This window comes from Arachis hypogaea, chromosome 17, assembly GCF_003086295.3.
Source record: "Arachis hypogaea cultivar Tifrunner chromosome 17, arahy.Tifrunner.gnm2.J5K5, whole genome shotgun sequence".
NCBI lineage: Eukaryota > Viridiplantae > Streptophyta > Magnoliopsida > Fabales > Fabaceae > Arachis > Arachis hypogaea.
This window is the reverse complement of record NC_092052.1, coordinates 31,108,358-31,180,446: the sequence shown is the minus strand read 5'-3', so window position 1 is coordinate 31,180,446 and position 72,089 is coordinate 31,108,358. Positions and strand designations below refer to the sequence as shown.

Sequence of the window (72,089 nt, the reverse complement as noted above, 5' to 3'; positions counted from 1 at the left end):
ACGTGTTAGGAGAACTAGATGCTTTCAAAGAAAGCATGCTCCAAATTGAAGAGAAGCTTGAGAATTCCTTAAAGCTATTTGAGGAAGTTCGAGTTTGGTTCGAGGAGGCGAAATCTCGACCAACCATTATAAGGGAGATGACAAAGATTGATCTTCCCAAGCCAAAGGAGTTCAAGGGCGTAAGGGACACTCGCGAGGTGGAGAACTTCCTATGGCAAATGAAGAGGTACTTCGAAGGCAAGGGGTGGTCGAAGAAGCAATAAAGGTACGCACTGCAGCTCTCTACCTTTCTGATAATGCTACTTTGTGGTGGAGGAGAAAGTGCGTAGATATGGAAAAGGGTACTTGCAACATAGCCACATGGAAAGATTTCAAAAGGGAACTGAAAAGACAATTCTTCCCTGAGAATATGGTTTATGAAGTAAGGAAGAAGTTGAGGGAGTTGAAGCACAAGAGTACGATTAGCGACTACGTAAAGGAGTTTACTACTCTCATGTTTCAAATCCCCAACTTAGCATCAGAGGATGCATTGTTCTTCTTCATTGATGGACTCCAACCTTGGGCAAAGCAAGAACTACAAAGAAGGAATGTTAAAGATGTCGATGAGGTCATCGTGGTGGCCGAATCACTCATTGAGTATCATAGGGGAGACTCTAAACCCAAGTCTTCCTCCAAGCCTAGTTCTGATAAAGGTGGGGGAGACAAGGGAAAGAGTTTCTCAACTAAGAAGGAAGGAAAATACTCTTCAAAGAAAGAGTATGAAGAAAAGAAGAAAGCTTTCGTACCCAAAGGAGGATGCTTCGTGTGCAAGGGACCACACCAAATGAAGGATTGTCCCAAGCTAGGGACTTTGGCATCTATCGCTTAGGAACGAGAAGCTCAAACTCAAGTAACTGAGTGTGTTGGATCTATCCAACACATAAATGCTGTGAAGGGCAAAGAGGCAAGCACTGCAGAAAAGAAAGGCTTGATGTATGTCAAAGCCTTTATCAATGAAAAACCTGTCATGGCTATGATCGACACTGGTGCTATACACAACTTCATCACGCCTGATGAAGCAAGGAGGCTTGGGTTGAAGATCACCGAAAAGAATGGTTGGTTCAAACCCGTGAATACCAAGGGTGAACCCCTTAAAGGAGTAGCAAAAGGGGTTGAGATGACTCTTGGTTCTTGGAAGGGCCTTGTGGATTTCTCAGTAGCACCCATGGACGATTTTAAAATAGTCATCGGGCTCGATTTGCAAAGGAAGGCAAATATAATACCTATGCCATACTACGACGTAGTATGCGTCATGGAGAAAGGGTCTCCATGCATGGTCCCTACAGTCTCTAAAGTTGGCGGACCACCGATACTGTCTGCTATGCAACTCAAGAAAAGGTTCAAGAAGGGAGAGATTACATATTTGTCTCTATTACAAGAGGAGTCAACATCCGAAAGAGAAGACGTCCCTCCTAAAATTAAGGAAGTCCTTGAAGAAAATAAGGATGTGATGTCTCTGGAGTTGCCAAAACAACTACCACCTAGGAGGAAGGTGGACCACAAGGTTGAATTGGAGTCAGGAGCAAAGCCGCCCGCCTCAACACCTTATAGGATGGCAACGCCAGAACTCGAGGAGTTGAAGAAGCAACTCAAGGATTTGCTAGATGCTGGTTTCATCCGTCCATCGAAGGCACCTTATGGCGCACCAGTCTTGTTCCAAAAGAAGCATGATGGTTCATTGAGACTATGCATCGACTATCGAGCACTGAACAAAGTAACCATCAAGAACAAATATTCCATTCCTTTGATAGCCGATTTGTTTGATCAACTAGGTAGAGCCAAGTGGTTCTCAAAGCTAGATTTGAAGTCAGGATATCACCAAGTGAGAATTGTCGATGGTGATGAGCCTAAGACTACGTGTGTCACGAGGTATGGATCGTATGAGTGGTTGGTGATGCCTTTTGGCTTGACCAACGCTCCTGCAACCCTCTGTACCTTGATGAATGAGATCTTTCAACCTTACCTTGATCGTTTTGTAGTGGTCTACTTGGATAACATTGTTGTCTATAGCAATACTTTGGAGGAACATGTATAACACTTACGAACCGTGTTCAAGATCTTGCGAGAGAATAACCTATATGTGAAGAAGGAAAAGTGTTCCTTTGCAAGGGACGAAGTCCACTTCTTGGGACATATCATTAAAGGTGGAACTCTCTGCATGGATCAAGGAAAGGTGAAGGCTATCAAAGAGTGGGAGCCGCCAAACAAGGTATCTGAATTGAGGTCATTCCTTGGGTTGGCTAATTACTATCGGAGGTTTATCAAGGGATACTCCGCTAAGGCTGCACCATTAACTGATCTTCTCAAGAAGAATCACTCTTGGGAATGGTCAAATGAGTGTCAAAAGGCCTTTGATGAGTTGAAGGCTGCTATCACAGAAGGACCAGTACTAGTACTACCCGACTACTCAAAGGTATTTGAAGTCCACACTGATACTTCTAACTATGCTATTGGAGGATTTCTGATTGCAAGAAGGACATCATATTGCCTTTGAGAGTCGCAAGTTGAATGATACAGAGAGGCAATACAATGTCCAAGAGAAGGAGATGACCGCGGTGGTGCATTGTCTGAGAACTTGGTGTCACTACTTGCTTGGTTCACACTTCATCGTCAAGACAGACAATGTGGCTACAAGCTACTTCCAAACTCAAAAGAAGTTAAGCCCCAAATAAGCTAGGTGGCAAGACTTCTTGGCTGAGTTTGATTTCGAATTCGAATACAAGTCAGGCAAGACTAATGTGGTAGCAGATGCGCTGAGTCGCAAGGCTGAGTTGGCGGCCATTTCTATGGTGGAAGGAGATATTGTGCATACCATCAAGGAAGGGTTGCATCACGACCCATTAGCCAAGAAGTTGGTGGAGTTGGCTAGAGAAGGTAAGACCAAAATATTTTGGTTAGAAAACGACCTTCTCTACACAAAAGGGAGAAGACTATACGTTCCTAAATGGAAAAATCTGAGAAGGAAGTTGGTAAGAGAATGCCACGACACCAAGTGGGCTGGTCACCAAGGTCAGCGAAGGACCTTAGCACTCATTGAATCTTCTTATTATTGGCCTCAAATGAGAGATGAAGTGGAGAGCTATGTGAAGACTTGTCTTGTGTGCCAACAAGATAAGATTGAAAACAAGACACCAAGTGGGTTGTTGGAACCTCTGCCTCCATCAGGGCAACCGTAGGAAAGTGTCTCTCTAGATTTCATCTCTGCCTTACCGAAGTCCGAGGGGTTTGGATCTATTCTCGTGGTAGTGGATTGATTTTCAAAGTATGCTACCTTTATACCCGCCCCTACTGACTGCACTACAGATGAGGCAGCACGACTATTCTTCAAGAATGTGGTGAAATACTGGGGATTGCCTAAGAGCATCGTTAGTGATCGAGATCCACGCTTCACAGGACGACTATGGACAGAGCTGTTCAAAATCCTTGGGTCGGAGCTTCATTTCTCAACAAGCTTCCATCCTCAAACCGATGGGCAGACTGAGAGAGTGAATGCCTTACTTGAGTGTTACTTGAGGCATTTTGTAAGCGCTAATCAGAAGGATTGGACAAAACTCCTAAACATTGCTCAGTTCTCATACAATCTGCAAAGGAGTGAGTCTACAGGGAAGAGCCCATTTGAGATTGTGACTGGACAACAGCCACTTATACCTCACTCTCTTTCTTCCTCTTACTCAGGGAAGAGCCCTGGAGCCTATCATATGATTAAGTCATGGGAAGAACAAGCAGATGTTACTCGTTCTTACCTCGACAAAGCTGCAAAGAGGATGAAGAAATGGGCAGATAAGAAGAGGAGGCATGCAAGCTATCAAGTGGGAGATAAGGTAATGATTAAACTTCTGCTACAACAATTCAAAGCCTTTCGCAAGGTTCATAAGGGTTTAATCCGCAAATACGAAGGGCCATTTGAGATCATTGGATGTGTTGGGGAGGTTGCTTACAAAGTACAACTCCCTCCCTCTATGAAGATCCACCCGGTCTTCCATGTGAGTATGCTTAAACCATATCATGAAGACCAAGATGAACCGAGTAGAGGTGACTCGAGTCGTGCCCCGCCTGTGGTGATTAGATCCTTTGATAAAGAAATCGAAGAAATCTTAGCTAATCGCGTCGTGCGACGAAGAGGAGTACCACCAAGTATCCAATACTTGATCAAGTGGAAAGGACTCCCAATAACCGAAGCTAGCTGGGAAGCTCGTGAATATCTGTGGCAATTCCAAGAACACCTAGAGCGCTACCATGAACAAAACGCGACGAGGACGTCTGCGCATTAGGTGGGAGAGAATGTCACGGTAAATTTTAGAAGGTTAAATTCAACAGTGTTTGTATAGTTTTCTGGAGTATTTGAGAATGTTCTAGATGGTTCCAGAACGTTCTAAAATGTCCTAGAAGGTCCCGAAATACCCTAGAAGGTTCTAGAAGACTCTGGAAGGTCATAGAGTATTCTAGAAGGGTATAGATGTATATAGAAGTATAAAGAGTGGTATGGAATAATCTAGAAACATTTAGAAAGTTGTGGTAGGATAGATATTTGTAAAGAAGGTTCTAGATGATTAATCTAGGCCATTGATTAGATTTAATCCTAACCATCCGTTGAGGAGGTGGATGGCTATAAATAGGAGGTGAGAGTTAGTGTGAGTGTGTGTGAATCATTTGTAACAAACACTTGAGTAATAAAGAGTTCTTTCCACCAAAGCTTCATTTCTCTTGTGTTCTCTTGTGTTCTTAGCTTTCTTGCCAAGTATTGAGGGTTAGGCTGACTTGGTCTTAACTCAAGAGGTTGAGTAAGTTCGAGTGCTGGCACGGTAGCGTTGGAGTGTGTCCAAGGCCGTGACAATAGTCATGAATGATAACTAATAAAAGATGAAAGCATATGAACTACACAAATCTAATCTGTCACTTTACTCCAAAATAATTTAAAAAATGACATTGTTTACTTGCATCATTCCATTGATTTTTCTACTCCTCATGTATCTCTGAATTAATGGCTCAAAGAAAAAAATTGTGTTAACAAAACTTATAATAAAAATATATATTTTAGAATAAAATTAATAATATTATATTATATTTTATACTTTAATTAATTTTTTTATATTATATGATATTATTTTTATTTTAAAATAATTTATTTTAATATAAATATGATATAATATTTATTAAATTTAATTTTTAAAAGTAAATTTTTGTTACTTTAGTTTAAAAAATTTACAAATTTGTATATATTAATTTTATATCGGATCGACTTAGTTTAACTCGATTTATTTTGGATAAAAGCAAAATAGATCTATTGATCTTTTAAGGTTAAATTTAGGTTTAACTATACTTGGCTCCGTCCGACCTATGATCACCTCTACTAATTATCAAATTTAACTAAATTGGTCTAATAATTTATTGACACAATAAAAATTAATTAAAAAATACATAAAAGAATAAAAAAATTAATTATACTTAATTACAAAAATAACTTATTCAACTGAAATTTCTCTTTTACTCACTATAAAATTAATTAAGCATCATACTAAATTGTAAATCAATTAACTAACCTCTAACGTACACTTTATTGTCTCTCTTTTATGCATGAAACGTCACTTTCTGTATAGAAGAGTTTTTTTGTCTTCTATACCATGGTATTAACTTAAAAGTCTTGGTTAATAAACTAAATCTCTTTTCTTCTTAATTTTTTGAAACCTTTAAACGGAATATGGTTCAAATTTATCATTCTGTAAAGAAATAAAGAAGCAAAAACCCTCTTTTTTATATATCCTTGTAATATTTAGTTTACATTGGGGAAAAAAATTGTTACCTCCCCAAAGAATAATAAATTGTTATTCTCGGTCCATATTATAATTAATCAACAACATCCAACATGAGTTGAAATATCCTTTTCCTATGTATTTATCTCATACAGGATTACCTGAGTTTACAACAAGTACAAATGTAGGAACATTTCTGTTGTTTTGTTATAAAACTTCAAGAGCTTCCATATCTCCTTTCACATAGCCTCGGTTTCTTACTCTCCAAGTCAAAATGAAGGGTCGAACAAATTCATCGTGTCTAATTTCCATTTGCAATTTGCTATTTCGGATTAAATAAATTCTCTTTTAATTTTAACCTATCATACACAGACACTGATACGAACACAGAACACAACATGATACAAGACATGTAGATACGCGAATTTTAAAATTTTATAAAACATAGGAACACGGCATACATATAAAATATAAAGTATTTTTTAGATAAATTACAATAAATTTTTAATATTTTATAAGTTTTAATTTCACCAGTGTTGTCCTTCCGGCCAATGACAAAGATGAAGCCTTCCAATTATTGAGCCTAGTATTCAGCTTATCAATAATCCCACTATAGGTATTCTTCGACACTCTAGAGTGAAGGATAGGGACCCCCAAATATTTACCAAGATCATCAGTTCTTGAAAATTGGAGGGAGTTGCTGATTTCACTTCTGACATTATTACCCACATTAGCGGAAAAAAAGATACGAGTTTTCTCATTGCTGACTTTCTGTCCTGAGCTCGAGCAAAAAGCATCTAAGACTTTATTAATAACCTCGGCCTGTTCCATGCTAGCTTCGGCAAAAAGAATGAGATCATCCGCAAAACATAGATGGGATAGCTTAGGGCCATTTTTCTTGAGACAAATAGGCTTCCAAAACCTCAAATCCACTGCAGAGGTAATAAGTTGAGAAAGTCTTTCCATGCAAAGGACAAAAATATAGGGTGAGATGGGATCTCCTTGACGGATTCCTCTTGTGGGAGAGAATTCTTTTAAGGCTTCTCCATTCCATAGAATTCGCATCTTTAGAGTAGAAATACAGCAAACAACCAGATCAATGAAATTCTGAGGGAGACCAGCATCTTGAAGAGTATCCTTGATAAAGCTCCATTTGAGTCTATCGTAAGCTTTTTCTAAATCAATCTTTATTGCCATCCAACCTTTAGAGCCCTTCTTGAGTCTCATGGAATGTATCACTTCTTGAGTAATGACAATATTATCTGTGCTATGTCTTCCTGGGACAAAACTACACTGATTGGGTTGAACAAGTTTTTCCATCACTTTTTTCAATCTGTTGGCAATGATCTTTGTAACAGCTTTGTATGAGACATTACACAGACTAATTGGACGCATTTGCTTCAAGTGAGTAACCGGCTCCACCTTGGGAATAAGGGTAATAAGAGTTTCGTTAATCTCCTCAATCTTGTGAGGATTAGAGAAGATACTCTGCACCAGCCGACATAAATCAGTTCCCACCACTTCCCATTGATGTTGGTAGAAGATGGCCTGAATGCCATCCTTACCTGGTGCTTTCAGGCTGCCCATTTGAAAGATGGAATCTTTAATTTCTTGATTAGTAACATTGCTGCCAAGAAGATTGATCTCATAATTATTCAGGGATGGAAAAACATGATTCAAAATAAAAGGACTTTCTGGAGTGTCATCCTGGTAAAGATTCACATAGAAGGTAGTAGCCATGACTTCAAGAGTGGAGTTGTCCGACACCCAATTCCCATTATCATCCATAAGGGAATTAATTTTATTTCTGCGCCTTCTAGCCATAGTCGTGCCATGGAAATACTTAGTATTACGGTCTCCAAATTCTATCCAATTGCATCTTGACTTTTGAAACCATAACAACTCTTCTTGAGAGAGGATCTGCTCATATTCTTTCCACAAATTTGCTTGCAAGTCTTCTAAAAAAGAGTTGCTATTCAAATTAAGACTGGTGGCAATACCATTTAATCTACGAAGGATCCTATTCTTTTTGAAGAAGATATTTCCAAACACAGAAGAGTTCCAAATTCTAACAGCATCTTGGAAATTTGAAATACAATTAGACCAAGAGTTCTGCCAACTCCAATTATTTTTAACAACATCACCGAAATCTGAATGAGTAAGCCATGCTGCAGTAAAACGAAAGGGTCTCCTTCTTCTGTTAAGGGGTTGAGAAGAAGTAAGCTGAAATAAGAGAGGAGTATGATCTGACTTCATCATAGCCAAGTGTTTGACTTTAACATCAGGGAAGGCAATCTGCCAGTCCAAGTTGCACAAGCCTCGGTCAAGTCTCTCAAATAAATTCCCTCGCTTCCAAGTAAATGGCCAGCCAGAAAAACCCAAATCCATCAACCCGCATTCAGACACGCAAGCTTGGAAATCAGTACAAGCTCCTTGGATTTGATTCAATGATCCTCCCTTCCTTTCATGAGCGTGGAGCATGGCATTAAAATCACCAGCAATACACCATGGGGAAGAGATATTCTGACTAATAGAATTAAGACAACTCCATAACTCCTTTCTCTGACCTCTTTGAGGACTGCCATAGACAGCTGTAAAGAGCCAGGGAACAGAATTTTTACCAACAACCTGCATATGAACAAATTGAACATGGTGGTGGAGAACAATAACTTGCCAGAAATTAGTGTCCCAAAGACACCAAATACCTCCCGAGTGCCCTCTAGATTCCTCCACAAAGACGCCATCAAAACCCATCTTTTCTCGAATCTTATTGCCACGGTCCCCACTAACATGGGTTTCAAGAAGAATTATGAAATTAGCTTCAAACTCTCTCTTCAAATCTCTAATCAGAGTATGAAAACCCTTTCCACCAACTCCACGACAATTCCATATAATAAAATTCATAAATAACATAAATGGAAGGGAAAAAAAAAGTCACCAGAGACCTAAGCTTAGGACAAGGCAATGCCCTTCCCTCTGTCATTAATCTGACCATATATGCCATGGTCGTCCTTGTTAGAGCTACCACTTGCAATCTCCACAGCTTCATCTGGAGGTTTTTTCAGTTGGTCACCTTCTTTTCGAAACATCACCGAATCTCCAACTACGAATTTTGGTTGTTGTTGCTTTTGGATTTGGACCATGAATTCATTCTTGACCACATGCTTCTCAAGGATGTCCTGCACTTGTTTTGTAGCCTCATACGCCTCTCTCTCCTCTTGTTGGAGTTTTCGCATGCTTTCAAGTATGGCAAGTTCCATCGCTTCTTTCTCTAGATTCTTCGATGATGAAGGTTCACTGGAGGAGTGGCATTGAGTAACCTTGCTTGTTTTGGGAGAATTATGGTTAGTCTTGGTTTTGGGCTTTGAATTCTTCTCACCATTGTTAGGTCCATACTTAAAAGAGATATTCTTCTTAGATGATTGAGGATTTTTACCAGCTCCAGCTTTGAGAATCTTTTTTGCAATAGAATTATAAGGTGTAATAACCTTTTGGGCTTTTGCTTTTGTTTTTGCAAGCCCAACATGCTTAGCCTTCTCTTGGATCAATCCTTGTTCTGGACCCACATGCATAGCCTCTTCTTCATGAGCATTTCCATGCAAGCTTTCCTCACGTGGCTCTTCACTAAAATCATCACTCAACACATTAAAACGTGACCCCTCCTTATTACTAGTCTCTTGCTCAATATTTGAATCTTCCTTATTAGTGCGTATCTCTCTTCCAAATTCGGCTCCCTTGTATTTCGGCGTGGATTTATCAAACTTCCTTCTTATAGGTCTTCTTACCATCATCCAGGGCCCAAAATTAGGGGGATCTTGATTACTTACTCGATTATTATGGGAATTAGAATCTCCTTGAGTAGCGCTATTAACATTAATATCCTGATTCTGATTAGCTTCTTCTTCCTTTGGGCTGGTACCGATATCTGCTTCCTGGTCCTCTTCGTGGCTTACTGCTTCGCTACATTGCTCCGCCTTATGTCCATACTTGCCACAATTAAAGCATATGAGATGGAGACCTTCATATTCGATATTTAGAGTGGTTCCAAGGACCGAAATTTTGGGTACCAATTTTTTAGACAAATCAATTTCTACACAAATTCTTGCAAATTTTCCTCGAGAGTGTATGGACGTAGCACGATCAATTTTTAACATAGTACCAATGGTTGAACCAACCCTCCACAAGAACCTATGGTTGTATAGTTCAATAGGTAAATTTGGGATGCGAATCCAAGCAGCGATCTTCTTAACTGCATTTTCTGTTGATAGAAAAAAAGGTCTCCACCTTTGAACAATAAGATAATGCCCTGCTATCATCCAAGGACCTCCAAGGAGTGCATGAGAGTAATCTTCCTCATCTGAAAAATGCACCAAAAAATAATCACGATCCATATCAATAACACTAATCTTACCTTTTTTCACCCAATCTCGATTCAGTCGTTGTTCCATGAATCCCAAGTGCACTCTTTTTCCTAATACTTTGACAATCAAAGCCGCATGCCAGGGTTTACACCACTCGTCAAACTCTTCTCTCGACACTGGTATGACTGGGCATGGATCGAAAGGCTTATCCGTCTTCTCTAGCACCTCTTCATCTTTATACCACCTGTCCTCTGGATCAGATTCATCTTCATCAATAGCCCCTTCCGGAATTATATTATCGTCCATCTTCGGACCTGGCGGTGATAGCAAAGAGTCTTTATAGGACATATCAGCTATTTTTGGAGAGTTAAGGTTTTCCCCGACCTGAATATCCATGCCGTTTCCATGCTTGTTGAGATCAGCAACCTCCCTTGTTTTAACTTTCTTTGTGCTCCTTTGCACGAGATCTAACTCTTGTCGTGATGCCCTAGGAGAGCGTTCACCAGACATATCACTTTTCACGAGATTATTGCAAGTTGGATTTAGTAGCAAATAATACTTTTCAAATAAATTCTCTTTTAATTTTAACCTATCATACACAGACACTGATACGAACACAGAACACAACATGATACAAGACATGTAGATACGCGAATTTTAAAATTTTATAAAACATAGGAACACGGCATACATATAAAATATAAAGTATTTTTTAGATAAATTACAATAAATTTTTAATATTTTATAAGTTTTAAAATATAAAATAATTTTTTAATTATTTTTAATGTCTTCTTTTAACTATATAAAAGTATTTAACATATTTTTTATTTTAATAAATAATAATATATATTATTTCTAAACTCATTTCAAAAATACATGTTAAGAATAAGATTGGACACACTGACATGTGATGGTATTTAAGTGTATTCAAGTGTGTCCAAAGAAAAAATTTTTATTTTTTATTAAGACGCGATTGGATACGACAGCACACGCACATGTCAAACAAATATCTATGCGTATCGTGTCTAAAATATATTCGACACGCGGATACAACAACTCAACGAAATATGTGTTTCATAGATTTTAACCCTTCCCCATCCTCTGGTTTTTCGAGTAAGACTATTGACTAGCCCTAAAGATTGTTAATGTAATGTGATTATTAATTTCCTTAATTAATATATCATATACCGTTTATACATGAAAAAATCTCCCTCCAAAAGAACCATTTTATAAAACAATTTTCTTGTAAAATACAATAATTGATCATTCTTAATTTTTATAGGCATTAATGCAAATCTTTTCTTAGAAAAATAGATTCTATTCTTATATACTTTAGATTTAATATTTTTTTGTGAGAGTATAAAGCATTTATTATTGTGCTTCATTCTCAATGAGAGTAGATTGTTTTGATTTTTTTTAATTATTTAATAAAGTATGATATTTTATTATTTAATATTTTTTTCATGTATTTTTTTAATTTTATTTAAAAATATAAAATAAATAATATTATATTTTACCAAACAATTAAAAAAATTTAAGAAGTTCCATTCTCGCCCCATTCGCAACTGTTAAAACATTTGCATTCCATTAATGAATATTTTATACATTTTAATATAATAACAATTTATATAATAATTAAAAATAATTTACAACTACTATTTGTTTTATTATAAAAGAAAATTAAACCTAATATAAATTTATAGAAAGTTATTTGAGTATAAAATTAAATGGTATATATAAATTTTAAAATGAGAAATTAAAAAATCAAATATTGTTAAGAATAAATAGTCATTTTTAACCACAAAAAAATTGAATACTAATAAAACTAACCACAAAAAATTAAACTAACTTCATACTTATAAAAGATATATTTTGTTTGACAAAAACTATTCGATCATCAAATTTTTGTTCATCCGATTAAAAAAAATATTAAATTCTTAAATTATCTGATTATATAAAATTATTGGCATGCTCTTTCCTTCTAGTAATTTCTAGTTCCTACTGCATGCTTCGGTGAACAAGTAGAAGAAGAATGTTTGAAAGCCAAGCGCAAATTGTTGTTCAACCAACAACATTGGGCAAGCTTCTAGTGCTGTTCATCCTCTTTGTTTACTCACTTAAATTCCTCACCACATCAATGACTATCACGACTCACAAGCTCCCCATTGTTCAACCACAATCCCCACCATCAATGTCACTGCTCTTGACCTAGGATGATAATAAGTAAGGTAGGATTTTGATCCAACTATAATTTTATTCGTAAATTGAGATTTTTATATAAACTCAATCGTATCATATTCGCGGATTGACAATATTCCAACTCTAACTTTACCCGATCATAACTTGTGGGTACCCAACCCTATTCGTGGTTATAAAAAAAATGCAACATTATTATATAATTTGATAATAATTTAAAATAGAATTGACTTTTATGTAAAAAAAATGTATTAAATTATCAATTAATGATTTTATCTTAGTGGCTAAAAATCTTTTGCATTTAGTGAGAGGTCTTTAGTTCAATATCCACTTAAAACATATATATATATATATATATATATATATATATATATATATATATATATATATATATATATATATATATATATATAGGGTGCGGATTATCCGCACTGTTGATAAGGTTGGCAATCCTACCCAATCGGATTGAGTCGGATTGGGTATCCACGGGTAGGTATCTCATCCACCAATGACGCCTACTGACGATTGCTTGATGCACCGAGGTCATGCCAACCAGGAGGAGGTGGTACGTCCCAAACATCTCAAACTGCATATGAGCCTGACCTTGACCCCGATCCCGAAGGCTGATGTTGTGGTGGTGGTGGTGGTGGTGGTGGGAGGGGTGACGGAGGTGGGGAGTCACCCTGATCATTTGGGATATCACCGTGCTCCTCCTGTCGATGATCGGCCTCTTTCTCGGATTCAACATCCAGACGTCCCAAACATCCACGCTCTTTGGCACCCGTGTCTCTCCTAGCAGGTCTCCAAGAACATTTCTCGGCTGGCTAGCAGAAGGCTACACATCTCCCAGTAAGTCTAGCAGCCGAGGGTCATCAAGCACATCCTGCCCCAATAAGTGTCTGACACGGCAATGCAGCCTATACCAATCCCAGTACTCCCGAGTTAGACAGTAGTCGATAGAGGGCTAAATGGATATCCGATGTCCCTCCTCAAACCGAGTCCTCCACCGGTCGTACCACTCCTGATGCTTGGTAGGCCACCAGACGTCCTGACCTCTGCCTGTGGTAGTCAGAAATCTATCGATGTTGATCGGGTTCCCTGGCATTGGCTGCTCGCCATTGAACTGGCGCTTCATCCAGTCGACCTGATAGAACTCAACTATGTTGAAGCAGACAAGGGGGACAACAAATATCCAAGTCCTCCACTCTACTTCCTCCTTCAGCCATAATGGACAAATATCCTATAATACAAGGTCATCATACAGGGTCCACACAAACTACAAATAAAGGAAGTGAAATAGTTATCAGTACCCATCTACATTTATGTAAGTTGAGTAATCTACAAAAATAACAAAATAAAGATTTAACTCGCTTACCTCATCCCACAGTAACTTATCCAAATCTCAATGCTATCGCAGGATTCTCTGTTGGTGGTGGTCCCTACTTTACTGCTCCATGCCAATCAACTTGTGGACACATGCAAGTGAAACCAGACTTAACTTAGTTGCCAATGTAATTGAATTGCAAAAACAAATAATAATGGTAAAACAGATAAGGTGACAGTTACCTCACAGCCATCGAGTACATATAAATTTGTCGCTCAGGTAGACACCACTTAGGGAATCTATAGTAGATCCAAGACACCAGCAGAGGAGTGCATCCTCTTTGGTGGAGCGGTGTGCTGCGCTGCATAAGGAATGGTACGTCTATGCCAACATCGCAGAACTCCAGGACAAAGAACGGCACCTCCTGAAGTCATCTAGTAGTGGGAGCCACCAGAGATAGACCGTATTGTTAGACTTACCGGTCAGTAGGTAACTTCCGATCATCAACATGATATAGCACGTCGTATATTGTCAGAGGGTATCTGGATCATCAGTATCAGGCGGCATCTGTCGGACACGCTCCCGAAGCCATGTAAGCTTCAGCGAGAAAGCCTCTCTCCTTTGCGCTCCATGCTGCTGTACTGCAGGAGGTCTGGCACCAAGTAAACGTTCAACTAATTCCCAAGCCCCGGTCTGGTACCAAGTATGGAAGTCACGAAAGCACTTGCTAACGGGCTCTCCGTTAGCGTTAGCCCGAAGTGGTAGGCGACGTCCTGGAGTGTGATCGTGCACTCACCCCACGACATGTAGAAGGTGTGGGTCTTTGGACACCAACGCTCCACAAATGCTGTGATCATGGAGTTATCGAAGACGAAGTGTCACCAAATCCAGCCTCCCTCAAGTAGGGGAGAATAGCGTCTAGTGGTGAGAGTCTGTGACTAACTCTCCTGGACAGAAGTAGGCGACCCCTCTAGTAAACAATAAAAAACCCAAATTAGAAGTGTGTCAACCTATAAAGCTATAAAAATTTTAGTTTACATAATCCTACCAACAGATGCTTAGGTTGCGTTTGTTTTTGATAATAAGACAAGACAAGACACTGAGAACAGGACAGGACATGACACTGAAAGACAAAGACACAAAATTTTGTGTTCTTGTATTTTGTTTGGTGATAAATTAGAATAAATTATGAAAATTTAATTTTTTCTCGTTTTTTTCATTCAAAAAATTTGAGATGAAAAATACAATAATAAAAAATTATAATTATAAAAAATTAACAAGACTAATGAAAGAAAAAATAAAAAATAAGTTGTGTCCCTTGTTAGTGTCCCCGTGTCCTTCCTGTCAGGATGGATATAAAATACACTAATCCAGTATCTCAGGACACATTGTTTCTGTCCATATCTCCTCTGTCAAACACGATTTTGTGTTTCTGTATCCCTGTCTCGGTGTCTTGTCTCTGTAAACAAACGCAACCTTACATAACTTAAATTGAATTATAAAATTAAATTGAATTATAAAATTAAGTTAACAAATAACTAGACATACATCTACATTGTAAAATCATTTAAATAAAACTGATTACTTAAGAAATGAATAACTGAATTAATAAAGGTCTATATAATTAAATTTAAATAAAAATATCTAAATAAAAAATTTGTAACTAAATTAGCAAACGTCTATGTAATTTAAAGTAAATAAATATAATCATTTAAACAAATAACATCAATTTTCATTTTCCATCTAATTCATAAGGTAAATTACGTAAAAACATTTACTAAAATAAGAAACAACAATTATACCATCAACTTATTAGTAACTTATTCTAAGTTATAACAACTTTAAATTAAAAATTTTTTATATTGATTAAATACAAACTTTTACATATTCGAACGTAATTAAGTTTACCAATAATTTTTAATAACCCTTTTTTTATAACTAAAGTCGTTAAAAAAACTTAGTAACCTACATCAAAGGAAAACAAACCGAAATAAATATTTAACTACCAAATCCATGTCAAAATATGCCCAACATCACACTGGGTTGTTCAAACCATTTTGAACAACATATTTCTACGCTAAATATCTACTGCACGCTACTTTTATAAAAGTACCCACACTATGATAACACATTTTATGTTTAACATAAATATTAAATGAAGAACAAGACCAACCTCAAAGTCGGCTATCGCGGCAACATGCCACGTCGCGTTCAATCTATTGATGTCCGCATTGTGTTGATCGCGTGCGCCATAATTTTAAAGTAAGTCATAAATTTGATTAGAGAAGAGTAAAAGGGGGAGAAAAATTCAAGAAATTATGGTTTAAGATTCTTCTCTACGTTGTAAATGAAACTCCTATATATAGACATGCTTGGTCTTATTTCATTTATATTATAAACAAAATAAATTCGTTACACAATACGTGTGTAAACGTCATATGACTACTACGTTTTTAGTCGTATTTCATTTACAGTATAAACGAAATACGTGAAGTATTATTTCGTTTATACTATAAAAAAATAAAATATAGGGTGAATTTTTGTAAAAAAACTAAAAAATATTTATTTTAATAAATAAAATATTTATTTAATTTATTTAAAAAAAATCCTTGATTTTGCTTTCCCATATCTCTTGATTTTGCCTTTCCATCTCTCTTGATTTTGCCTTACCTGTAAATAGATTCACATGTATTTTATTCTCTTAAAATATGTGAATAAATAAGTTACAAAAATTTACAACTAATTAGTGCCAAAATAAATTTATTTTTTAAGATTTGGTACATTGAATTGGTTTTGTAGTGATCATTGATCAATCATTACAACAGATTATTTAAAAGAAAAATAATAGCTGATTATAGTTTTGGATTTTGGTAGGCTAAAATTTATTGTATAATTTTAGAAGGTAAATTTAATATCCTTCTCTTTTTTATGTTATAAAGTTTATGTTATATATGGATTAATTATAACTATGCTTGCTTACATATTATTATAATTATTTTTTAATTATTTTTTATATAATTATGTAGGATAATTTTGAAGATGTTAATGAAAATTAAGTTATTTATCATGATAGTTTATCGGTAAAGATTGAGTAATGTTGAGAATTGATCGATGTATGGTTGATTAATAACTTTTATTAGAAGATACTTATGTAGGATATAATATTTTAGTTTTTCGTAGTTTATTAGTAGTAAACTCTAAATAATCTCATACATACTTTGATATGGATATGCTTAATTTAGTGTGAGACTAGTATTTTTATCCGTAATAATATTACGGGAATATAATTTTTTTAAAACTACGGTCCACTTTGTTCTGACAGTATAGATTATGCATGGCACAAAAGATTTATAAAATCAAACTACTTTTATAAAAAAAAGCCATAAGTTGACAAAAGTCTCTGATTAAGAAGACCAAGATATCTGTAGATAAAAAAATCAAATAATAAGATTTTTAGTTATTATTTTTATATGAAAAAGAGAGAGAGTGAGAGAAAGATATATAGAGAGAGATAAAGATAGAAAAAATAGAGAATGAGAGAAAAGAGAGAGAAAGATGAAGATGAAGAATGAGAGTGAGAGTGAGAGTGAGAGTTTGTTAATTTTGGAAGAAAAAATTTTATTTTAATTGTAAAAAAATATCGGATGACATATTTTGATTTGTCAAATTACTAATATAAAATATAAATTATATATGAGTAAAAATAGTAGAGAGAAATAGAAAAATGGAGAGATGTAGATGAAAGAATTTAGGAAGGGAGTTTATTAATTTTGAAAAAAAAAATATTTTCTCTCAATTTTAATAGAGAGTGTCATGTGACACATTTGATTATTAAATTAAATAGTAATATATGATACATAATATAGGTATATTTCAATTTCAATTTTAATATTTCAACTTTAATTTTAATGTAATTAAAGAATGTCCTATTGCACATTTTGATGGTCAAATTAGTAATTAGTCGTTGATATTGATAATGATATATAAAATAGATAGAGTGGTTGAAGGAACGAGAGAAATAGAGAAAGGAAGAGGAGGAGGAGAGAACTCTTTAATTTTGGAGGAAAAGATTTGATTTCAATTGCAAGGAGGGAGTGACATATGACACATTTTGGTTGTAAAATTAGTAAAGAAAATGGAAGAATTCTTTAATTTTGGAGGAAAAGATTTAATTTCAATTATAATGAGAGTAATATGTGGCACATTTTGGTTGTAAAATTAGTAAGGAGGAGAGAAAAATTCTTTAATTTTGGAGGGAAAGATTTGATTCTAATTATAATGAAAAAGTGACATGTGGCACATTTTGGTTGTAAAATAATAGATATAATAGAAATAGATGTATGAACATTTAAAATTATGTTTATTCCAATACTTTTGGTTCATTATAAATATATTGTTTAAAGATAATTTTTATTATTTAAAAAAATTATTTAGTATTATTATGTATTTATATTATAATATTTAACTAATTTAATTAAAAATGTATAATTATATATGTAATCATATTACTCAATATTATATTAAGTTGTAAAAAAATTATTAGAATATTATATATATATATATAGAAAATAAAAAAAATTGAAAGACATAAGGCTACAGTTATATAGAATATTTATGGTATACAATGTGGCTATGTTTTAAAGGTGATACAGTAGCAAAAGATAAATGTAGCCTATTCTGATAAGTATAGGCTAAAAAGCGTAGTCTTTGATCCTGAACAGCATCACTTAAAAAGCGCACCATATTTCTAAACCTCAAAAGTGTATTTTTTAATACAGAAAAACGTAACCTTTAAAAATTAATAGGTAACGGCCGAATAGGCTGAAGCATCTCCATAATAGCCTTTATCTAAAACATAATTTTTTTTTTTATTTTTAACTACACTTTTTAAGTGTGACTAAATAGATATTTTTTTTGTAGTGTATTTTTTTATCTTTTTTTTTATTTATTTATTTATTATTTTTTTGTCTTGAACATAAAAAAAACTGCTTAATTCCATAGTAATAGTAAAATTTATAAATAAAAGCAATTTAATCAAAATGTCCTAAATGCATTTATTATGATGTTATCAAATTATTTATATATAATATTTAAATTATTAGATAAAGATATATAAATAATTATATACATTTAAAAATTGGTCAAAGAATATTCCATAGTATATCATAAAATCATTTGTATTAAAAATTTAAAATATTAAGTAGCGATATATAAATAATTATATATATTTAATATAATTAAAAAATTTAACTCTTTAAATATATTATTACTAATAAATTCAATACTTTGAAAAATATAATTTATATTTTTATTTAATTTTTTACTTACGGCACTTTATCAAGTATTCTTAATCACACGCTTTTTGGAAATTAAATTACATCAGCCATAAAATTGTAAGATCACAGTCATTCATAATTAAATGGAGTAATAAAGATGTGCGCGTAATAAAGCGATTTTTTTTATATGAAAATTACGTGGTCATGGACCTTAGAAAAATTATATATTGTTGTAACAGCGATAATTTTTTAAATTGATGAAAAAAAATTAGATAGTTTGATGTTTTTGTGGGGAGAAAGGAACATAAATTAGATAGTCTAATTTATGTAGAGCAAAATTCTTTGATTTTTTGGGTATAAAAATTGGACTTACCGATTTTATGCATTTAATTTTTTTTTTATTTCGATAGAACTGTAATTGGACGGTCCAATTTGAGTTTTTTAAAAAAATTAAAATAGTAAAAAGGCATTCGAATTGTCCAATTTCTTTGGTTATATATATCCCAATTTAGCTGAACTTTCCACTTCTTCGTCTCTCAATTTTCAAATCTTCTGAAACTCCTTTTCTCTTGTTCTTCCTCTCCATTATTTCAAAAGAAATAATACTGAGGTTGAAAGTGTTCAATGTGAGTATATTATCATGGATGATAGAATTATATTAAAAATATATTATTATGGACAGATTTTACTACAAACATCTAAAGGAGTAAAATTTGTATGTGAGAATCCATTATATATTGTTATTCCATTCACACTATCATTTGAAGAACTAAAAGGTTTGTAAAAAGATGGATTCTCAAATATCTAAAAAAGTGTTGTGTATTTTATACAGTGTTTGGTGGATTCGTTCAATTTCAAATCAAATATGTAACCGATGAAGCGAGCATGTAAGAAATATTTTTAGTGTATATTGAAACTTACTGCCGAATATCGTTCATCGAGCTGTATATTGAGTTCGAGCAATCTGAAGCTGATCAAGATATTGAATTGGAAGATTATTATAGTGATAGTGAGGAGGTGTTTGAAAATAACTATGAAATCGTTCATCCAGTTGTAGACGAAGATTAAGCTGACGACACTATGAAGGCAGATATGGCAAATGCACTAATAAACTAGCATCTATTTGAGGAGCCTACTTTTATGCGCTTGTTGGATTTGGAGGCCATGTATGCATCATAATTTTTCTAATATATAAATGCAGGTATGTAATTTAAATATTTATATGATAGATTAATATTGTAGATTGATTAGGGTACATGACCAACATATGTAATTTATAGAATATAATTTATTAAATAGCATTTAATAACTTATTTATTTAGTTAAAATATAGGATACTTATCTGTTTATATATATTTAATAATTATTTATGTATATTTTTTAATTTAGTAAATAGCATTTGATTACTTATTTATATTTATATTTGGATAATGACAAATATTGAATTATAATTTATGATTTACATAAAAATTTTAACTTTTAAGACAATTATTTAGCTAAAATATAGCATATAATTACTTGTTTAATGTTTATTTATTAAGTATTTATGTATATTTTTTAATTTATTATTTCACATTTTTGTATGGCTATTAATTTATTAAATAGCATTTGATGACTTATTTATATTTTAGATAACCACAAATATTGGTTTATAATCCATAGATAGATTTTAACTGTTAAAATATATATTTAATAATTATTTATCAAAATATATATTTGAAAAAACTTTACTTCCTTTTTTTGTAAGATGCTAAAATGACACTCTCCTCCTTTTTATTTTATAAATGTACATTTTTTTTCCTTCTAACTTTTAAAAAACCTCCTCTTTAATCCATTTTAAATTTTTTTTGTTAATTAATATTAACTTTATTCATTTTTTTAAGAAAATAAATTATTTTTTGAAAAAATACCCATTAACAAAATTTTTTATTTTTATCATTAAATTTTATTTACTAAAATACCCTTTAATAAATTTTTTTTATTGATTAAATTATATTTTTACCAAAATACTTTTAAAAAAATTAATAATTAACTTATTTTTTTCTAAGATACCTACCTTTTAATAATTTTTTAATTATTAAATTGTGATTTTACCAAAATTTTTGTTAATAATTATTTTTATATTTTATTATTAATTTTTTTATATCAATATACATTATTTTAACATTAAATAAAAAAATCTTACCACTGTTAATATGTATAATAATTAATATATATTGATATTGAAAAATAATCTTAATAAAAAATTTTATTTCATGTTAAAATAATATATATAGATATCGAAAAATTAATAGTAAAATATAAAAAAATTGTTAACAAAAATTTTGGTAAAATTATAATTTAATAATTAAAAAATTATTGAAAGATATTTTAGAAAAAAAATAATATAATTATTAAATATTTTAAAAAATATAATTTAATTAATAAAAGAATAATTTATTAAAGGATATTTTGGTAAGCAAAATTTAATGATAAAAATAAAAATTTTGCTAATGGGTATTTTTTTTAAAAATAATTTATTTTTTCTTAAGAAATGAATAAAGTTAACATTTAGAAGAATCTGATGATAACTTAGACTATATTTTTGAATATGTCTCGGAAACAGACTCAGAGACTGAGTAATAATGCTACATTTATTACTATAAAAATAACAGAAAAATTTATAAATGCTTTCATAGATTCTGGAACAACACAATGCTTTGCTAGTTCAAATATAAAACTTGATTGGAAAAAATTAAAGAAACCATTAAGAGTTAAAATAGCTGACAAATCAATACATAAAATTGACCAAAAAGCAGAGATGGTTGAAATTTTTATTCAAAATTATAGGTTCATTGTTCCATCTATATACATGTTAGATTCTGGAATGGATTTTATCATAGGAAATAACTTTTTAAAGCTATATCATCCATTCATTCAAGAACTAACATATATAGTTTTAAAAGCTCCACACGATTCTTCAATAAATCAAAAATCAAAACGTATAAAAATACCGACTACTACTATAGATAAGATCTTAAAATTTAAAATATTTTCTATATTAGAGATATGTTATTTAAATTTATACTTTCAAATAAATATCCCAAAAAATAATCTTGAAATAAAGATAGAAGAACTTTTGGATGAAATTTGTGCTGAAAATCCTTTAGATATTAAAAATACAAATAACGAATTAGTAAGCATTAAACTAAAAGATCCGACAAAAGAGATAAATGTTCCAAATAAAATCCCTTATTCCGCAAGAAATAGAGAAGAGTTTTCATTAGAATGTAGAGATCTTTTGGAAAAAGGAATTATAAGATTAAGTAAAAGTCCTCGTGCGGCTCCAGCCTTTTATGTCGAAAACAATAATGAAATTAAAAGGGGAAAACGAAGAATGGTTATTAACTATAAGAAGATGAATGAAGCAACTATTGGTGATGCTCATAAACTTCCAAGAAAAGATTCTATTTTAGAAAAAATTAAAGGGGCAACTTGGTTTTCATCTCTTGATGCAAAATCAGGATATTGGCAACTTCGTTTAGACGAAGAAACAAAGAAATTAACTGCTTTTACTTGTCCAACAAAAGAATCAACAAGTGTGTTGCTCTATGAATGGAATGTATTGCCATTCGGATTAAAACAAGCTCCAGGTATTTATCAAAGATTTATGGAAGAAAATCTAAAAGAGTTAAATGAATTTGTTTTAGTGTACATTGATGATATACTAATTTTTACAAAACAGGATAGAGAAGATCATCTTCAAAAATTATTAATAGTTTTAGAAAGATGTAAAGAAAAAGGATTAGTTCTTAGCAAAAAGAAAGCAAGAATAGCAAAACAAGAAATAGAGTTTCTTGGATTAATTCTATCCACTCAAGGAAAGCTAAAACTTCAGCCAAATGTCCTAGAAAAGGTAAATTTATTTCCTAATAAAATAGAAGATAGAAAACAATTACAAAGATTTTTAGGGTGTATAAATTATATTTCTGATCAAGGATTCTTAAAGAATATAACAGAATACACTAAAAACTTATTTCCAAAAATTAGTACTAAAAAAGAATGGAAATGGGATGAAAAAGATAGTATACAAATTCAAAAGATTAAAGAATTATGTGAAAAACTTCCAGAACTTTATATTCCAGAAGAAAATGACTACTTAATAGTAGAAACAGATGCTTCAGACATAACCTGGTCAGGATGTCTAAAAGCTAAGAAAGCTATAAAAAGTTTGAAGCAAGGAAAAGAATCACTAGATTCTAAAAATTCCCCAAAGGAATTACTTTGCAGGTATATTTCAGGGACTTTTACTCCAACAGAACAGAGATATACCACTCATGAAAAGGAAACTCTAGCAGCAATTAAATCTCTTAAGAAATGGAAAATTGATTTACTACCCAGAGAATTTACATTAAGGACAGATTCAAGCTACCTAACAGGTTTCATACGATATAATTTAAAAGTTGATTATAATCATGGACGATTGGTAAGATGGCAATTATTTTTGTTACAATATCCAATAAAAATTGAATATATTAAGGGTGACAAAAATGTTATTGCAGATACATTAACAAGAGAATGGAGTTCGTCTACAACGCATTAGATCAGGAAATTCAGAAATACGAACAAGAACTCGAAAAATGCAAGCATTGTCAGCAAATAAGGACACAGATCCAATCCCTCAAGAAGGTCATCGAAGCAATGAAATCAACACAACAACCAAAACCATCAGAGCTCAGCCAGCTAAGCGTGGTGGACAAATCAGGTGAAGAAAAAATTCCAGAAAATAAAACAATTGCTGAAATTATCAAAAAATCTAGCCAAGACAAAAAATATTATGTAATTTATAATGGCCCCATGAAAGGAGTATATGATGCCTGGGAAAAAGCAGCACCATTTACACATCAATCAAGGATAATTCATAAAGGAGGGTTTTTAACACTGGAAGAAGCAAAAGAATCTTTCAGGGAATATGAAGCTCTTCATCCAGAGCAAACCCTAAAAAGAGTAGATAAAGCTCCAATTCAAACCCAGAGAACAGGGATAATAAGAAACATTCCTACAAGAGCTGAAATCAAAGAAAAGAAAAGGGTCTGTAGATCAAATCTCAGAGAAACCCTTAATATAGTCCTGAACTGGACTGAAGAAAAAAGAGCAATCTTGGGATATTATCCTATTGCCAAAGAACAGCTAACAAAGCTGGTTATATTTCCAGATGCATCCCCATCGGACACCTATCAGTTTTTCCAGTATGGATTAATTGATACAATTTTAATTTTTAATGATCTAAAAATTATTAGTGAGTTTCCTGCAGGATTCGTTGATGCAGTAAAGAGATTTAAAAATATGATTGACAACGTAAATCCAAGGGATATATCCCTAAAATTTACGAACAGTCAACCTATTTTTAATGAAGAAGAAGAATGCTTGGTTCCAGCACACCAAGTAATATTCATGTCCGTCTTCCCAGGAAATTTTCAACCAATTGATCAAGTTCAAGATTTAACAATCTACAGTCATGAAGGAAGGCTAGCCAGCACACTAGCAAGGGTCTTCGAAAGAACTCAAAAGATAACAAGGGAATCTCACACAAGAATTAATTATAAAAGCAGAAATACTTTGCTTATGTCTAGTAAAAGGAATGAAATTGAAGAAAGAGAGATGAGACTCTTAGTGGAATTTGAATCAGCATTCTACAACTTATCTGGACTCTTAGAAAAGCTCCCTGAAGGGATAAAGAGGAATCTCTGCTATTTGATAAAAGACAGAGAAGACCACAAGTGCCAGCTATGCGTCTCAGAGTTATCTGAAGAAAGTAATAATAAAACGGAATCAACCCACATGATAAAGGAAGAAGACAACGCATCTGAAGGTCACATAATGAAAGAGGAAGACAGCACATCTGAAGCATCTCTCAACATTATTGCATAGTGACGTAAGCCCTTAGGTCATAGAGCACCAACAATGTAGCTGGTGCAAGATAATAAACAATGACGTAAGCAATGACGTCATAAGAAGGGTAAGGATGGGAATTGTCCATCAGACCCAACCATTATAAATAGGTTGCTTAGGCAATTGTAGAAGGCATCAGACAATAGAAAGCAGAAGGCTAAGAGTACTCATATGCTAGGAGAGCAAGGAGGAAGCTGCCAAGGCGATTCTATAGTCTGAGGAAGAATTCCCTTAGGGAAAAAATAGTTCTAAACTCCCCTCTGGAGTTAGTATCTACAATCTCCCCTCTGGAGATAAAAACACCTCATGTAAAATATACTAAATAAAGGAAGTTTTCTCCAGAAAGGTACATCTTCATCCTAGTCTTTCAATTATGAATTATTTAGAAAGTTTAGAATTAACAGAAGAATCTGATTATTATAGATTAACTGCTTTATTAGATAATGAAAAACAGGCTGTTCTAAAAACAGAATTAAATCTCAAATCAAATGAAAATTTTAATAAACAAAACCTATTAAAAGAAGTTTTTAATAGAAAAAATGTAATATACTATGGAAAAATTCAACTTGAAGCCCCTATAAAGATAAAATCCGCCAATGGAGAACTTGAAATAGCCCTGATAAATGATGAAGAATTGAGTAAACAGATTGAGAAAATTAAGGATCAACAAAAAAGATCTAAAATCGGATGGATTCATATTAGTACTATACAAGTCTTAATCAAATCTACATATATGAAAGGAATTAATTTACCAATAAGCTTAGCAATCTGTGACAAAAGAATTACTGATGACCCAATAGATCAAATAATTGGAATTGTTCATGGAAACTTGGCAAACGTAAATGTTAAATTCAATGCCCATCTTGGATACGCCATACCTTTATCAACTGAAAATCTTGGAAGATCTATAAGTTTGGCTTATAAATTTCATAGAAAAAATTTAATGGAACAAGATGATGAACCATTTTCAATTACATATGCAATAAATTATGCTTTAACAAATAGCCATCATAGTATAATATTTAAAAACAGAGAAAGAATTTATGTTGATGAATTATTTCAGAAAATTGTAAAAACAGAAATACCAAAATATAAAGCTATTGAAAACCCGGTTCTATTATTAAAAGAACCGTCAGGAAAATTAGTTTCACCGAATTTTCAAATAAGAGAATCTAAAATTAATAGCCCTTTAAGTTTATCTAAGTTAAAAATTAAAGAAGAAAATTCTGAAATAAAAGAACTAACAAAAAAGGTCGAAAAATTAAATGAAACCTTAAACACTAAATTATGACAATAAATAAAGAAGAAATATATATCACTTATCAAGATAAGAAACAAGAACTCTTTGAAAGAGAAAACCGTTTGAATTATTTGCAGTTTTCTGAAATAAACCAAAGAGCATTTGAAGCTCTAAAAATAATATATGACAAGCTGAAAAGAGAAGTGGAAGAGCTAGAAAAATTAATAGAATCTCTAGAAAATAGTGATGAATCAATGATAGAGTTTGCAGAAATTCTAAAATAAATAATGAAGCATATAAAGATTGAAAAACCAGAGAATAAAATAAAAAGAAAAAGGGCGGAAAAATTAAAAAGTAAAATAAAGGAGTATAAAAGGGAATTAAATAATCTTCAGATCGAAATTGATGACCTTATAATAAAAAGAATAGAAATAAGAATAAATATAAACAAGTTGAAATTAAACCTAAGAAATTTATAAATGCCTGAAAAACCATATTATGACTTAAATGAATTAAAGCTGCTGAAAGAAAAAATGGAAAATGAAGTCGATAAATTAAAAAGATATTTAAAAAACAACAGAAAGTGTAGAAATAAAAGAAGTTCTTGAGGATTTGAGAAATTATATTAAAGAAAAAGATAAACAGATAAAAGATTTTATATATAATAATTCATGCAAAAAAGAATATTATAAATTAAAACAAGATTGAAAAACTATAAATATACGTCAAGGACTAGTAATAAATAATCATACAAGAGAAATAATAAAAATGGTTAATACTTTAGATTATAAAAATTGCAAATTATTTAATCAAAGTTTAAATAATCGAAGTTTAAAATTTGGTATCAGAGCCAAGTTAACGATTTAAGGTAACACTTTCTCTTTAAGCAACACTTTTAGTGATACGCTTTTAAATCATAACAACATAAAAATGACATCCTTACCATTGCATTCCCCATTTAGTAAGTTAGGCAAGTGTATATAGACACCATAGCACTCACCATTTTTTTAATACAATCATCACAGTTCGATAAATCTTCCGACACCCCAAATAACATCGCTATACAGTATACACCAATCCTACCTCCATGTCAAAATTAAAAAAGGGGCGTAATACTTGGTAAGAAATTCATTACCGAGTGCCCCATCCGCGTTTTAAAAAAAAAAAAAACTGAAATCCTTAACACGCGTCGGACACGTCACCTTCCTGTTTCGGCTTTCAGCTGCGCGCTAATGGCATTGTGGCAATTATTTCCAAAACCAAGGTCCAAAGCAGCACACAATAGTATAAACGAGGATTTTTTTTTTGGGTAAATAAAACGAGGAATTTTTATTTTAACGCGCTTCACTTCTCACTTCTCAGTTCTTCCTCAAACGAAAATCCAAATAGTAAAAATACTGCACTAACCCTTCTCTCATCTCTGATATTTTTCTTTATTATATATATATATATATATATATATATTTTCTCTTTCGATCACTGTCTTCTAGAAAAAAAAAATTACTAAAATTCTCAGAATCCTCTCTGATTCCAGTTCAGCTTCACTTAATAGAAACCAATCAAAAGATCATCGTGAAATTTTTTTCTTGTTACTTTTTTTCTTCGTTTGGTTGTCACGAACGGTGCCGTTTTATATATACATAAAATAGAGACACCGTCGTTTTGACACAAACGGTGGTTTTGTTATGGGTGCGGTGGAGGTGTTTCAACAGCAGCCGCTGGTGGTGGACGCTGCTCCGGTTTTGTCGCTGAACTCGCTGCCGTTGGGGTTCCGTTTCCGACCGACAGACGAGGAGCTCGTTGACTTTTACTTGCGGCAGAAGATCAACGGCAATGGCGATGAGGTTTGGGTCATTCGAGAAATCGATGTTTGCAAATGGGAACCTTGGGATTTGCCTGGTACAATTCTCAATTCTCTGTTTTTTCAGGTTTCTATTGTAGTTTAATTCTTTGATTTTGCAGTGGAAAGGAGATTTTAAAGTTTTCTTGGTTTATGCTGTTGGAATTGTTTAACTGACTTAGTTTGACTTCATAATTCTAATTATGTGATTCATCTTAAAATATGACAAGCTGAATTTTCTAATTATGCTCTTGAATGGAATTATAGAACTATGTTAGAATAATTTGAGTGAAATTGCAAGAGTTAATTTGGATGCCCATGCTATTTGCTCATTTTTTGTTCCTTTTGGTGGGGGTGTGGACTGGGGTTTGTGTTTCTAGATTTGTCAGTGGTACGGAACAAGGATCCGGAGTGGTTCTTCTTCTGTCCACAGGACAGGAAGTATCCAAATGGACACCGGCTGAACCGAGCAACAACTCATGGATATTGGAAGGCGACTGGCAAGGATCGGAAGATTAAGTCCGGCTCTACCGTGATTGGAATGAAGAAGACTCTTGTATTCTACACTGGCCGTGCTCCCAAAGGGAAGAGGACCAATTGGGTGATGCATGAGTACAGGCCTACCCTGCAGGAGCTTGATGGTACCAATCCTGGACAGGTATAGTCTTATCTTTGGTTTCTGTTGTTCTGTGTTTAGCTTTCGATCCGTCTTTATTATTATAGGGATGGCTGACATTGAATTGTCATTAACTCAAATCAATATGACTTCACCACTAAATTCAAGTGTATGAAATGTGTGGGTCTTAAATTATATGATTGCCATATTTGATGAATATTGTGTTAAGTTTGTGCTTCTTCCAATTTGGTTCATAAAAATGATCATTTTTCATATTTGTGTTGATTTAATAAAGGAAATATATTCAATTATTATTTCATCATTTATTTGTCTCTTCACTTACTTGGTGGTTGCTAGCTTGTTATTTCTTGAGTTCTTGTAATAGCTTCTCATAATAATTCTGCACCTGATTATTGTGGTTCTAAATTTTCTTGGTGATCTTTTATTTCTCTAGTTCAATTTCTAAGGTGCAACCTGCAATTGTTCACAGCCTACAGGTGTATGTAGGAATTAGCATTAAGCTACTGCAAATTATGACTAGCTCAGATGTTATATGAACTCATGAAGATAAGATATATTGCTAACTTTTCAATTTGGTTGATTTGACGTTTACCAGAATCCATATGTCCTTTGTCGATTATTTAAGAAACAAGATGAGAGTCTTGAAGGTTCAAACGGTGAAGAAATGGAGCGTACTACTTCAACTAATTTAACTGCAAATTACTCTCCAGAAGAAATACAATCAGATCCAGCTGTTAAATCGGTTTCTTCTTCACAGGCTACAGAAGATGACAAGAAACTAGCAGTTATCCCTTTGACCCCTGAAGAAGCAATTTCCAATGTTATAACCCCGGTCGGTTGCCAAAACGATGGATGTGATGCTTATGATGCACAAAATCAAATCGCAGCAGGAGATCCATCTAAGGAGGTTTGATGAGCAAACTAATTTTTTGTCCCCCATTTAGTTGATTTGCAGACTTTGTGTATGTTCAGTTATTAACCATAATTTGTTGACTAATATAACTTTAGGAGGACTTACAAGTGAACATGGACATATTTTATGACCCGAGTGAGCTATTTGACGATAAATTATTCTCCCCACTCCACAAGCATATTCCAGAAGAACTTTTTCATCAATCAAACAATGAAGCCAATGGACATTTTGGGCTGCAACATCAGTGTGGAACAAATGAGATCAGTATTTCTGACTTCTTTGACTCTGTTATTAATTGGGATGAGATCTCCGGTGACAATTCCAGCGGCCAAACGCCAAACTCTGCTTGGTTTGATGTACAGCACAATGAATCATGGGGAAACTCAAATGTGGATATGGTCCATGCCAGGGTGAGTGACAGTGTTAACCCTGTTTATCTTTTGGTCAGTTGAGGTTTTGCCACCAAACCAACATGTTACCTTTGAACTTGGAAGCACATACTGGTGCTTAAGCCTTTTGTTAATTAATTTTTTTATTTCCCTCTAAATTGACGCAAATTATATGTGATATTATATTTGATTTTCTTTGGCATGGTTTGCTTGTGTCGCTATATAATTTTAGCTGCTGTTATTTACTGCAGCCCCTACAAGTAGGGGGTGCAGATTATCCAGGGGATGCAACCGAGGGAAAGCTCCCTTTGTTGAAAACTAGAGAATTCAATCCCAACACCTCTTATGACAATGCGCTCAGCAACAACATGGGATTATTTCATAACCATTCCCAGATGGCTTTTTCATCTGATGTTAATATGCTCCAAGGTTACCATGCAACCAACAATTATGAGCAACCGACAAACTTCAATATGGCTATGGCTAATAGTGACAACACTGGAATTAGGATAAGGTCTCGGCCACCAGGTTATGAAGGGCCAAACGTAAACTCCAATATGCAACCACAAGGTACTGCACCTAGGAGAATACGGTTGGCACGATCTCTTGCACCTCAACACATGTCCAATGAGGCGGCAAAAGATTCGAGTTACGAGTCAAAAGATCAAAATTCACAACTAACCACTGCCAGGGTAAGCAGTCTTTTTGAATAACAACCTGTGTATCCAACTTGAGAGATGTCACTGCATGTGGCGTAAGATTTTGTTGGTTCTTTTGCAGGAGATGGAAACTTCCAAAGACCTTGCTGCTGGTGAGAGTGTTACTGTTACTAGTGATGTGGAGGAACAGGAGACATCACCAGTTGAAAATAAGGAATTCGAAGACTTCAACACAGTCCAGCAGAGCACATCATCAGCTTCCTCCAATCTTTCCACGTGCTCTTCTGATTCTGAAGTTTCTTATGAGGCAGAAAAAGAATCTGGTTGGACATCAGAAGACCATAGTCCAAAACCAGCTGCCGCGGGGGTAAGAAGTCTGTTTGATTTACTTGTGTATATACTCTTAGATGTTGCTGCATATTCATCAAGATTTTTGCTGGTTCTTCTTTTGCAGGCCAGTAAAGCTTCCGAAGACCAAGTTCCCAGCGAGTGCGTCAATGATATCACTGATGATGTGGATGAACCCAGGATACCAAACGCTTATACTCTAGAGGTCTCAAAGGAGGAATCCTTCTCGGACTCTCAGTCGAAAGACTCTCTATTGCGTAGAAAGGTGTGTTACCCATCGAAGTCTTCCTCAAATCTAGCCAAGTGGTATTCGGTTATTGCAGTCTCAGCCACTTTGGTGGTGTTACTAGCATTCCTTGTTAATACATGGGGTTATGGATATTACCTTAAAGTTTAACTGCATAGTAGGATATGTATCATTGCATAGAGTATATTTTGCCTCCATTGCGTTTTTGGCCTTAGTTAAGGAGGCATATATGTAAGGGTTGACTTTGTAGCTTTCTTTGAATATAATCTGTATGTGCATATGTTATATATAGCAGAATATGCCTAATCTGCTACTAGCTTGTACTATATGTGGAGTTGTAAACTCATGTTTATAAGTTAGATTCAGAATTTCAGGGTTTCCAATTTTTTGGAATTTAATTTTGATTGCCCGTGCGTGACCACCATTGGAGAATATGCCTGCCTAGCCAAGAGTGTATTTTTAGTAAAGAAAGGTTTAGGCAGATTCGGCTGTTTGATTCATTCATTTATTTATTCTATTTTTGTTGTTGGTTTAAAGGTAAGCTTTTAGTTAAGAATGCTAAAAGATATAGAACATTGAAAATCTGGAGAAAAAAAGATAATGTATATATAAGAAATCAATCATTTTACATAGAATATATTTTAATATATTAAAATATAAAATATATATTAAAAATAAATTAAATAATATATTTAATTATTTATGCTAATTTTGTGACTGATTTTTTATATTTACGTACATCTTAAAAGGAAATGCAGTTAACTCCTGAACTTGGTTTCATATGTAGAGTACATCTTAAATATTTTAAGATATTTAATTCAATATTGCTAAATTTGTCTAACAATGCATAAAGCTTTGTTAGCATTTTATACACTAATTTTATTATTTTAAATAACTATGCTACACATATTGGGGATGAAGGCCAATTAGCATAGCGTTACTGGAAATGCCAAGGCCCACAAGCTGATCAGCCACCAGCAAGTATGGTAGCTACTTTTTTTTTTTTTTACTTATTTTTAAATATATTATAATTTATACTAAAAATGTCTTGTTATTAATTATGAATTTTACAAAAAAAAAAAGCAAATTTCTTTTAATTTTTCACAAAAAATTCTTTTAAATATTTTATTTAAATATAAAAATAGTTTTTAAGTTAATTTTTAATAGATTAAAATAACCTTTAAAATTAATTTTGTTTAATTATTTTAAGAGCTAGAAATTGAGTTTTAGTCTTTTCAAAATTAACTATAAAGGCAATTTAGTCTTTTAAAAAATAAATTCAATTTTTTTAAATTTAATTGAATAACCTTAATATTAAAAGTACATTATAGTGTTTTATTTTCAAATTAATTCTAAATGATATCATTTAGTCATTTTCAAATAAATTTAATTTTCAAATTTCTAAGAAATTAAAAACCTCAATCTTCAAAAACTGATATTTTAGTCTTTTAAAATGAAATTTAATTTTTTGCTTTCTAATGAAATTTAATTTTTTGCTTTATAATTCAATTAAATAACCTTAATTTTAAAAAGACATTTTAGTCTTTAAAACTAATCCGAAGCGGGTTAAATTTTAGTCTTTCAAAGTGAAATTCAAATTTCTAATTTTCTAATTCATTTAAACAGCATTAGCTCTAAAAGAATATTTTAGTCTTTTATAACTAATCTTAATAGGAAGTATTTTAGTCTTTTTATAATTAATCCTAAAAAACTATTTTTATCTTTTTAAAATCAACAAAAGGATTATTTTAGTCTTTTTATAATCAAATTCTAATTTCTTATACAATTTAATAACTTGGAATTCTAAAAAGGGTATATTAGTCTTTTAAAAAAGAATCAAATTTATTTATAATACAAGTAAGCAAAGTTAATCCAAAAGGGTTATTCTAGTCTTTATAAAATTAATCCTTAAAGGAGACTTTTAGTCATTTCAAATTTAATGTTTAATGGGTATTTTAGCGAAAGAACTAACCCAAGAGTTATTTTAGTCATTTTAGAATTAAATTTTGGATTTATAATATAATTAATCAAAATAAATTTTAAAAATTAATTTCGTCTTTTAATAATTAAATAAAAATTATAAGATAAATTAAAAGAGTTTTTGTGAAATTATTAAAAAATACTTTTTTGTATAATTAGTTAAGTAGTAATATACATTTGAAAAAATAAATAAAATATTAATATTAATATTAATATGATAATTTGATTTATTTTTTTTTAGACATAGATTCAAACTCACATATCCTAAGCTAAACCTAGTCTCAAGCTAGGTGCAACATATTAAGAAGGATTAAAATTCTTTAAAGTGAGAAAGCTAATAAATTGATAAAATGAGGAGTTAATCACTCTTAAATTACGATAATAGACACATATTTGATAGAAGTTATAAAATTAATAGTAAATATTTCACTTTATTATTTTACTATTTTTTTATTTTAAGAAATCTAAATTCTATTAAGAAATATCATAATCTGCCACTTCAAATAAAATCTCAATTGCATAGATAGTATGATTCATATGGTCTCCTTTTACTCGTCTATCGTAAGCAATTACGCATAGCTGTGGCCTGTGTGAGGTTTACTGGAAAGGCACCACCGACAGGCCCACTAGCGTCCACAAAAAATAAAATCAACATTTCTGTGTCATTTATTGTTTTTGTTGTTAGGGGAAAAAAAACTTAAGAACCGTACTTGGAACAGTGATGTTCCAGTGAAGCACACGTCCCCTTCAGTACCAAATCTGAGAATCCTCATAGATGAAGAAATTGATTTCATTAGTCACAAGAAAAGTAACCACAGACAAACTCTTAGGTTACTAAGGTTAGAACGAACATGAACAATAAACAGTTCAGATGTACCAATCATCCGTCAAAGACAAAGTGAGTAATTGTTTCTTGGTAGGTACTTGCAGTGATATTCTATTCCAAATTAGTAAATTACATAGGATACCTTCTAAATGCATTCAATTTGTAGTCTAAATATTTAAGGAATCTTTTATTAGTCACCATACATAAGGTCATAGTCATACTAAATCATGTACCAAAAACTTAAGAACTAATCCATTGCAAAGGCATCTAAAAAATTGTGATAGCAATAACATTTAATTTAAATTTGGGCATTTCTATGCTGTCTATATATAGATTTTTTTTGTCTAAATATGAGTTTTGAGAGATGTATTTATTATGTAGCCTACTTTTTAATAAAGTTGAAGTATGTGTAATTTATAGACACCATAGAACGCACCTTCAAACTTAACCTTTCTAAGAGCAATAATATTTTGGAGAACAATTATTGACCGGAGAAAATGAGAAATATGCATGAAAACAGAGACATTCAGTAGGAAAAATAAAACTCAACGAGTGTCTTAAAAACCAGAATTCTGAGTCTCAATACAGTTTTACATTACACTGAAATGAGCATAAGAAGACTTGCAAAACCAAAATAACAAAAAGGCTCAAAACCCTCAACAAAACACTTGACTTGTATCCTCAATACTCCATTTCCTATCCTCTAGTGTAAATAATAAGACACAGAAACTCTTGCTCAATATTTGTAGTGACAGAATATATTACCTCAACCAAAAACATTTTTTTGAAAGAAAAAAAAGTGTGTACATGAAAACAATGCATGATCAAGTAGGACAGAAGATGTAGATACAATGCAGAACAACCCCACCGACAATTACTTACCCAAGTAACTGAAACTTTTGAAACAAAATACATTGTAAAAAAAAACAAGGAAAAAACGATTAAAAAACCCTTGCATGATAGCAATGAATGTTTAAGTAAGAGTCTAAGAAAGCACAATCAGCTGAAATGGAGAATAACCCCACCAAAAGAAAATCACCAACCAAGTTTTTGAAATATAGAACACATTTATATCTACAAAAAACAATTATTTCAACTTGTAGAATAATGAATGTTCAAAGCCATTGATGCAATGCTCATAGAATCACAATGAATCAAACTATTTTAATACATAATAAGCTAACAAGATATGGTTTCCTCAAAGAGGATAACTCCACCGAGATACCGAAGAGCTCCAGGAGCGGTGAAGAGGAGCTCCCTGAGAGCCCGCCTATTAGTTTCAACTTTCTCAACATTGATGCTGGATAGACACTTACCAATTGTTACAGTTGACTCATCAGCAGCAAGAATACCCTTTTTGGGAGAGAGGGGGGGGGGGGGAGGGGAGGGGAGGGGAGGGTGTGCCAAATTATGCAGCATTGGCAAAGAAAAATTCTTAAGAAAAAATTATACATATAATATGGTTTTGTTATATTTGATGCAAAGTTCTGATTCAATCAAAAATAAAGGAAAGGAAAAATTGTAATTCTTATTCAAAATGTGTTGGTTTCTGTTTTTTGGTTTGGTTAATTCAAAGGGACAAGTTTTTTTTTTAAGTTTTTCAAGTCAAGTCATATTTGAAATCTTCGCGCAATTAGACACCAATTAATAATCACAAATTTGTAAAGAAAAATTCATTGTGCTTATTGCCAATTGTATGCAATGCTCAGTTAAGACAATGCATTTTCTTTTCCACCCTTAATCAGCCATTGAAGTGAAATAGTTGATTTATTTTCCTAAGCTCCAACTATTCAACAGAACTGAGTAAATGTAACAGTCATCTACCTTCCTAATCTATGGTTAACTTATTTATCTACTGAAGTTTTGTTTTATTTAAAATTTCATGAATTTAAGATAATGGCATATATCCTCATAAATTTGACGATTAATCTTAGTGTTATAATAATCTTATCAAATTGTTAACAAACAAGAAGTGTTAGCAATGCTAGTGACCCACACACATGTTCATTTCATTGCATTGCACTCATTAATTTGACTCCTAATGGAATTCTGTTATATTGACTTCTATCTTAAACAGTTTGAATTTTTTTTTTTTTTTGCTTGAATATGTTGTGTATCACATCATTCTCTGGGCTTTAAGTCTATTCAAAATTGAACTCTGTATAAGAACTCTTTATCATGTTCATGCTTCTATACATATGCATTACGAGACCTAAGATTAACTACTTAGGCTCTGATCCAACTGCAACCAGGTTGCTTTGTGTTCCCAAATGCTCTCATCACATCCCTCAGACGAGCTGCTTCTTCCCACTGCCCTGCAGCAGCATAGATATTCGACAAAAGCACGCTGACTGATGGATTGTTATGATCTCTTTCCAGGAGAAGTTTGGCAATTCTTCTTCCCAGTCTTAGATTACCATGTGCGGCACATGCACTGAACAAAGACCAGCATAAATCAGAATGCGCTCCAAAGTAACCACCTTCAATCACTCTTTCTGCCTCATCAAGGTATCCACTGCGACCCAACAGATCAACTACGCAAGAAAAATGATCCACACTTGGCAAAAACCCATAAATTTTCACCATTGTATAAAACATATGGGTACCTTCTTCAACCAAACCTGCGTGGCTGCAAGCTGAAAGAACTGCAGTGAAGGTAGCATGATCCGGTTTGATCCCGGGTGAGGTCTGCATTGACTCAAAACAGCAGACAGCTTCTTCGCCTAGCCCATGTTGCCCATAAGCAGATATGAGAGCGTTCCAAGAGATCGTATCTCTTTCAATCATTGCATTGAAAACTCCCAAAGACATGCCTAAGGATCCACATTTGGCATACAATGTCACCAAAGCATTGCCTAAAGAAACTTCTGAAGAAAATCCATGGCGTAGTATGTAACAGTGGATCTGTTTCCCATGACTCATGGCTGAAATGCTAGAACAAATGCTCAAACCAAGACTGAGGGTATACACATTTGGCTTGAGATTTGTGTCAAGTAATGCCGAGAACTGCTCGAACCCTTGCAAAAGGTATCCATTTATTGCTAATCCAGATATGATGCTGTTCCAAGATATCAAATTTTTGTAGGGAAGATCAGAGAAAATTAGAAAGGCACATTTTATGTTTCCATGTCTGCTATATGCTGAAATAAGTGCATTCAAAACTTCAACTTTCATAAGCCCATTTTTCAACAAGAGGGAATGGATCATCTCCACAGTGTGCGAAGTGTCTGCAGCAGCTAGCACACTTCCGTAAGTAAATTCATCTGGTTCAATTGTAGCTCTCCTCATTTTCAAATAGGTCATGATTGCTGCTTTGCTAATGTCGTCTTGAGCATAGCTTGAAATCATTATGTTCCATGAAACAAGATCCCTTTCATTCATACTCTCAAAAATATTCTCAACTTCATTTAAATTCCTGAAGCCGGAATACATGGTCATTGTTGCATTATTCACAGCTGTAAAATCAATAAAACCCATTTTGATAGCTAATGCTTGTGCTTGACATCCAAATCCTAAAGGCAGAGAAGAGCTCATGACACTCACAAATGTAAGCTCAGTCGGACGAAGATAAGCCTGTAGCATGTCCTTGAACGTTGAGAATGCATCTTCATTTCTCTCCATCTTTACAAGACCATCAATCATTGAATTATAAGTAATGTGATCACGCAAAGCAGCTCCTGCTTCCTCAAACACCTCATAGGCATCCGCAACGCGTTCACAGTTAAAATACATGGTGATAAGAGAATTGACGACAGAAGTCCTAGCCAAGAAACCACTCTTGACAACTTCCGAATGCACGAGTCTTCCATAATCCAAAAGCTCCACACTTTTGCATAAACTCAACATGCTCGCAAAGGTGTAACCATCAGGCCTAATACCAATCCTGTGCATATCTTTGAACAAGCTGATAGCAAAATCTTCGTGCCCATTATCATCTGTGCACCCAGTAATGATGGCATTCCAAGTTGCCACATTGTTCCTATTGGGCATTTGATCAAACACTTGAAGAGCATAATCAACATGGTCAAGCCTAGTACATGCAGATAACAGTGTAGTCCATGAATACACATCTGGAAATTGGATTTCTTCAAAGACACACATAACAGAATGAAGATCATGGACCTTGGAATACAGAGAAAGCAAGGAATTTGAAACATGGGAATGGGACTTAAGGCCTGTTTGGATGGCATGGGTGTGAAGTTGGTTGCCAAAGGTGAGATTTTGAGAGTTTGCTGAGGTAGTTATTGCTGTGGAGAGTGTGTAATTGTCTGGTCTGAGGGATTGTGATGAGTGAATTTTGGTGAAGAGTTTGAATGATTCTGTGTATTGGTTTGAGCGTGTGAATTCTGCAAGAATGCGGTTGAGCTTGAAAATGTTAAGGGGTTGGTCCTTAGAAAATGTGTGAATGAAGATTTGTTGGGAAAACCAAGGCTTCATGTGGCATATTGATGTATGAGAATGAGATATTATATGTTATCTTGAGGAGCGGAGCTGAAGCTCGATGGCAGAATGAAGTGGAGGGGCTGTGACTGTGCATGTGCATGTGAGAAGAAGGTACAGTGGACGAGGAAGATGGCGTCCTCAAGGGAAATTGGGAAAGTCTCTCTATGTTATAGTTGTCGGAACCGACTCGATAATCGAACCAGTCACAAGGATCTGAAAACCGGAATAGTCATTAAACCGCTCTAGTTACTGGTTCACTAGTTTATTGGTTCAACCGGTTCAACTAAGGTTCAACCGAAAAAAACCGTTTTATAATAAACACCTGATTCTATAAAAATTCAATGAATAAAACAACTGGTTCTAAACACTCTTCTACTGCACTTTTTTACTTCAAAAGAGAATCATAAACAACTAGCTCTATGAATAAACAAACTACAATGATATGCAATGCCAAAAATAGGCCAATGATGAAATAATAAAGGGTTTCTCTCTTCAATTCTATGTTCAAGCTTGTAGCAGACCAGAATCAACAGAGTAATACCGTTGAAATAGTCTTCCTTCTTAATTCTTATATACCTCAGAAATTCAGAATTTCCTACAAAATGAAAATTGAACACAACACACAACCTTAAAACAAAAACAACACTCAGAAATCAATCACCTCTTCCAAACACAGCCTTAAAACAAAACAGAACAACAACATTCAGAGTATGAGCAATGATCACAAAAAAATTGATTTCTGAAACAAAACAAAAACAGCAGAACAACATTCTGAGTTTGAGCATTGATCACATAAAATTGATTTCTGAAACAAAACAAACACAGCAAAACCAGCAGAACAGCATTCAGAGTTTGAGCATTGACCACAAAAAATTGATTTCTGAAACAAAACAAACAATCAACAAAACAATGAAAACAGAATTTTTTTCTTTCAGAAGAAGAAAACAATGAAAACATGAAGCATATAATAAATCAATGATCACCAATATCCAGCAATAATCTCAAAGACAACAATAAATACACAACAACAATTTAGCAAATAAACAAGGACAAGACCTAAATAGAAAATCCAACAAATTAAATCACAGCAACCTAACAATTTAGCAAATTAAAACAACAGCAACCCGACAATTTAGCAAATTATCAACTTAACAAGTTCAAGAATAGAAAATCACAACAAAAACAAAAAAAAAAATTAAAATAACAGAAGAACAACACAAGAACAATTAGCAAATTAACAAGTTCACAATAACAGTTAAAATTTACCAGAAGAACACTAATGCAAGTGGAAACATCATGCTAATATGTTTTCTGCAAAGATGCTATTTGTGCAGCTAAAATTTCGTAATTACTAAGATTCAATTATTCTAATTTCACATGCAATCAATTTACTAAGTTTCTAAAAGCTAGAAATTATAAAAGCAACCAGAAATATAGTTAAAGCATTTCATCAAACATGTTGAGTGCGGTAAAATTAAAACGAAATAAGAGAATTCAAAGCTTAATATCAATGGGATAGAGAGAGAACATAACTATTGTATACTTTAATTCAGTCTATGAAAAAAATCCAAACCACTACCAAATCAAATAGTTACTTATTGTAATAGAAATCAGAAGTTGCAGAGTTTGAAGCAGAGTATTGATGTTGTGTGAGTGTATTGTCTGGTGGCGGGTTTAGGGACTCACGACGGCGACAAAAGAGAGCAGTTCTACGGCAAGGTGGAGCGCGCGGGTTGGTAGCAGAGTTTGAAGCAGAGCAACGTGGCTTCCAGACGAACGCGAATGCGAACTCAAACGGTGAACGGCGAGTGAACGCGAACGGTGAACGCCGAGCGAACGAGAACGGCGAAGAACGCGAACAAAGACGACGGCAAACAAACGGCGGCTGAACAGACAAAGACGACGGACGCCGAGCTCGAGGAAGCAGCTGCGATCGGTGACAGCAAACAGGGGTTGAAGACTTGGAGCACGAGGGAAGCTAGATAGACGGACGGACGGCGAACTTTGAGTGCGACCGACGGCGGCAGTGTGCCACTCCTTGCGGCGGTGGTGTAGCCTTACAGTGCTAGGGTTTTTTTGGCTGAGTTTCTGTGATTTCCTTCATTTGAAGGAAATAAAGGGAGAAAGGGAGAAAGAACGAAGGAGCTTCCGTTTTTGGTAAACCGGCCGGGTCCGATATGGTCCGATGGCCGGTTCCCGGTACAGTCCGACGGCCGATTTTTAGTCGGTTTACCGGTTTTTTTATCACCAGTTTTACATATTTGACCGGACTGTTAATGCTGTCGGTTCGTAGTTGAATTGATTTGACTGTCCGATCCGATTTTTAGAACCATGATCGGTCAGACTACTAGATTTATGGTTCAACTAATAAGTTACAAGTTGAACCGGTTGAACTATTATTATTTAAATAAAAATATAAAATAGTCAAAAACTTAAAATTAAAATTTGAAATATACATCTTCACTAATATTTGAATAATAATCAAGTCTCAAATTTTAAGAATAACTAATACAAAAATAGACATAAAATTAATCAATACAACTACAATAGTATCTTAATTTGTCACCCAAAAAAACAATAGTATCTTAATTTGACAAAATAAGAATAACAATTCATAAACTATGTCCAAAGAGTAATTTCAAAGTCTAGGTATCTCATAAAAGGAAAAAAAGTCAATCAACTAAGTAACTAATAGCAAAACAGCATTATTACAGCTAGGGGTGTTCGCGGTGCGGTTTGGTTCAGTTTTTGAAGGAAAAGCCATCCCGATCCGATCGTTTAATTAGGCTGCGGTTCGATTTGGTTTGGTTTTTTTTTCAAGGTCATCCGAACCAAACCAAACCAATTAAAATCGGTTTGGTTTGGTTCGGTTTGTTCGGTTTTTTGAATCAAATAAAAAAAATTCTACCATACTATTATGCAATGTCATAAGATTGAAATCAACAAGCCAAAATACATAATAGCTAACAAAGTCTTGATCTAATGAAATATAACGACAATATAATTCAAATACGACAATTAAAGAAATTTAATAGCTCAACAATCAACACAACTAAAAATAAAAATAAATTGTCATTAAACTGATAGCAAAGTTATGGTGTCTTCTCCAACAAAATAGCTAAAACTTCATAATGCAAACCAACCTGAAATAAAAAAAAAACAGTTACATAATAAGAACAACAACAACAACAACAACAACAACAACAACAACAACAACAACAACAACAACAACAACAATAATAATAATAATAATAATATAAGGAGAACAATTCATACCATAAAACTTAACAAGATGTACTTTAATCAGACTCAACACCAAAATCTTCTTCATTGGGATCACGAGTGGGTGCAACTTCTACAAAATATATAAAACAAGAAACAATCATAACAGATAATATATATTAATAAAAACTAGATTAAAATAAAGAAAATTATAAGTAGAAACTTAACCTTACCTAATTCTAACTTCTCCAATTCCTCGATAAGTTCCTCAAGGACAAGTTTTGGAGAGTTTCGAAGCCAATTTTGGGTACAAATTAACGCTTCAGCTGTCATCGGAGTTAGAGAACTCCTATAATTATTCAACACCCTTCCTCCAGTACTAAATGCCGATTCTGAAGCAACTGTGGAAACTGGCATGGCTAAGACGTCTCTTGCAATCCCCCCAAGAATTGAAAATTTAGTGGAATTCACTTTCCACCAATTTAGAATGTCAAATTGCACGCCACTCTTCTCTAATGCCTCCATAAGATATAACTCCACCTCATTCTTGTTAACACTCTCATTGAATTGCATTTCCTTCTCAAATTCCATAGCAAAAGAAGTTTCATGTGTCTCAAGCTCTTGTGTGCTAATTTCAGGAGGATCTTGCCGAGTAGACCTTTGATAGTTACCACCAAACAACCTGTAGCTATCAAACACCTTGAAAAGCGTCTCCTTCACCTTTGAAGTTAAAAATTCAGCATCTTCTTTTTCATACAACTTTTCAAAACTCCACTTAATCAATTGAAGCTTATACTTAGGATCAAGAACAACTGCAATGAAAATCATCATGTTTGTGTTCTTAATATTTCCCCAATACTTATCGTACTTGGACTTCATTTTCTCAGCCATGCTTGAAAGTACCGTATCTAAGCTTCCCATCCAATGCTTAAGTGTAGACAATATTTTACAAAAGTCATTAAAGTGTTGAGAAGATGTCACAAACGTTGAACCAGAAACTTTGTTAGTAACCTCATAAAATATTTTTAAAAACTTGACAAAATGCCTTTCATTCTCCCAATCCTCAGACCTAGGAATCCCACCAGCCATCATAGCAAACTCAGAATCTCTCTCCCCCAATCCTCCATTCTATTTTTCAAGTAAGAAAGTGCAACATCATTTGAACTAGCATTATCAACAGTGATAGAAAAAACCCGGGATATCCCCCAACTCAACAAACATCTCTCAATCTTCCTACCAATTGTTTCTCCCTTGTGATTCTTGATAGCACAAAAATTCAAGATTCTTTTTTGCAACTTCCAATTAGCATCAATGTAATGAGCAGTAAGGCAAAGATAGTTTAAGTTTTGCACAGATGACCAACAATCAGTTGTCAAACAAACATTTTGATTTGGTTGAGAGAAAACAGACTTCAACTTAATTTTTTCATTCAAATAAAGCTTCCAACAATCCCTAGCAACTGTGAGCCTTCCAGGAATTGGAAACTTGGGTTGCAAACAACTCGTATAATAACAAAAACCCTCCCCCTCAACATGCGAAAAAGGCAATTCATCCACAATAATCATTCTAGCAAGCGCTTGTCTACAACGATCAACATCAAATGACACAGCAGAAAGTGAACTACCTATCCCTTTCCTATCATCTTTTACCACATCTTGAAAACAAAGAATCTTTTGGGTAGGATCTAATGCCTCCTTCGGAAATTTTTTGCATTGCGACAACAAGTGATTTTTCATGTTACTAGTGCCATTTTTATGTGTATCACATGCATAACTAGCCCCACACCAATTACATTTAGCTCTAGGATACTGTGGATTACTAGTTTCATCTTTAGTAAAGTGATCCCATGTCCAAGACCTAGGTCTAGAAGGTTTTCTCTTACCTTCGTCGGTCTCAGTTTCAGCAGAGTTATCAACGGGAGCTTCTTCAACAGCCTGCCTTTTCCCTCGGCCTCTACTAGCAAGCTTCCTTGTGTTTCGATGAGGAGCAGGCACAGGAGGCAAAGCAGTCGGAGATCTGATGCTTGTTGATTCATTCGGAATAGGAACTGGAGGCAATCCAGTGTCGCCCATATTCTCACTTGAACTGACGTCAAACTACATAAACAAGCAATAACCATTAACCAGCAATAAACAAGCAATAAACAAAACAGAACAAAAATTGATAATCTGAACAAGCAATGAACAAAACCAGCAATAAACAAGCAATCACCAGCAATAAACAAGTAATGAACCAGCAATAAACCAAACAGAACAAAACTTGATAATCTGAACAAGCAATGAACAAATTGAACTTGGCAAATTAAACACTAAACAGCAATACCATTATACCAACAAATTGAACACTCTGACTTGGCAATTGAAAACTATAATTGCGTATTGCAGTGAAACATAATTTCATTAATTTGAGATTTTTGTTTTGGTTTGTTGGTAATTTTGAAGAACTTGTTACTGAAAGGGTCCCATTAATATTACATAATTTGTGACCTAAGATAACACGTTGGAGTTGGAGATCCCTATCAGAAACTGAAAGCCTCTATTTTAGAAGCCAAATTCAAAACTTTGATCCTACAAATAAATTGAAAAAAAAAACACAACTCCAATCATTCACCTATATCTGAAGCAAAAGGCAAACTATTTACTATTTTCCCATTGTTTTGTCCGTTTCTGTATTCATGTGAGGAAGAAAGTGGTTAAAACTAAAATTTTACATAAAATAAAAAAAAATATGAAACATACATGAAATGGTAAACATTACTTATAAACTATTTTTCAGGTTAAATTATGTTAAGGATTATATTAAAATTGAACTAGATCCCTAACATCATTTTTCAGGTTAAATCTATTCAATTCTATCAATCTTTATATTAAAATTGAACTCCTAGATCCTAACGTACAAAAAATGATGATTAAACTAAAGTACAAAATTTTGAAAGAATCTATTGTCGAGATTCAAAACATGGGATCCGAGGCAACAAGCCAACAATAACCCTAACCTGAATAAATTGAACAATAACCAGCAAGCAGCAATACCAACAAGGCAAGTAGGCAACAATGCATCAGTAAAGTTTACCTGAATAGATGGCTCGGGCTCCATATGCACTCGAATCGGTGGCTGGGTGGGAGACTTTCTGGATGGAGGAGGCGAGGTCGGAGGTGGTGAGGTGACCCTACAGAACCCAGAAACGCTGCTGGGTGGAGGCTTTCTGGGTGGAGACGGCGAAGTCGGAGGTGGTGAGTGGGTGGCTCAGGCTGGCTTCGACTTCCAGTATCAAGGAGTGAAGGAGGTGAGATTTGGAGGAAGAGGAAGGCTTCGGCCTTCGAGTATCAAGGAGGTGGGTGGCTCAGGCTGGCTCCGTGGAGGGGTCTGGCCGTCTGGGTGAGTCGGCGAGATGTGGTGGCTCCGATCTAGGGTTTGGGCGGGGTTAGGTTTCCATGGGGGGGAGGAGGGACTCGCGCAGCAAGGTAACGCGTTTGGGGGGGGCTGGGGGTCTAGGGGGGTAGGGTTGGGGTAGTTTTAATTTTAGGGTTTTGAGAAAAACCGGTTCGATTCAGTTTGATTAGGGTTTTGGTGGCAAAAACCGAAAACCGAACCGAACCGCAGAAAAACCGCAAAACATCACTTTTTTGGTTTTTTTGGTTTTCGGTTATTTCAGTTTTCGGTTTTTTTGATTCGGTCCATCGGTTTAGTTTGGTCCGGATCGGTTTTGAACACCCCTAATTACAGCAACAACAATCAACAAAATTCATAATTAGCCAAACCAATTCAACAATAACAAAACTACTGCATATTCAACAATTAAACCATATTCGTATCAGCATAACCCCTGCATATTCATATTCATAAACCAATTCAAAAACCAATTCAACATTTTAATTCAACCATTGACATATTTATTTCTAATTTGCTCATAAACCAATCAACAATAAAATTCACATCATAATAACATCAATGAATCAACCTAGAAAAGAAAGTAAATGCTCACCTGTTGTTGCAGAGGCAAAAGGTGGACAACGAGCAGCAGTTCAGGTAGCAACAACCATGGAAGAGAGGCGAGGAAGGGTCGGAGGCGCGGTGCGGCAAAAGCAAGCACTCACCAAGAAGCACAGTTGCAGGAAGAGAGGTAAAATGCGAGCAGTGGAGGACACCAAGCGTTGGGTGCTGTGATAGGGAACAACGATGACGACACGCTGCACGGCTACAAAAAGCACACGATACAGAGGATTCGGCGAGAGGCGCGGCAACCGCGGCGAACCGAGGTGAGCTGCCAGCGTTGTGCCTCTGTGTGTGGTGTGCCGTTTTCAAAAGTGAACGTGAGAGCGCTGGGGGTGGGATGTGTTCAAAACTAGCCTAGACGTTTCTTTTTTGATGTCTTTATGGGGTGTGGTGTTTTAAATTTCTGTACCGGCCTAAGTTTCTCAAACCCAGAGGTTCATTGGTTTTTGCAAAACTCGACCGAATCAAACTGGTTCTCACCAGGTTTGTTTTTTATCAAGTCCAATGTCAAGATCGGATTGGCTAAAGGCTGGGTTGCCGATTTTCCAGTTCGACCGCCTGAATCAATTCAATTTTTTCAACTATGCTGTATATTACAATGATACTAAATTATTTTATATATAAAACAAATTATACATTAAATATTTATCATCGAAATTATTTGCCAAGAAAGACAACTATTTCTTCTTCTTTTTTTTTATGGTATCTCCTAACTCGGCAGGTCAATGACTAATTTACCACAATATTGAGCTCCATTTAAAAATTTGTCGTTGGCCAATAAATTGCTACATACAAAAGAGAAAACTACTCTTTCTATCCACAAATATTAATAACACTAATAAATCTATCCATAAAAAACAACACTCACATTATATCCATAAAAGATTAGTTCCTGTTGACAAAACTAACAAAATCATAAAAATTTATTCAATATTTCTCAATTACCCATATTAACTTAACTTAACTTAATCCAATTCTAAATTCTCACACCTCTTCTATTCCCAATAATAAACGAAAGACAGCAACTTTATCCATCAAATTCCAAAAACTAGAACGAAATTTGAATAACAAATCTTTTAAAATAATAATAATAATAATAATAATAATAATAATAATAATAATAATAATAATAATAATAATAATAATAATAATAATATAGCTTCTGAGATTTCTAATGATGATTGGCTTTTGATCCTCCAAAATCACAGCACCACTAGGAGTGGCAGTATGTGTAATGACTCAATTTCTGGTCTGAATTACTGTCAATCATCAAGTATCACTTCTCAGTAACCTTATGAAACTTTAAACTCGATAATATTTACTATATATGAGCATTTCGTATTAATGGAATCGCGTATGTTAGCTTATTTTATCATATCCTTGTTTTTAATAAACTAATTAGAAACAACCAAAAACATCATGAAAGATATACAATATAAAATAAATACCAAACAAACAACGAAATCAAATAGCAATGAGATTATAAAAAAAATCTCATACCTATATATATAATTCCACTAGAGAACTAAGAGGGGATTCAGCTAACTCCTGCCAACTTTTATTGGATCGGATCCCCAAACCCATTTTACCATATAAGCAAATAGCAACATCCCATTGTCCACTGTAACCAAATTAATCCTAGTTAACCCTCACCTTTCACCATTTTCCTACAGCAGCATCCAAAACCCTCCAATGGTTGCGCCTCCCTCCCACATTCGTCGTACGCGCTTACTAGCCGGAGTCTAGGGACGCAGCAGCTCCGTCCCGTCCACGTGCGAGCAACCGTGGCGTCAGAAGCTCGCCCCAGACCGTCGCAGCACCTCTGTCCTGTCCACGTGCAAGCAATGGCGGTGGTCAGAAGTTTGCGCCGGATCGCTACAGCGCCTCTGTCCTACCCACGCGCGAGCAACTGCGGGGCGTCAGAAGCCCACCCCAGACCGCTGCTACTGCAGCATGTTGTCGTCGCCGCGCCATTGAAGTCTTCCTTTCTCATCCGGTTCACTCGGCGTTACTTCTCATGATCTGCCCCATGAGAGCCGCGTCAGAAGTCTCTTTTTTTAGTGAAGATGTTTTTTGTTTATTATGATTGGCAACATACGACAATAGACCCTACTTACTTCATTAAAATGTCTCCAATTATAGTAATAATATATACCTAATTTATCAAAAAAAAAATAGAGGGAATTACAATTTCTATCCAAGGAGACAGGAGAATAAAAGAAAGAAAACTTACTTTATAGCATCACGGCACATTCTACTTATGTCCTCCTTGACAGAGCTCAAACCACGGCCAATATAATATCCATTTTTCATTCTAGCCTCAATTTCTGCAACCTGTTAAAAATAAAAGAATATGACAAATTAAATTATGATATTAAATGACTTGACAGTAACACTAACAATGGGTTAAAAATAAAAAATAAAAAAACAGCCATTTAATGATAATTATAAAAATAAAGAAACATCAATAATCATATAAAAAAATATCTACTTTTAAAAATAAAAGACACAATTATTACTCAATCTAAAATATTCTAACTATTTGAATCTAGTAAATGTTTATAGAAGCTTTTTCAAATTAGGCCATAACTATTTCCAAAATAAATACAAAGTCCTTCTCAACCTCATTTATGACAAGTGACTACTTTTTAAAACTTAAATGACTAAAATAAAATCTTAATCTATTTGTTCTTGATAACCACAGAATGCAAAAGAAGATAAGAAATATTAGAATAGAACTCCATACAAATAAATATCACCTTGAAAAGAAAAAAATTGCCAAAAACCTTCTATCATTGTAGTGGTATAGTGTTCCTTTCACTGAGGCAAAAACATTATATCCCTTCACCTTGGTAATGCATTCAGCCATAAAGCAAAGACACATTATTCAATCAGGAACACCTCAAAGCCTATAAGTAAGCACTATCAATAGTTATGAAATTAAAGGTTAAATGTATTCAGTAAATCTAGGCTTTGTAAGTACTAGCAATAGAAACCAAGTAAGTACTATCAATAACAAAAAGCTTAAATGTATTCAATAAATCCAAATCTTATAGATTATAACATTTTATTTCCATTGTTTCTAAAAACAAAACAAAGTTACTAGTCTTAACATACCTCCAAAGTTCCCAAAAGCTGTCCCAACATTCTTTTATTTCTATTAACCAAGCTTAGATCCTCTTTCTTACATGTTCTGTATTAAGAATCTCAAAAGCCTTACATGAAAAACAAATAATAAAGAATTAGATTTACAACTTTAAACCAAGCACTGATGGAAGAAGGCAATACATTTACAATTACCACCTTCCATCTTTCACTTTTTCATAATAAATTATTAGTATTAAAGTGAAGATTAAATTGAACATGTATGAAGTTCTTTTTAAAATAGAGGATGGTAATAGATTAATTGTATTAAGATTTATCAAATGTATTTTAAAGTAATAGTGAATCATCTATGAGATCAATTTTATCCATGTATAGTTAGTGTTTTATTTTTACTAAATAAAGTGCAGAAACTTAAACCACAATGTTTATGTTGAGTTGATGAAAATTGGTCCATAATTGCTCAAGTTGGCAATGATGATAAATGTGATAGTTTTTGTAAATTGTATACTCTTTATAAATTAATTATATATATAATTTTAAAGATTTTCATGAAGGTATTTGAAATATTTCTCCAAGACTTTTGTTATATAATTTTTTGGAAGAGTTTGTTTTTTTATAAAGAACAGAAGAAATGTGTTCACATAAAAAAAAAATAAATAAATAAAAAATGATACTTCTTCCAATTAAAAATGTTTTGAATCTCATATATATTTTAAATAGGTTGCGACAAAAAGAGAATATTTCATTTTTCTTAATTTTTTTCAGTTGTTTAGTAAAATGTGATTTCTCAGATTATATTCTTAAGTAGAACAAAAAAAATGAAAAAAATATTTAATAATAAAAAAACACACTTTATTAAATAATTAAAAAAATAAAAAAAAATCAACTCCCGCGAAAGAGGGATTAATATGCATGATGTGCAACCTCAAAAAAGCAGTGATAATAAGTTAATAACTTTAAAAATCATCAATTATATTTTTAGGAAGAATTACTAAGAGGTAATTTTTCTTTGTAGTAGTTAGTAGTTGTCAATATAATATTAAATTTAATAGGACTATAAATAGTAATAAGACTTTGAACAGTTCATACATAACATTAAAGTATAAATTAGTTTAAAACATTTTTTATTTTAATCAACTTATCATTGTATACTTAATTAAAAATTCAGTTAGTAACATATTTGCAGTTATACCATCAAAGTTAGTAAGATATTTGAGGTTTAATAACACATGATGATTTTATACAATCAAAATGCAGTCAGTGAACATTGTTATAAACAATATTTGGGGTTGAATTAGAATACTTTGTTTGTTGTTTGGGTTAAAACAAAAAGTACAGCCAAAACTACTAGTTAGTTGAATGAGTGATAGTCCGCGGAAAACAACATCAATAATGAATCCCGACTAAAACCCCAAAGTGGTCCCTGAGATTGGGCGAGTTACCCATACTTGTCCTTGACTTTCAAAATTCCCTAATAGCATCCCTGACATTCAGCTCCGGGACCCATAGTTGCCCTGCAACCCTTTCCGGCGCCAAGTCAGCAAACGGAGGGATGATCTGGCACCTCCAATGCCACGCTGGAGCCAACAACGGCTAGCTGATGTGGCAAATCTGAATTTTGTACCCAATCTGGTCCCTGGTCCCATTAAAACCCTAAAAGCTAAGATCATCCTCTTCATCGCCTGAGCTTCAAACTGCTGCTGCTGATTCCTTCTCAGATCATCCTCTTCATCACCTCCAGCTCCAGGTAATAACACATACAGATCATATGCCTTCCATTTCGATCTGCCATTTCTCTATTTCCTGATTGCTAGCTGCTGCTACCATAATATGAATGTAACTTGGCTAAATTTCAGTTTCTTCTAAAATTGTAATCACTCAATACTCAAAACTATAAGCTGCCGCTGCTTTTGTCAGTTTGCAATTGTTTGATGTAGCATTGCATTGTGTTACTTACTGTAGACATGTGCTGCAAATGCAAATGAAAAAGGTGACAAGGCTTCCTTGATTCCTCAATCCAGACGGCCTGCACTCCCCTCTCTGCAAATACCCCTATGGTCATTAGATGCCGCATTATCTTCTTTCGCAAAGACAGATGGTCCTTCCACATCCACCTACTTCAAGGACCCTCTCTCTTAATGGTAAAGGTTCATTCTCTCCATTATCAAAGGTTGCCCACTCATTACCGGTTACTCCAATCGCATCTTTGGGTTAAGAAAGTGTACATGGCAGACATCTGGGATGTGCTTCTGATTTAAATGTATGTCTCTTTTCTTCAATCAAGGCAACTGTTTTCATACAACGCTTGCTAAAATTTTTTACATTTTGTATGTTAAACTGGTATATGATTTTAAACTATGCTGCATTGATGAATATTTCCATTCTTGTATAGACAATGGTTGTCAAGCAGCATATAACTCGATCACTTTCGGTTCCAGTTGATGCCAAAGCCAGCAAATTGAGGTGCACTCAATCTAGGGTCTTGATTCGTATCATTTCAGCCAGGCGGCATCTTGCAACTGTTGATGGAACTTCAACTGGTGATTCTTCAGTCATGGAGATTGGTAATTGCTTGAAATATACGTAGAGCACATAATTTCTTGTAGGTTCCCATTTTACATTTCTTGATCAAGAATCACAATCTGAAATATTCAGTTATGAGTTCTGACTTTCAAGAACTATTAAATATTTGGCACTTAACCATATATAACATGATATTGGTAACGTTTTGCATCGTTTAATAGACATTATAGATGAAAGAAATTTGGTGGCTTCTAGGTGATATAATCTTTAGTGCGTCTCTCATAGACAATCTTAGAGACTATAGCCTTTTATAGCCCTTCCATGTCAATTGCTGACTAACTCTCCCCTTTCTAGCTATTGAGGATGCTATAGCAGATATTCCAGAGGAAGAAGCAGTTTGTAGGATTTGTTTGGCAGAGCTCGGGGAAGGAGAGAATACTCTTAAGATGGAATGCAGTTGTAAAGGTGATCTTGCACTTGCTCATCAAGACTATGCAGTAAAGTGGTTTAGTATTAAGGGCAAAAGGACTTGCGATATCTGCAAGCAGGATGTTCAAAACCTCCCGGTAACACTATTGAAAATTTATGATCGTCAACCCCCTGTCAGACAGCCACCAAATGTGCCACAACCAAGGGAAATAGCTTATTACTAAATGGTCCCTGAAGGAGAGAAGAAGAGATACTAGTTATAATAACGATTCTTAGCTTTTAGGGTTTTAATGGGACCAGGGACCAGATTGGGTACAAAATTTAGATTTGCCACATCAGCTAGCCGTTGCTGGCTCCAGCATGGCATTGGAGGTGCCAGATCATCCCTCCGTTTGCTGACTTGACGCTGGAAAGGGTTGTAGGGCAACTATGGGTCCCGGAGCTGAATGTCAGGGATGCTGTTAGGGAATTTTGAAAGTCAAGGACAAGTATGGGTAACTCGCCCAATCTCAGGGACCACTTTGGGGTTTTAGTCGTTTACCACTATACAATCTCCCTAAAAATGATTTGTATACATTAAAAGAATTCACCAGTAAGGAACAATTTTTAGTATACAATTTCTATCAATGTTTTGCAATTTCCTTTTTCATCATGCATGAATATTATCTGGTTCGGTCCATGAATCTATTCTTTAACTGATATGATCATTGTGATATGATCATCCATCTATATATACCCAAAAAATGTGATTCTTAGTGTGTAATCTATATCTATTCTCTTCTCCCCTCCATTGCATATATATCGTTATGAAATTATGCTAATAATTGTGTACTAAGTGATTATCAGACCGAAACACCAAGTCATAGAGAATAGAGAATAACACACTTCTGACTTTTGGATAATAAAAACAAAATACATCATGTTCAATATTTTATCCAAAAGATGTTTACCTAGCCAATTCAGCTGAGGGTGTCACTTGATTGGCCTCACTCGGGGATTCTTGCCTTTTCTGACTTGCCTCTTATGTAATTTCTGAAACAATTGCATAGCACAAATAATATAATAATTAAAAATGAGATTATTGGTAGCACAACAACTATATCATCTCCAAGGATCAATGGCGCAAATTAAACGGTGAACAGCTTAAGCAATATCATCTAAGCTGAAAATAAAGTCATGACAATTGAATACACATAAAAGTTCAAATCAGAGGGGGAGGAACAACACAAAAGGCGAGAGAGCAACTGAAAACTTTCAGCAATAACACAAAAGTAGGATGAATACATCTCTTATTATCTCTGCCGCCTTCTCTGTACTTCTAAACCGCAACTGAGCAGCTACATCAAAGTTCATCATATCAAGAGCAAAAAGATGCGATTGAACTCTAATACACAGGCTAATGGAATTACTATAAAATTCAAGTTCATGATCTCTTCTCTAATATAATGCTAACAATCAATTAGTTAAGCAAAAAATGTTTGTTTTACACGTAGTGACCTGTTTTTCAAATTTCAATTAGTTAACTAAAAAATGTTTACTTTTCAAAATGGGGGAAAGGAAATCTATATAATTTTCAAGTTTTTATAGTTATAGAAAATAGTCAAGAGCATGGTTCAATGACTAAAAAACTGCTAACAAACCATAACATAGAACTGCAGCAGTGGTATATACTGAGTTCATAGAAATCACAATGCAAAATAAAAATTGGAAAGCTACATTCATCATGCATGTATAGCATAAGAAAAAGGAAATTAAAGCAGATAATTTATGAACTATTATTAGTATTATTGCTGCATATTCACAAAATACTGCATGTAATACATGACTTTAACCATTTGCATTATCTATTTGCCCTTGAGTTTTCAATATTTATATATGGAATGAAACTCATTTTTAAAAGGAAACTCAAAACCAAATATACAAAAGTTAGTTATGGAAGGAAAAGGAAGAACAAAATTAGTTAAATACATATAAACTTAGTTAAATATTAATGTTTGCCATCCAAAAAGTAAACTGAACAAATTAAAGAAGAGACAAAAATGATCCAATATAAATAAAAAAAGGTAAAAAAAAATAGCAATTAAAGCAGATGCATCATTCATACCACTTTGGCAGGTGCAGCTTCAGCCAGAGCACCTTGCCAGCAAATTTCACACCTTGAGCTTTGCGAGGGAAGTTGTTCCTTAAAAAAGGAATCAAGTTTTCAAATTACTTATGTAAAAATTCTAACTTGGCAAAAACAAAAGCAAATCCAAATTTGAAGTTACAAAAAAATATCTATAAAAGTCAAAGCTACTAAATTGTTTAAGATGTCAACAGACAACAATGACTATGCTTATTTTAAGTGTGATGCTATTTTACTCAACATTTTATGAAACAACTCCTCAACTTAAGATATGCATACACCTTTAATTAATAAATATGGCTTATAGGAAGATATGCAAAGAGATCATAATCAAATAAACCAAACCTTGAAGAGAACATAAAAGAAGCATGTCTTCAGATTGGCGTTGTGTTCAGTTACAGGCTGCACAGACAGTAAAACTTAATTAATTATTAATTATTCAAATCAAGGAAATAATTTCAGCTCCATCGAGAAGAAGAAAATTAAACCATTACAAAAGATTTGCTTTTAGATTAAACCATTCAAGGAAATTAAACCATTCAGCTTTTAGATTTGCACTTCTTGATTCCAGTTTTCTTAATTAACAAAAAATTGGAACCTCCTTAGTACTTATAGAGTTGAACCACAAACAATCTGAAGATAAATTAAACAAAAACAAATTTGAAACTTAAAAACTTTGAGAATAAAAGACAAACTTTTGATAACCTTATCTTATATTGGACTAAGAACACAACCAATAATTTCAATTAGAAACCACAAAGAAAAATATATTTTGCATATTCCAATTATTGAAAATCAATTCTTCTAGATTGTTGGTAACAGATGAAATTACTAAACTAATCTCTTCTTTCAAAGGAACCGTGGACAACCCCAATGGAAAAAGATTGCTTTCAACATGTTTTTTCCTAAAATCAAACACAATAAAAACACTAAGAATTAATCTCCATCTTTTCAACTACTTCTCTAGTCACAGGCTCATGCCTAGTGAAAGTGTGAAACTACTGTTTTCTTTTAGTTCTTGCACCTCCTTTAAACAAATGGTGTTTAATCCCAAATAATTTACAGGTACAATGAACATTAAAAATAAAAAAGATAAAACAATTATTCTAATAAAAATGTTAACATATTTTATACCAATCACTAATTGCTTTGATAGTTGACTTTTAATATATACATAGTATAAATCATAAATATGATATGAAAAAAAAAAGAAAGAAAATATTATATTTAATATCTTATAATCTTATTTTAAAAAAAGTAATTAATTTACACAGAGCATAATTCACTTGCCATCCGTCATCACCGCACTATTTTGCCAATTTCAAGAGGACCTCTTAGTCAGAACTATGGAAACCAAAAATGCCCCTTTAGTAGAAGATAAGAGGGTCAAAGTGTGGTCCATGTCTTGGTCAACGAACTCAACACATGCTTTCAATTGCAGGACAAATTCATCATTCACATTTTAAAAAAATTAAGAAATAAGGAAATTGCATAAATTAAAGACCTATTGTAAGCAAGGATCGAAATCCTCTCTACATTACCTCACACTATATAACAAATTGATGTTCTATGAGACCCTCAAGAATCTTGTTCTTCTGCCTCCTCATCAAGCATGAAATTAATTTCTAGAAAATATCCATCCCACTTCATCTCATCCACTAGTAGACGAATTTGCTCATATATCTCTTCAGATCTTGGATGTGCCTTGTCTCCCACAAGAAATGCATGTACCTCATTTCTTACTTCAATCCAGCTACAACCAGGCTCCTTCTTTAACTTATAATTCTTCATTATATTTCTTACTTTTGCGACCTCGCCCCACATTGCCGCATTAGCGTATACATTAGATAAAAGAACATATGCAGAAGAATCTTGAGGGTCCAGCTTCAATAAAGAACTGGATGCTACTTCTGCGACTTCTATATTCTTTTGCATCTTGCAATTGCTAAGCAAAGTTCTCCAAATTACATCATCAGCTTCAAAAGGCATGCTTTGAATAAGCTTCAATGCTTCATTTACTTGTCCGAATCTCCCCAGAAGGTCTACCATACATGAATAATGCTCCATCTGTGGATCTAAACCATAGTGGTTTTGCATTTTCCGGAAGTAATGGAGCCCTCTGTCCAGATAACCCATGTGCGCACAAGCTCTGAGAACTGAAATAAAAATGGTATGATTTGGTTTCACATTCAAAAGCTGCATATCCTCAAATAATTTAATGGCTTCTTCTCCAAGACCATGATATGCATATGCACAAATCATAGCACTCCAAGTCACATAATCCTTCTTAGGTGCCTTCTTAAACATTAGTTTGGAATCCTGCATATTTCCACACTTTGAATATATATCTACAAGAGTGCTGGCTATATACACATCTGAATGCAACTGTAGCTTTAAGATTTGAGCATGAATTTGCTTTCCAAGTTCAACAGTAGCCAAATTAGCACAAATATCCAAAACTGTAGCATAGGTGAAATTGTCAGGTATGACACCCATTCCCAGCATATGTGAAAAATGCTTTTGGCCATTTTCACTTTGCTTTTGCGATGAAAATCCTGAAAGCATTGAATTCCACGAAACCATTGTTTGCCCCTCCAATCTATAATGAATCTTTTCAGCCTCCTCTAGCATTCCACACTTGCAATACATATCAACAAGGGAACTGCCAACAAAATTGTCTAACCCCAACCCTGACTTAATAATTTGTCCATGAATCTCCATACCATAGTTTAAAGCTTGTTGGGCAGCACATGCTTTTACAACACTACCATAAGTAAAATCATCTGGTTCCATTGTTGACCGCAGCATTGAAATGAAGAGTAAAAGTGTTTTCTCTACTTCCTCATTTTGTTCATGAGCTGAAATAATTGCATTCCAAGAAACGACATCCCTCTTTTTCATCTCATCAAATATTAAACAAGATTCTATCAAACCTCCATATTTACCATACATGTCTAAAATAGCATTTGCAACACAGATAACAAATGTTAAACCACATTTGACTGCTAATCCATGTAGTTGAATCCCGTCCAACCAGCTTTTGATTGCTGCACAAGCAGTCAAAGCACCAGACAAACTAATTTCATCAAAGCCAAGATATGACCTTTGTAAAGATTGAAAATTTTCTAAAGCTTTAAGACCCTGGTCATGACGAGCATATCCAACAATAATGGCATTATAAGATTGCGGAGTAGGATTGGGCAATGAGTTGAAAAGCTTTTGTGCATCGGACATTCTATTGCATTTTGAATACATGTCCAAGGTGGCAGTTCCCACTATAGTATCATATCCAAAAGAAAATTTTAAAGCATGACCATACAATTGTGTACCCAGTCTGAATGCGGCTAATCCTGCACAAGCCCTAAATGCACTAGCATAGGTTGATTGACTCACCCCTATACTAGCCTTTAGTGTATCTTTAAACAGTTTTAAACCCTCAATAAACTGATCATTCTGAACACAGGCAGCAATTACAGCACTCCAACATATCAAATTTCTTTCAGGCATTTCATAGAAAACCTGAAGAGCATTGTCTAGCTTCTTACACTTTGAATACATATCTACTAGAGCACTAGCCGTCACAACGTCATTATCGAAACCCATGCGACTTGCAAGGCAGTGCACTTGAAGACCTAAGCAATAGTCTCCAATACTTGAACATGCCTTTAGAACAACAGCAAAGGTAGCATAGTCATGTGGAATTCTTAGTGATCTCATCCTTTTAAAAAAATGTCAATCGCCTTTTGATCAGTGCCATTTTGTAAATAGCACGAGAGCATAGAGTTCCAAGAAACTACATCTCTCTCTGGCATTAAATCAAAGTAGTACTGTGCAAACCTTATGTTCCCAATTCCGGCATAGCCAAAGAATATGGTGTTCCATGAGATTATATCCCTTTTTGGTATTCTATCAAACACCTTGAATGCATAGGTCATATTGGAACATTTACAGTAGAATTGAAGCAAATAATTGGTAACATAGATGCTGGGCACAAAAGCAGTTACTATCATTTGGGCATGGGCTTGCTTTCCAGGATTGAGGGCTCTGAGAGAGGAACATCTTTGAAAAATGTGGGAAAATGTTAATTTCTTGATGGGGTTCATTAGAATAGCGAGGGAATAGTGGAAAATGGGCCACCGCTAGGGGAATCAAGACATCACCATTTGCGATCGGGTTTACCTTCGTTAACATCCGGTTTAAAATTAACTATGATATATGTACACAAACAGAAATAATTAATAAATTAGTTAACCATATAGAATTTATGTTGACATATAAAATACAAACTGAAAATATGTGAAACTATACATGTATTTATATAAAAATATATAGCGACTAATTTGGTGACTAGTTTTAGTATACACAACTTTTTTGGGTCTCAATATTCATCGAGTCAATTTTCTAAACCTTTATTCAACTCAAATCCGATAAAACCATCAGGTCAAACCTATACGCTTATACCAGATTTTTTTTGTCATACAACAAGATACACTCACACACATTACATGGATTCCTTTTTCCATTGCTGGCTAAAGCTAGATTCGAACTCGACTATGGCTCTTTGGGAGGTATATGATATGCCGCTTGAACCAAGACTCCAACCAAAACTTATACTGAATCTTTCCAAAGAACGAGTACAGTGACCCAATTTAGATTAAACTTGTCCAGGTTTGGCCCAAAAGACCGGGTCCTGTCCAATCCGAGTCATGTACATAATCTACTTCTTTTGTGAAATTTGCCAAGGGGAAGAGATAACAATGGAGCACGCCTTGCTACTATGCCCATGGACAAGAGCCATTTGGTTTAGTTCACAAATACAATGTTCACCATCAAAAAGTTTGATAACATCTTTTGGAGCATGATTAAGGGAGACTATTCTAAGAATAAGGAATGAAGGAAAGGAATTACAGGAGAAACTTATATGTAGTCTAGGATTTCTATGTTGGATAATATAAAAAAATAAGAATCAATATGTTTCAGAAACAAACAATCATTTCAACAAATAGTATACAATTAGCCGAAACATTAGAATTATAGTTCCCTAAAACAAATAAAACCAAGGAGACAGCAAAGGTAACTAGGGATGGCAACGGATCCCATGGGAGCAAGGATATACCACCCGCCCCGTCTCCATAATACATCCTGGTCTTCGCCCCGTCCACGCAACGGATAACAGGAAACCCATATCCGCCAGGGATCGGGATCTCCACGGATATTAAATAAACAAAAATAAATTGGAAAAAAATTAATAAAAAAATAAAGATAATCCTCAATCGCGTCAGAAATCTACAAAAACTTCAAAAGTTCAATTTCAATTTCCCTTAGCCACTGCGCATGAATTAGTAATTAGTTGCATGAGAGTGCAGAATTGATTAATTAAAGCAAATACTATCGCTCCAATTAAACAATATGAGGCATAATCACAAGTAAGAATTTTCACCATTAAGACATAGACAACTACTAATATAAAATCACATCAATCACAGAAAGTTAGAAATCACCCAAATATAAAATCACAGAAATCACAACCTATAATAATTAACAAATGCTTCAAGGTAAATGAAAATCGAAGAAATCACAGAGACAAACGTACCGGAAGGAAAAGCGGCCAACGGTGAAGAGGCTGACCACGGCGATGAAGAACGATTTTGTTGGAGGTGGCAACGGAGACCGGACTGCAACATACACGATTCTACCTCTGACGATCTTGCTTGACGGTGACGAAGATGATTCTCCTTTGACGCAACGAAGACAGTGACGGTTCAGCCTCTGACGCGACGATTCTCCTCGGGCTGGGTCAGGCACGCGACGACTAGGTTCCCCTCGGATGGGTCAGGCGCACGACGACGACGTTCTCATCGGCTGTCTCAAGCGCACGACGAGACGTTCTCCTCGGTCAGGACGACGGTGCTGCGGTGACCTTGAGAGTGAGAGGGGGAAGGAGCGGGGCGGTGACGAGGGAGAAGAGGTGGAGAGAACCTGGGAAATGGCTGAGGTTTTGCTGAATGTGAGAACAGAGGGAGTGACGCCAGTAATTAGGGATTCAGGGATTCATTGACTAAAACCCCAAAGTGGTCCCTGAGATTGGGCGAGTTACCCATACTTTTCCTTGACTTTCAAAATTTCCTAACAGCATCCCTGATATTCAGCTCCGGGACCCATAGTTGCCCTACAACCCTTTCCAGCGTCAAGTCAGCAAACGGAGGGATGATCTAGCATCTCCAATGCCACTCTGGAGCCAGCAACGGCTAGCTGATGTGGCAAATCTGAATTTTGTACCCAATCTGGTCCCTGGTCCCATTAAAACCCTAAAAGCTAAGAATCGTTATTATAACTAGTATCTCTTCTTCTCTCCTTCAGGGACCATTTGGTAATAAGCTATTTCCCTTGGTTGTGGCACATTTGGTGGCTGTCTGACAGGGGGTTGACGATCATAAATTTTCAATAGTGTTACCGGGAGGTTTTGAACATCCTGTTTGCAGATATCGCAGGTCCTGTTGCCCTTAATACTAAACCACTTTACTGCACAGTCTTGATGAGCAAGTGCAAGATCACCTTTACAACTGCATTCCATCTTAAGAGTATTCTCTCCTTCCCCGAGCTCTGCCAAACAAAACCTAGAAACTGCTTCTTCCTCTGGAATATCTGCTGTAGCATCCTTAATAGCTAGAAAGGGGAGAGTTAGTCAGCAATTGACATGGAAGGGCTACAAAAGGCTATAGTCTCTAAGATTGTCTATGAGAGACGCACTAAAGATTATATCACCTAGAAGCCACCAAATTTCTTTCATCTATAATGTCTATTAAACGATGCAAAGCGTTACCAATATCATGTTATATATGGTTAAGTGCCAAATATTTAATAGTTCTTGAAAGTCAGAACTCATAACTGAATATTTCAGATTGTGATTCTTGATCAAGAAATGTAAAATGGGAACCTACAAGAAATTATGTGCTCTACGTATATTTCAAGCAATTACCAATCTCCATGACTGAAGAATCACCAGTTGAAGTTCCATCAACAGTTGCAAGATGCCGCCTGGCTGAAATGATACGAATCAAGACCCTAGACTGAGTGCACCTCAATTTGCTGGCTTTGGCATCAACTGGAACCGAAAGTGATTGAGTTATATGCTGCTTGACAACCATTGTCTATACAAGAATGGAAATATTCATCAATGCAGCATAGTTTAAAATCATATACCAGTTTAACATACAAAATGTAAAAAATTTTAGCAAGCGTTGTATGAAAACAGTTGCCTTGATTGAAGAAAAGAGACATACATTTAAATCAGAAGCACATCCCAGATGTCTGCCATGTACACTTTCTTGACCCAAAGATGCGATTGGAGTAACCGGTAATGAGTGGGCAACCTTTGACAATGGAGAGAATGAACCTTTACCATTAAGAGAGAGGGTCCTTGAAGTAGGTGGATGTGGAAGGACCATCTGTCTTTGCGAAAGAAGATAATGCGGCATCTAATGACCATGGGGGTATTTGCAGAGAGGGGAGTGCAGGCCGTCTGGATTGAGGAATCAAGGAAGCCTTGTCACCTTTTTCATTTGCATTTGCAGCACATGTCTACAGTAAGTAACACAATGCAATGCTACATCAAACAGTTGCAAACTAACAAAAGCAGCGGCAGCTTATAGTTTTGAGTATTGAGTGATTACAGTTTTAGAGGAAACTGAAATTTAGCCAAGTTACATTCATATTATGGTAGCAGCAGCTAGCAATCAGGAAACAGAGAAATGGCAGATCGAAATGGAAGGCATATGATCTGTATGTGTTATTACCTGGAGCTGGAGGTGATGAAGAGGATGATCTGAGAAGGAATCAGCAGCAGCAGTTTGAAGCTCAGGCGATGAAGAGGATGATTTTAGCTTTTAGGGTTTTAATGGGACCAGGGACCAGATTGGGTACAAAATTCAGATTCGCCACATCAGCTAGCCGTTGTTGGCTCCAGCGTGGTATTGGAGGTGCCAGATCATCCCTCCGTTTGCTGACTTGGCGCCGGAAAGGGTTGCAGGGCAACTATGGGTCCCGGAGCTGAATGTCAGGGATGCTATTAGGGAATTTTGAAAGTCAAGGACAAGTATGGGTAACTCGCCCAATCTCAGGGACCACTTTGGGGTTTTAGTCAGTGGTAAACAAATCATGTGGGTCATTGTATGCTTTTAGGATCTTTAACACACTTTATATTAAAGATATTTAAGTACAAATCATATATTAAAGTGATTTCTTTTGAAAGCCATGGCTCGACTATGTGTTCTTCTTTTATAAGATTTGATGCTGCTATAGTTTGGGTAAAGGATGTATGTTATGGAAATTAAATTATATTCATGTCCCTATCATAATGTTTTGATAGAGCTTGATCCTGTGACTTTTGGCTCATAATAGAGACCTGTGTAAGATTAGGAAAAGACTATTTGGATAATCACATCTAGATTTTTTTTTCTGACTTATGCAATTTGAAGTTGACTTAATTACTTTTGATACGAGGCATATTGGTGTAAAGCTGAAACCAGAAGAGAAAAAGTAAATGAATGATGTTTTCATATGTAGAATATTCAATTCATCGTCATGAATAAGTTTGTGCTTCAAACTGCATATGCTTCCAATTTTAACTTGGGGATCATATATGGTTAATGGTTTAGTTGCCATTAGCACCATTGCCACTTATATGTTGCCTCACTTTGAATTTAAACATGTATTCATGTAGCATTGTTGACGGTTGCTTTAATCGATAAACACATTAGTCTCTTCCTACAAATATTGTTTTTTCAGTCTGCTTCTCAAGTTGACTTGCCTAAGGATTATATCTTGCGAAGTTATGAAGATGTAATTTTCATAACTTTGAATTTGTAAAATATTGTACCTTTTTTGTTTTGTTCAATTGTGTTCATGTATTGTATCATTTTTTTATATTTTGACTGGTACTATTTGTTCATCTCATCTCATCTCATTCCCTAAGGCATTATCGTTTTTTGACTGGAATCATGGTGCAAGTTCTTCCTATAACTGATAGATGCAATTGAGAATGAATCAGATCAAATCTCCCTAAAGTGCTCTTGAGAAAACACGGGAAGTTTAAAGGAGATGGTTGTGCTTTTAAGGTATATCTCTTAGTTCAGAGTTACTGTTTTTTGATAGATTCCAAATTCAGATTGTAAATCAATATAGAATAATTATTGTTGATTTTATTTTATTACTTTGTAGGTTTATGACATTTGTGTAGACGAAGGTGATCGGAAGTATAAATAGTTGTTAGAGTGCACACGTATAAATAATTGGAAAAAAAGACTTAACAATAGCTGATGGTGTGAAAGTGTACAACTATGATGTCTATTTTTACAAGTTGGAATCAAAGTTATTGATTTTTCACCAAGACTTAGATATCTCCTGGATATATATTAGATATAGGTGTTCATATATAAAATTTGATGTACTAATATTATTTTAATTAGTTACTATTGATTTTAGAATTACTATCTCAATTTTCTAATCTGATTTTATAATATTTTTAATCAAATTTATTTAAATATCTCTTTAATTGTTAAAAATATAATGAATTTACGTTGATCAGGGTTAGTTTACAATTACTAAAGTTGACAATGATAAAAATGTTGGTTCCGAATGATTAGATCTCAAATAGTTAATATTGCCTAACAAATTAAATACAATTTGTCCATAAAATATCTTGATCTCACTAAATTTACTCTAATTTTTTATACAAGCATTTCTCTAAACTTCTGGCAATCAACCAATCTCAATTCAATTGCTTTATATAGTTTTTTTATTTAGTTTGTTATATGAATTTGTATTTGTTTTTTTTATTTCGAACCAATGCATAGTAAAAAAGTAACTTGAATTTGGTAAATAGTCCGTCCATTGCACGGATCTTATTCTAATATTAAGTTAAATAAAATAATTTTAGCCTAATATATATTACTCTATTTTTATGCCTATGGTATTTTTTATTTCGGAAGACCAAAGACTTAAATTTTGCTCATTATACAAGATTTAAGTTTAGGGTAATAGTGATATTTGCACATGAAACAATATAAATGTTTGTACACACATCAAACATATCAAACATATAATAATAGAAGTAAGAGTTAGGTCGAAGGTTGAAGCGAATAATTAGATCAAAATTTAGTGTTAATAAAGTATATTTTGATCCGATATATAAGTAGGGATGTTCACAAGTGCGGATAATTAGACTATTTGTTCAAAATTAACCCAATTCGATTATACTGATTTTAGATTTGATGGGTAATTGAGTACTTTAATTGGTTCGGTTATTGGTTCTGGGATTGCTGAACTCGATTACTCAATTAATTTGATATTAATTAAAAAATAAAATCTAATAATATATATACAAATTTATCTTGTAACCTTAGTCTTCTAAATTATCATAATTATTTAAGTTTGAAACGATCATGTATTATTTTTTTATTACTATTATTATATATTTATAATATTTAGATAATTTTTTTAAGTTTTTCTAAAAAATTTTTTAGTCGGATACTTAATTATTTGAACCGATCCATTTGGTTTTAATTGGTTTGGATTTACTCACTAAAAATCACAAATTCAAACCAACCCGATTAAAATTTAATTAGTTCGGTTCTGATTTTTTTTCAAAATCCAAACCAATTCGATCTGTAAATATCTCTATATACAATATTCAACAATATGATATACAGAATTCGACTTTTTAAAAAAAATTTTGGTAGAAAGAGAGAAGTGAAAAAAAAAATTTTAAACATGTGTAAGCTTTTTTGGTCGTATTTTAAATGGCAATTATATATATGAACGATAAATAATCATCACATTATTGTTAACTTGTCTAAGATATTTGCCTGTTTATATCTGTGAGAGGGACAACTTAAATTTGCCTGTTTTGATTATATATATGCCACGTTATTTAATTAGAAAACAACAAATTATTGTAGTTTCAATACAAATATTATGAACCTAAAATACACACGCAATTATATTTGAAGGTGGTATTATTATTGTTACTTGTTATATATTTGCTGTTTAATAAAAAAAACAAAAACTCTTGCACCTCCTACTTAATTAAACAATTATTTAAAAAGATGAATTTGATTATATTACATTGTCATTTTATCAATGTCAAGTTTAATTTTTAGCTACGACAATTTTTTTAAAGAATATCTACTACTATTGCTATTTGACAGCGCAACTAAAGCCTTAAACAACATATTCGGACTAAAATTTTTATATATGAATAATTTTAATGTAAAATATAAAAATATTTGATTATTTTAGTGTTTTATACGATTGTGGTAGTAACACAAAATGTCATTTGACGTTTTGTGATAAAAAAAAAATTTAATCATAAAAGAATAGACGTTTTGTAATAAAAAATATTATTTTAATTATTAAAACACAAAATGTCATTAACTTTTTTTAATAAAAATATTATTTTAATGAAAGAAACACAAAATGTCACTGACGTTTTGTATATAACTATAGTAATGTTTAACACATAATTTGATTCATTTCAAAGGATTTCACCCCTAAAAGTATAATATTAAAAAGAAAAAGTTCACATATTCGAAATCAAAAAGAAATTATAACAATAATATAAAAAAGAAATCTGATAGTAAATAAGTAAGAAGGTTTCTTAGGTGAGGAAAGAATATTTGGGTTCTTAGTGGTCCAAGATTCTTTATAAATCTCATCCATTAAAAATTTAAATCAACGGATGAGATTAAAACATTTTTATTATATAAAAGATAATTCTATAAAACATACTTATATTAAAATATTTTAAAAAAATTACTTAAAAATGTCTATTTTATCTTTCTTCTTTGTTACCACCTCATTTTTTTTAACATTTATATGTGGCTAATTTTTTTGTTATGGAAGTAAAAATAGTAATAAAACAGAGGAAATGAAAGATAACTGTTTGCTAATTGTTAGGAGAAGTTGATGAAGATAAATAAAATAGATGAAGAGGAGGAGATAATCGTTTCTTGACAGATTTGTCAATTGTTAGGAGATGTTGATAGGGATAAATAAAACAGAGGAAGAGTGAGAGATAACCATTTCAATTCTCTTGTTATCTTTTTCTGTTTTATTTATTGTGCATCAACTTCATGCCATCTTTTAATTTGTATGAGTTAGCATCTTATAAATAATTAAATATGAAAATAATAAAATATATTAATAATTTAAATTGGACCAAACTCTTAAAAATGGAACGTTTCAAATAATAAAGATATTGTAAATGAGATATATGCAAAATTATCTCATTTACAGTGTAAACGAAATAAGAGAAAGATATTTATTTTAGTAAATATTTTTAAATTATTTATTTCAGTAATTATTATAATTATTTTATTTATTAAAATAAAAAATCTGCTGAAGAAGATAAAAAAATAGAAAAAAGTAAGTACAAAATAGTCATTTTACATTATATTTTATATTTTTTTTAAAGACCACCAAGATCTTGATTTTAGGTTTTCCCACCTAAATCAATCCCAATAAGTGGAGGTAAATACTAAAAAACATAGAAACGTTAAAACATGTAACAAGCCTTGAGCATATCATGGTTGCGAGAACTGGACCGGTCAATAAACCGGTGAGGCCACTGATTCAATAGTTTACTGGTTTGATCGGGGTTCAACCGGGGTTGAATCGATTTAATAAAATATTAAATAAAATTATTAAAAAATCTAAAAATAATTTTAAATATATAAATTCAATAATTTCTAACTTAATAAAATTTAAAATTTCACATAATAAATTATCTATAACTTAATATTAGAGGTTCACAAACAACTTCAAACATCAAACTTTATTATTAAAGGTTCACAAACAACTTCATAATTTTCTGTCTTATTTTTTTTTGTTTTCCTCCAAAAGCCTTTTGAATTGAAGTTCAACATCTTCAGTTACTTTGTTACAAACTTTAATTTGTCCAGGGATTTTTGCAAGATGATATTTCATTCTATATATCCGCCCTCCATTGTAAGTATTCAAGCAGAAAATACATGTATATTGAGCCTTGTTATTTTTGTCATACTTCACTGTAAAATATTGCCAAGCTGGATCAGATTTACCTCTGGATGAACCAATTTAAGAATCTTGAACAGCATTATCTTGTGGCTGTGGGTTACTTTGTGATTGTTCCATCTGTAACAATCAGAAAATCAAAGACCAGAAAATAACTTCAGAAAACCATGTAATCCAGATAAACATGAAGCAGCAACCAAAATCATGTAATCCAGCATGAACAAATAAATAATTCAGCAACCAAAATCATGAAGCAGCATTTCATCATGAACAAATCATGAACAGATACCAAATCATGAACAGCAACTCAAACAGAATTTTTCTGATGACCTCATCATGAATCCAGATAACAAATCATGAACAGATACCAAATCATGAATCCAGATAACAAAACATGAACATAGATAACAAATCATGAACAGAAAAATTATAAAATCAAGCACAGATAACAAATCATGAACAAATCACAAGCTAATAAATCATAAAATCAAGCACAGAAAATCAGAAGGCAGCGAGGTGGAAGGAGGAGGCGACGATTAAACAGGAGGCGAGGTGGAAGGCGCAAACGAATAAGAACAGAGTATTACCGGCGGCGAGTAACGGCGACGAAGGAGGAGGCGAGCTCGGCGACGACGATGGAGGAGGGGAGCTCGGCGACGACCAACGAGGAGGGGAGCTCGGCGACGACGAAGAGGGGCTGTGGGACGGCGAAGAGGGGCTGTGGGATGTGGGATGCGGTGGCGATGGCGGTGGGATGCGGTGGCGATGGTGGTGGCTATGCGACGGTGAAGAGGGGCTGCTCGATCGTGGCCCGTGGGTGCTTTCTCTTCTGCCCGTGGTGGCTATGCTGTGCTTTCTCTTGTGAGAGTGTGAGATTGAGATTAGGATTAGGGTTCGTTGCGTTTAGCTTCTTTTTTTTTTTAACCTTCAAAATGACGCCGTTTAGTAGTTTAATATCCAAACCAAAAACCGCTAAAAAACCAGACAGTTCTCCCGGTTTACTGGTTAGCTGCCGGTTTGACCAGTTTTCTCACTGGTTTTTTGCCAGGCGGTTCCTGACCTTACCTGGACCGGTTAGATGACCGGTTCTCGATTTTCCGGTTGAACTGGCCGGTCCGGTTCGGTTTTCAGAACCATGGAGAATATATTGCAGGGGCACGGATTTGGTACGTCGGCCTTCTTTTTGGCACCGAAATGCCAAAAACTTATTTGGTTTATTGGTGCGCCTTTTTATTGAGGAGTTATTAAATCTTTTATATTTTTTAATTCAACAGTCAAGATTATTCCAAATGTAATTTGATGTGATTGGCTAGCTAATATTTTTTTGTAATTTTTATGTTAGTGGGATTACTTTAAAAATATTATCTTTTTTATGGTTATTGTTGTTATATAAAAAATATATGTGAATTTATATCAAAAAATTAGAAATTTGTTAGCTTAAATTAATTAGAATTAAGTCCTGTTATGTTAAGTGCCACCTTCAACTCTTTCAACCTTTCACCAGCAAAACCAAACTGTCCATTCCTCAACGCTTCCCTAACACTCTCCAACATCTTATTAGCCACAAGAATTATCCTCACAAACCTTAACAGCTCCCTCTTCACCCTCAACTCCTCCCTCTTCTCCCTAATCTCCGCCACAAGCTCGCGCACCCCAGCATCAATCATCTGGTGGGAGATGAGCTTGAGGACTCCGGCGAGATCGTCGGAGAAAAGCTGGGACTGGGAACCGGCGCCATTGGCGAGAGAAAAGAGTGGCTCGAAGTTGTCGCAGTGGGAGAGGATGTAGGATTGGACCTTGGATCGGATCTAAAGGGAATGCGATCCTAGTAGCTGGATGAGGAGGCAAAGATTCAGTGTGTGGAGAGCGGCATTGTTGGATCAGAGAGGTCGTGCGTCAAGAAGAGATCTTGGGCGTTGATTGCGTCAAAGATTGAATCCATCAGATGGTTGAGAGAGAGGGAGAGATTGAGGGTGCCGGCAACTATGGATTCCAATTCCATTCCTCTTTCTTCTTCTCCACCATTTTTTAAAACCGTATTCTCTTTCTCTTTCTGTCCCTAATTTTATACAAAATCCGAACAGATTAAGAAACAAGTTTCTATTCACTGAAAAGCGACCAGCTTTAGGTACCATTTTAATCGAATTGATGGACAGAATGACCCTATGATTTTATTTCGATTCCGTTTCTGTCTCTGTTAAGGTCTTGAGGATGTAAAAGATTTGGGAACTGAAAATTTCGGTGTTGACAGGCGAGGAACAAGGTTTAGTAATTTGGGTTTAGTAATTTTTATTAATTATAGTAATGTAATATGAGAAATTAGTAAATTTATAAAGTAATTTTATTAAGAATTTTTTTATTTAAATTAAATAAATATAAAATTTATGAAAATAAATAAAATACAGCATAATTACATAAATATACGATATGTATAATGCGCGAATTGGTGACTCAGTATCTGAGATATAGTCATTTTAATCGGAACGTTTCAATTAATATGGGTGATAGACGGATTTAATGGACAATTTTAACTCAAGTCACGTAATTTAAAACTGCCTATTTAAACACGTAATTTAAAACTGTCAATTTAATATAACAAATTTGATAAGATTTTTTATCTACTCTATTATTTGAAATGTTCAAATTATATCGTTCAAATTATATTAAATTTTTTAAACTTAAATTATATATCGTTTAAATTTTATTTATCAAAATTTTTAAATTTATTATGGTTTTATTTTTTTTTCAAATTATGTCACCCATATTAATTGAAACGTTCACATATTAATTTAAAACGTTCCCATATACAGGAATGAATTGTTATAAGTATTATTTATGATTATTTTAAGAGAGTACTATGTTTAATAAAATTATTGTCTTTTAGATATTATTATATCATATTATTAGATTAATTTTATATTGTATAGATAATATCTTATCATACCAACATAGAAGATGGCGTTATTAGATTAAGTATGCAAGTAGGGTGTATCCAATTTATTTTTATACGTGCATGATTTAAAAATATTAATTATATTAATTATTAGATTAGTTTATTAATTATACTAACATGTCATAAAAAATATTAATTATTTAGAGTATTAATTATAGTATTAATTATAGTAAAATGCTATGAAAAAATAGTATTTTTCAGATTAATTTTATTAAATTGATAGGGTTGACTTGGGAAATAAATCAAAAATAAAAAAAATTATATGTAGTATGTTCTAGGGTTCAAATGAAAGAATAGGCGTATATCAAGTATAAGAAGAAGAGAAAAAAATCCTAAAATTCTAAGCCCTAAATTCTAAATTCTAAATTCTGAACCCTACACCATAAATTCTAAATCCTAAACCTAAATATTAAATCTTAAATTAATAATTTTTAGAATAATTTAATTAATTATAGTAATATATATCGAAAATTAGTGATTTTATTACGTTAATTTTGTTAATTATAGTTATGATATATAGAATAATTTTATTAATTATATAGTAAGATGCTAAGTGAAATTAGTAAATTTTTAGAGTAACTTGATAGAAAATAATAATATGATTTAGGGAATTTGTTTTCTTTTTGTAATTTTATTAATTATAGTAATATAATCCGAAAAATTAGTAAATTTATAAAGTAATTTTATTAATTACAATAATATGATATGAAAAATTAATAATTTTTAGATTTATTTTATTAATTATAGTAATATATCAAAAGAATTTATTAATTATTTACAGTATTATTTTATTAAATTGATAGGTGTTATCGTTGACATGAGAAATAAATTAAATATATATATATATATATATATATATATATATATATATATATGTATATATATGTGTGTAGTAAGTTCTAAGGTTCAAATGAAATGATGGACTTATATTAAAGATAAGAACAAGAAAAAAAAATCTTAAAATTCTAAATCCTAAATCATGAATCATACGCCATAAATCCTAAATACTAAATCCTAAACCCTGAACTCTAAATTAGTAATTTTTAGAGTAACTTGATTAAATCTTAAACTCTAAACTCTAAACCATAAACCTTAAATCCTACACCATAAATCCTAAATCCTAATCCTAAACCTTAAGTTCTAAATTAACTTTTAGAGTAACTTAATTAATTATATATATATATAGTTAGTGATTCTGTTACATTAATTTTATTAATTATAGTTAAATAATATGAAGAATAATTTTATTAATTATATAGTAAGATGTTACGTGAAATTAGTAATTTTTTAGAATAACTTTATAGGTTATAGTAATATGATTTAGAAAATTAGTTATTTTTTAGTAATTTTATTAATTATAGTAGTATAATATGAAAAATTAGTGAATTTATAAAGTAATTTTCTTAATTATAATACCGTTGATTTGGAAAATAAATCTAAAATAAAAAAATATATGTAATAAGTCTAAGATTCAAATAAAAAGATAAACATATATCAAAGATAAGAAGAAGAAAAAAGAAACCCTAAAATTCTAAGCCCTAAATTCTAAACCCTAATTCTAAATGCTACACTAATAATTGTTAGATTAATTTTATTAATTATTCTAATATGTCATAAAAATTTATTAATTATTTAAAGTATCAATTATAATAAGATGCTGTGAAAAATTATAATTTTTTAGATTAATTTTATTAAATTGATAGGTGTTGCTGTTGATTTGGAGAATAAATCGAAAATAGAAAAAATATATGTAGTAAATTCTAATATTCAATTGTAAGAATGTACGTATATTAAGGATAAGAAGAAAAAAAAATCCTAAAATCCTAAACTCTAAGTCCTAATTCTTAAATCCTTCACAATAAATCCTAAATTCTAAACCCTTCATATTTTATATATATATATATATATATATATATATATATATATATATATATATATATAATTAGTAATTTCGTTATATTAATTTTAATTTATTAATTATGTACGATCCCTAAATTATTTAAAAGTTATTAATAAATTATTATGATGTATTATATTTATTTAAGACTACATTTTAGATATTTTTATATAAAAATTGAGTAAACTCTTATTTATTATTTAAATTTTTTATAATTAAAAAATAATGAATAATTTATATGCCTTAATTTTAATATATAGATTTTTAACCGTATTTTATAAATGAAAGAGAATTAATCTAATTACCACCAATTTTCGTTGAATTAGTATTTATTTGAAAATAAATCTCAAGTTGATAATAAAATGGTATTTTAAAGACAATAAATTTATA

At 33.3% G+C, this 72,089-nt stretch overlaps 6 protein-coding genes across 9 annotated transcripts; 3 read left to right on the top strand and 3 right to left on the bottom strand.

Moving 5' to 3' along the window:
* The first annotated feature begins 2,197 nt into the window (after positions 1-2,197).
* LOC112763108 (uncharacterized mitochondrial protein AtMg00860-like) lies at positions 2,198-2,533 on the top strand. Its single transcript, XM_025808862.1, has one exon. The coding sequence runs from the start codon at positions 2,198-2,200 to the stop codon at positions 2,531-2,533; it is 336 nt and encodes a 111-aa protein (XP_025664647.1).
* A 24,925-nt stretch (positions 2,534-27,458) lies between these two features.
* LOC112767367 (uncharacterized) lies at positions 27,459-31,548 on the top strand. The gene is made up of 7 exons (XM_025813228.3): positions 27,459-28,016; positions 28,338-28,615; positions 29,190-29,501; positions 29,603-29,917; positions 30,148-30,588; positions 30,677-30,922; positions 31,010-31,548. The coding sequence occupies exons 1-7, from the start codon at positions 27,803-27,805 to the stop codon at positions 31,298-31,300; spliced, it is 2,097 nt and encodes a 698-aa protein (XP_025669013.1). The 5' UTR covers positions 27,459-27,802; the 3' UTR covers positions 31,301-31,548.
* A 4,438-nt stretch (positions 31,549-35,986) lies between these two features.
* LOC112764495 (pentatricopeptide repeat-containing protein At3g49740) lies at positions 35,987-40,528 on the bottom strand. Of its 4 annotated transcripts, none has more exons than XM_025810138.3 (2): positions 40,086-40,528; positions 35,987-38,994 (listed from the first exon to the last, which is right to left on the bottom strand). In XM_025810138.3, the coding sequence occupies exon 2, from the start codon at positions 38,391-38,393 to the stop codon at positions 36,183-36,185; it is 2,211 nt and encodes a 736-aa protein (XP_025665923.1). In that variant the 5' UTR covers positions 38,394-38,994; positions 40,086-40,528; the 3' UTR covers positions 35,987-36,182. The 4 variants fall into 4 exon arrangements, with proteins under 4 accessions (XP_025665923.1, XP_029150320.1, XP_072078776.1 ...); XM_029294487.2 differs by having other exon boundaries at positions 35,987-37,986; positions 40,086-40,517; XM_072222675.1 differs by having other exon boundaries at positions 39,995-40,506.
* Positions 40,529-46,934: 6,406 nt separating this feature from the next.
* LOC112764363 (pentatricopeptide repeat-containing protein At3g02330, mitochondrial) lies at positions 46,935-59,798 on the bottom strand. Its single transcript, XM_072222674.1, is given in 10 exon segments — positions 46,935-47,639; positions 47,851-47,951; positions 48,377-48,465; positions 48,735-48,832; positions 52,625-52,706; positions 53,779-53,856; positions 54,145-54,201; positions 55,341-57,516; positions 57,519-58,005; positions 59,393-59,798. Coding segments are annotated over 2 exon segments (2,523 nt in total). The 5' UTR covers positions 57,903-58,005; positions 59,393-59,798; the 3' UTR covers positions 46,935-47,639; positions 47,851-47,951; positions 48,377-48,465; positions 48,735-48,832; positions 52,625-52,706; positions 53,779-53,856; positions 54,145-54,201; positions 55,341-55,377.
* Positions 51,118-51,898, top strand: LOC112764364 (uncharacterized). The gene is made up of 2 exons (XM_025809920.3): positions 51,118-51,286; positions 51,600-51,898. Exons 1-2 carry the CDS (start codon positions 51,118-51,120, stop codon positions 51,896-51,898), a joined length of 468 nt encoding a protein of 155 aa, XP_025665705.1.
* Positions 59,799-60,133: 335 nt separating the features above from the next.
* Positions 60,134-61,247, bottom strand: LOC112763107 (uncharacterized). The gene is made up of 3 exons (XM_025808861.2): positions 61,083-61,247; positions 60,779-60,950; positions 60,134-60,465 (listed from the first exon to the last, which is right to left on the bottom strand). The coding sequence occupies exons 1-3, from the start codon at positions 61,245-61,247 to the stop codon at positions 60,134-60,136; spliced, it is 669 nt and encodes a 222-aa protein (XP_025664646.2).
* Between the last annotated feature and the right edge of the window lie 10,842 nt (positions 61,248-72,089).

Coding starts and splice junctions, on each gene's coding strand:
- LOC112764495 (XM_025810138.3), bottom strand. CDS start 38,393: ATGAAGCCTTGGTTTTCCCAACAAATCTTCATTCACACATTTTCTAAG.
- LOC112763108 (XM_025808862.1), top strand. CDS start 2,198: ATGGATCAAGGAAAGGTGAAGGCTATCAAAGAGTGGGAGCCGCCAAAC.
- LOC112764364 (XM_025809920.3), top strand. CDS start 51,118: ATGGTTGTCAAGCAGCATATAACTCGATCACTTTCGGTTCCAGTTGAT. Junction 51,287..51,599: donor TTCTTCAGTCATGGAGATTG/GTAATTGCTTGA, acceptor TCCCCTTTCTAG/CTATTGAGGATGCTATAGCA.
- LOC112763107 (XM_025808861.2), bottom strand. CDS start 61,247: ATGGTCCTTCCACATCCACCTACTTCAAGGACCCTCTCTCTTAATGGT. Junction 60,951..61,082: donor GATGTGCTTCTGATTTAAAT/GTATGTCTCTTT, acceptor ATTCTTGTATAG/ACAATGGTTGTCAAGCAGCA. Junction 60,466..60,778: donor TTCTTCAGTCATGGAGATTG/GTAATTGCTTGA, acceptor TCCCCTTTCTAG/CTATTAAGGATGCTACAGCA.
- LOC112767367 (XM_025813228.3), top strand. CDS start 27,803: ATGGGTGCGGTGGAGGTGTTTCAACAGCAGCCGCTGGTGGTGGACGCT. Junction 28,017..28,337: donor GGAACCTTGGGATTTGCCTG/GTACAATTCTCA, acceptor TTGTGTTTCTAG/ATTTGTCAGTGGTACGGAAC. Junction 28,616..29,189: donor ATGGTACCAATCCTGGACAG/GTATAGTCTTAT, acceptor GACGTTTACCAG/AATCCATATGTCCTTTGTCG.